Genomic DNA, 72089 nt, shown 5'->3' with positions numbered 1-72089 from the left:
TCTGAGCTGCCAGGTAGGGGGTGTTCATAAGCGGCTGCATCATGCCTCCTGTAATCTGGGAGCTGGTCTGTTCATCTGACAGCTGGAGATCACCCTCTAATATCTGTCTGGAGCTACTTAGAGAAACAGTGGCATCCTTGTATTCTTCTTGAAGCTGCTGGGTAAGCTCTATGCTAGGTAAGGCTTGTATCCCAGCTGGCTGGCCAAGTGGCACAGACATGACTCTGGCCCTTGGTGGAGATCATAGCAGTGTTGGCCTTGGAAGTGTGGTTGACCTTGTTAGGGGTGTCACTGGCTGAGGTGTTTGAAGATAAACCACCAGAGCTATTATAGATGACTCGGGTTGCAGGATGCTGTGGAGCTGGTCTTGTCGTTCCTGGGATGGTGGTGAAGGTGGAGGTGAAGACTGGACTTGTTCCAGCACTTGTCCTGCCAGGAGAGCTGTGAAAGGGTTTCCTCCAAAAGGATCTTGCATACTGTTCAGCATTTGATCATTAATGTCAGCACAGTTCTGACCCAGGGCATTGTTCCCACCTGGCATTGTCTCTAAGCCCAGATACAGCTGTGGGTTCAGTGGATACTCAAGGTTTTGTGAAGGTTGCTGGATCTGCATTATCTCTTGGATCATAGCAAGGTTCCTGGCCAGCTCCAGAGTCTGCCATAGGATCTCAGAATTGTTAAGAAGATGGGAAACTTCTGGGTTCTGCTGCATCAATTGTTGAGTGTCTAAATGTTCTGAGATGAACTGCCGCATGAACTCCATGTTGGACAGAAGCCGCTGGATGCTAGGATTCTCCAGCATCTGTGCTTTGTGCTCTGGATGGCTCACTTCCAAGTTCTGGGTATGCACTTTGGGTGCATCAGGCCCCACAAAGTGGGCCAATTCTACTGGAGTTTGATTCATACCAGTTGGTTGGTGCACCCCGCTGCTGTTTCCTTTGGTGTTTCTGTCCCAGTGGCAGGGATCATTCGTTGGCAGATCCTGGAAGGAATGGGCTAGAGATCTGGAGCCATGCTTGGACATGATGACCAGGTAGATGGTGTGGCCATCCATGATGCCCCTCTGGCTCAGTGTGTCATGGTCTTTGAGAAGGTGGCCCATGAAGACCAGCACTAGTTGGTCCATTTGGCATTGGAAGTGAGCCAATAGCATCTCCTTGAACTGCCTCACCGAGATGTCATCAGCTACCATAAAGTCTTTCTGGTTGCCTGCAGTCTTCACTATCACTTGAGTGGCACTTGAAGAGATATTTTTATCTGCCGAAAGACCTGAAGGACATCCACTCTGGGACATCCTGGATGTTCGAGAGATGGCATGCGACATGCGCTTCAGTGGGCGGGCAGATGAGGTGCAGGTGGAAGCTGGGGCAGAAAGGGTAGGGGCAGGCAAATGTTTCTGCTGGCCTTTGTCTCAGGTATTGTGTTCTCATGCCACAGGATAGTTTCCTTGTTGCCCAAAAAGGGATGAGTGACCAGGCTAGGGCCAGGTATTTTGCGATGTTGTGCCCTCACCCCAGTTCTCCAGATGTGGCCCAGCTGAGGCCTGGCATGGCTACTGATTCATACTTCACCCATGGTGGACAAAGTGGTGATGACTTCTCCTAGGGTTACCCCTCCTCCTACCCCACCCTCCAAGGGCATGAATCCTCAGAAAAGGGATATTGTGATGTCAAGTCTATCCTCACAGTCACCCTGGGCCAGCTGGGGAACGAGGACATATTTCGGGGTCCAGGTCTTTACAATAAAATAAAACAATTTTCCAGAAAACAGGGACAAAGTTCTCTGGATGGAACTAGTAAGAAAACAAAAAAGTAAATAAAAACCATATTTTTAAATGTGGGACGTGTGTTTCTGTGTGATACTGTGTGTATGTATACATGCAGTATATACCTTTATATATATACATACATATATACCTTTATATATATGTGTATATATACATATATATATATTTGTGTATATATACACACATATATATTTTCTCCCCAGGGACCTCACAGGAAGGTAGAGATAAGAAAGGGAACTTTCATATCCTACTCTAATGACCAGCTGCCCTACAGCTTCTGCACTGGAATCAGATGTTCCCAACATGAAACCGACAATTCTAGATCACAGAACTCTTGAGTTCCAGAAGCTGGATTTATGATTCTCCAAAAGGAATATGAGATGCCAAAGCATCAGAAAGAGAGGGTACCATTTTCTTAGCTAATATTTTACTTTTTCCCTATCAAATCCACCTAGACCATTATTAAAGGGAACCTTAATATGCTGATTGAGATATTAATTACATAAAGGACTCACTAGATATAATCAATGTCTTCCAATCATTAGGACCAATGACCACTTTGGGATGTGGTCCTCCTGGAGGTAAGGAAGAGGGCACACTTCTACTAATGCTCTGCCCAGCCCTGGGGTCTCAGGGTCTGGAAGCCTTGTTAGGTTTGACGGGTTTTGGTGGAGCATGAACCCCAGAGGGCCTCTTGGTGGGTGGTCTTGGTAGCCTTCTCTTCAGGAAGGTGAAGTCATAATTTATCAGGTAACCATCATTGAAGACATAGAGCTTGTGGTCTGAGGGGCAGTAGTTGATGCCCTGCAGCTTTTCCAGCATCTTGTCCAACAGGATGCTGAGGCGACGCTCCTGCCCGGTGGTGGTGTCAAAAGCATAGAAGATCTCCTTTTTGTGGGTGCTCAGTGAGCGTAAGGCATAGAGCACCCCACAGACCATGAAGGCCCCTGACAGGGCTGGCTTGTACTGGCTAGTGCACCAGGTTTCCTCCACTTCTAGGGTGCTAGTGTTGAGACGACTCACAACCAGGTTGCCCTTGCTCTCCTCAGTGGCATAAAGAACCCACAGCCCCTTCTTATCACCAACAAAATCTAAGTCCTTCCAGGGCACACCAGCACAGGAAAAGTGATTGTTATAGGTGGCACCAGGCAGCGGATGCCGCAGCACCAGGATGTTGGAGGAAAGGTCCATCTTGGTCATGTTGCTTGTGCCATAGTAGTTAAAGTACATAAAGTTCTTATACACAACGTTTCCACTGCCATCACCATAGCCCATCTTCCTCTCTCCATAGTTTTTCAGCAGCACAAGGTCATTATAGGATTTGTACAGCCAATAGTAGTCAAAGTACCTAGGCCAAGCCCTGCATTTGGAATTATTGGGTGACCACAATAACTAAGGTAACAAAGGGCTATAAAAATGGGCAGATCGGTTTGCTAATCAAGAGCAGGGGCTTTGCTATCAAACAATTGACTTTAGTTCATCTTTTACTTACTCAACCATGACAAACTAAACAATTATTTTTAAAAGTAACAGTAATAATAAAACACCAATAGCTACAGTGCCTATTAGACACTATATTTGCATAATCTTATTTAATTATAATAACAGCACTGTACAGTAGGTTTTATCCTTACAGATGAAGAGACTATGTCTTAGAAATGTTGAGTCATTTGCTCAAGGTTACACAGCTTATAAGTAAAAACTGTAAACAAAAATAACAGGCTACTTTATTGACTGTTAGTACTGTCCAAAATAAAGCAAAGAAAACAATTAGTAGAGCATTTGTTCCAATGAGCAATCAAAAAAATGGTAGCTATTATTTTTTCTTCCTTATGGAGATTCTTCTGTATCTACACTCCACCGCCTTCCACCTGTCCTCGAGATGCAAGGGTCCTGTAACAGGACATATTTCTGGAGCTGGATTCAGGGAGATTTGTTCTCATGAGGTCACATTGGAAAGTTCCTTAAATTATCTCTGAGTTATGAGTAATCTTATCTCTTAACATTGTTCTGTAAGTCCTGATTACCCGTAGATTTTGAGAGGGTTCCAAGGCATGTAAACATATTTTATATGCTGCAAAGTGTAGCATATTTGAGTTATATGCTACAAAGTATAGCCTATACATTTTATATAAGCATAGAAATTGGGGAACATTATTTTCAGTAACACTAATTTTCAGTAACATTAATCTTTTTGAGTTGAGCTTCAACTGGGGCTCTTCAATGACTGGTTTAACCTATATTCATGTCTCTTTCTCACAACAGGTCTATATTACATTTTCACACACACTGACTTTTAACATTCTGTGTGTTGGGCCTACCTCCCTAGCAAGGCTGACAATGTATTGAGGGTCTTACTCATCTATTTATTGACTCTTTTAGCCATTCTTTCATCTAATAAATACATATCAGCACCTATGTTTTACATACTTTTCTATGTAATCTCATGTGATCTTCTCATATATGTATAATTATCCCAGTTTTACATATGGCTAAGAAGGGCTCTGAGATGTTAATTCATTTTCCCAACGTCACTTAGCTTAAATGGCAGTATTGAGTCTCAAATACAGATTGGCCTAATTCCAAGTCTCAAGCTTGGCTAGAGACATGCTCTGAACTTCTAAGCAGGAAGTTAGAATTTTGAGGCCCAGGTGTAGAAGAGTTTGTCCTTTACATAGAATCAGAGTAGAAGTAGAACCATCTTTGAGTTACTATGGGATTAAAATTTTTAGACAGTGGATTTGTGAAGGAAGCTCAGGGCAGTCTGGGTCATGCTTGTCTCATGAGAAAAGCATTAGGAGGTGACCTGTTAGGCCTAGGCCAGGTTTGCTTTGGGGCATACTTAAAATAGAGAGAAGAAGCTGGCTTGGGGCTATAAAGAAACCTGTTTGGGTACAGGTAGGGGACATTTGGAAGTAATCTGATTGCAGAACAGAAGTCACTCACTCAGGGCTCACCTGCCATTTGTGCGTAGAGGAGCCACCCAGTAAAGGGAAGAGGCTGGATTGGGTACTGAGTCTCAGCCCTAGGCACCTGCCTTGTGTGAGAAGCCTCTCCAATTGAGCTGAACCACAAGGGGTTTGCTAACTTCCTGGAGGCCTCTATGGGCACAAGAAGCTAGGGGATAAAGCAGGCAATATATGAGCGAAGTCTAAAGCACACAACCCACAGGTAGCTGAGTGTGAAAGTATAATAACCATGTGTGGGTTTGAGTGTGTATCCATGCATCTGAGTGCATATACAAGCATATCAGCAGGTTGATTTTGCATAAACATAGGTTATTATGTATATCTGATTATGGGGTGTTCATATGTCTGTGTATACGTATGCCGATGTATGAGAATATATCAATCTTGGTCTGCATTTTTCAGTGACACACAAAACAAGGAAATGAAAGATTTATTCTCTATCAAGATTTGTACTTTGACTGGGTGCAGTGGCTCACACCTGTAATCCCAGCACCTTGGGAGGCCAAGGCAGGCGGATCACCTGAGGTCAGGAGTTCAAGACCAGCCTGGCCAACATGGCAATACCGTGTCTCTACTAAAAATTTCAAAATTAGCCGAGCTCGGTGGTGCTCACTTGTAATCCCAGCTACTCGGGAGCCTGAGGTGGGAGAATCGCTTGAACCCAGGAGGTGGAGGTTGCAGTGAGCTGAGATTACGCCACTGCATTCCAGCCTGGGCAACAGAGCAAGATTCCGTCTCAAACAACAACAACAAAACAATTGTTCTTCCCTCCCCTCAGTTTACCATAGCCAACATGCACTCCCAACCTGGTCTCTGAAGAGATAAGACCTTGAGAAATTCAGTCTGTTCACTCACCCGGGGGGAGGGGTGGTCCAGGTGTCTGGAGGCCTGTTCTTTCTCCTTTTGTCTCTCACATTCACTTAGTTGACTCTCAAGGACATCCACCTCCTGCTGGAGAGCACCAAAGCTGCTCTGGTCAGAGTCAGCCAAAAGCTTGAGTGTGAGACTGGCGTTAGTCACCTATGGAAATGAGATGCCCGAGAAGTGGGTTGCAGAGTGTTCTTAAAAACTGAACTCTGGCTGTCATATTCCTCAGCTCAGAGTCTTCTTCCTCAGAAAGAAGTAATATCAGAATTGGTCCAATATGTGAGGTTAGAGAAGACAGGAGTCTGTGACAGGGAGGGATTTTTTTTCTTTTTCTTTTTTTTTTTTTTTTTTTTTTTTTTTTTTTTTTTTTTTTTTTTTTTGAGATAGTCTTGCTCTGTCACCCAGGCTGCAGTGCAGTGGTGCAATCTCAGCTCACTGCAACCTCCATCTCCTGGGTTCAAGCTATTCTCTTGCCTCAACCTCCCAAGTAGCTGGGATTACAGGTGCCCACCAGCACAACTGGCTAATTTTTGTATTTTTAGTAGAGATGGGATTTCACCATGTTGGTCAGGCTGGTCTCGAACTCCTGACCTCAGGTGATCTGCCCACATCAGCCTCCCAAAGTGCTGGAATTACAGGTGTGAGCCACCGCACCCGGCCTAGGGAGGGATATTCTTTAATCTATCCGTATACCTGGCTCTGGAGTCAGTGGAGAAGGTCCGCTGCCACAATAATGCCTCCAATGGCTGTAAGTTGAGTCACCAACTTCTGTGCTCCCTCCTGTTCCAGGCGCAGCAGGTTGAAGGCTGGGTTCTTATAGGGAGAAGCAAGGGCACTGGGATTCCAGGACTCCGGCATGTGACTCATTTCCAGAACCTCATTGTCTTTATCTTCAATGGTGTGTGCATACTCACTGACCTAGGCATACAGGGGATGAACAGGAAGTTGCCCCAAATGTCAAGACCTGTGGCTCCTCCCATTCAGCTGCATCCTCCCAGACCAAAATTGCCCTATTTTCATCTTCCAGTGGGTCCATACCCATTAATTCATCCATTACTATGGGAGGCACCCCCTATACAAGCCTCTCTATAGTCTGTTACTATCACTGGAGATCCCGAGGATAGTACAGAATTTCCCCTTCATTCTAAAGATTCATCTCAAAGATGAGGGCTGTGCCACTTCCTTCAAACATTTTCTACTTCCAGGACTCATCTCAACGCTGTGTCTATTGGAGACTATGCTTGGATAACTCCCAGCCCCAGCCCCAGCCCAGCGATCAAGTGCTCTCTCTAGACAGCTTCTGCTCATACTTGCAAATGAGCTCCTGAACTCTACTTTGTAGCTATTCCAGCTGCTCCAGGGGGATGGGGTTGTTGGGTAGGTGAACCACACAATGGCATGTGTCTCCTTCATCCACAGAGCTTGACACACTTCTCACCAGCTGCAAAGCATGGCCATAGGCACACTAAACATAATGAAGCATGTTGGGTCAACCTGGGCTGTTTGCAAACATGAAGCAGGAGAAGAGGCTGAGCCTACTTTGGAGTGCCAGAGAAGCATTACCTCTGCACAGGGGTTTCTTCTTGACTGTCTGTTAGTGCATTCCTCTGTTAGGGGATTGAGTTATGCTTCCCTTGATTTCCCAGAATTGAAGCTGCAGGTCCCTTCCAGAACCTATTGGTGGGGCCTACCTCACCCTACCTCATGCACTGGCTGGATCTGGCTGCAGTTCACATTGCTGGAAGCTAATTTTTCTTCAAAGCCCTGTGGGAGAGAGCAAAGCTGGTCTGCAGAGATGTGTTAGGGGATAGGCTTAGGAAGCCTCAGTTGTCTACAGAATCCCCATTCTGGAGATCTGACAGATTCCTACAACTTTACCTTGTATTGAAGAACGCAGGGACAGACTTGCAAATCATCAAAGGAACAGTAACAATACCATAATGCATCATTCTGAATGGATGTTTAGCATTCACAAGACATAACAGAGGGTGAATTGTAATCCACATTTTATAGTTGAAAACCATGAGGTTCTGAGAGTCTAAATATCTTGCTAAGTTACATGACTAATAAGTGACAATGCTTCAAGCTGCCCCCAGGTCCCATCTATGTTTTAGATCCTATGCTCTGACACCTAAGGAAGTGGCAGAGATCCAAGTTATGTTGGGGTGGGTATGCAGCACAGGACAAAATGGTAAGGCTGGGAGGCAGCTCCCTTGCCTCAGCTAGAGAGAGAGGGAAAGTTTCTAGAGAGATGCATAATTTGGTCTCTTCTCCTCCAGCATATGCCTATCATATCACTTCCATACTCAGAACCCAAACCCACTGATCCCATAGCCATATTTCCTGAGTTCTAATCCTGACTCTGGGACACTGGGCAAATTATTTAATTTCTCTGTGCCCCCATTGTCTTAATATGTATAATGGGGCAAAGTGTGGAATTTATTTTATTGTTTTAAGAATTATAGATAGAGCTAAAGAGATGATAGATAGATAGATGATAGATAGATAGATAGATAGATAGATAGATAGATGATAGAATAGTTGTAAAGTACTTAGAACAGTGCCTGGCCTGCCTCTAGTAAGAGTCTTTATATTAGTTATATTTCTCTAAATCCATCCCTTAGTCCCATTTTGGAGCTGGATAAACCAGCACTAGATTCAACCAAGACTCCTTCCCAATTTTTTTTAATGTGCATGCAACACCCACTGAGGTTTCCTAACAGAATCTTTTTGAATTAAAATGTCTGTGGCCCCTGTCCTTCTCTGAGATGTCTCACTCATAGCTTTTATGGCTTTGGCACTATGGCTTAATATGGTTATGACTTCAGCCTGCAGCTCCAGCCCAATAGTTTAGCTTTTGAAGGATAATAAAATAAAGATTGCATAGCCTTTTATAGACACCCTGAGTTCCTGCATGCTGAGCACAGGAAGAAGGTGGCAGATTTTTGCAGAAAACAGGGCCTCATAACTGAGCAGGGCATACAGCCGAGAGTTCCTTCCTCTATTGCTTTCACCTTTGTCTTTCCTCACTCCCCTTATGCCCATACATACAAGCAAAGGGAAAATCAGAACATGCAGGGTGTCCCATCTTTCTTTTCTTCCTCCCTATTTCTGTCTACCCTCACTTTCTCCCAGAACCTGGAGGTTCTTGAACAGAATCAGAGTGGTGAAGGAAGCCAGGCCAAAGCACAAAACAATCTCCACCTACTGCTGTGATCCCTCCACCCTCTGCCTGTACCTGAGACTCTCCTGGGAGCACCAGGGGCAGCAGCTGTGGAGTGGTCAGAAGAGCTATAACCAGCTGCATCTTGCATCAACTACAGGAGTGCATTAAGTACGCGGAACTCCCCTAGGCTTTTATTTCTAGTCTAAGTAAATATTTTCCGTAGGAGGGGTATATATTTTGACATTTGAAAGGGCTGAGAAGATGAAGGAGGTGTGAAGAGGGTATGGAAAGGTGAAGAAGAAGGTTGAGACAGACTGGTGCCTCTAAACATGGTGGTAGTGAGTTTATTATGACAAACAGCATCTTCCGCATCCATCCCTAGGCTTAGATCTTCCTTCACCCTGCTGGGCCCTCTTGTCTAAACAGATTAAGGCAAACCTGAGACATCCTGCGGGGGCCTTGGGATGGTCCCTTTGCAGGAAGGATTATGATGTTTCCCTCAACTTTGAGAAAGGGAAGACTCAAGAAGGAAATACAATCCTACCTGTTCAATCTCAAGAACAGAAGCATTTTTAACTGGGCACACTTGGATGAGGGCCAAAGTGTATATCTGGGGGGATCGCTTCAGCAATACTGTACTGAACTGCTCTGTTATATATCTTCCTTCACCCCTACGAGTTTGCCTCCTGCACTATGCCAGGTACTGTAAACTTTTACATCCATTCCACTATTCAAATGCTTCCCCCAGTTCCTCTGGTCTTAATGCCAGCTGCCTCTACTGTCTGTCCCTCAAGAAAGCTCCCTCCCAATATTTCCTAACCTGCCACAGGATGCTGTGGAGCCTCAAGTCTTCTGGCATCTGAACTGCCGTTATCCCTATAGAGAAGGAAGAGCATAGTTGCTGAGGCCTGGACAAGGAGTCACAAAACTCAGTGCTCTTAGTGCCAGCCAACCAAAATTATTCTCTTTTCTTCTGCTATCTCTCTTGAGTATTTCTCAGACAGTGGGGACTCTCACATTCACCCAAGTGCCTAGGAAACTGTCAGATTTCTTATGAAGGGTGTGTTGCCCCATTTTTCCATTGAGGAATTTTGACTCTGTAGCTCTACTACCTCTATCCTTTATTGTTTCTTTACTTTTCACAGACCCTTAACTTTAGATTATATGGCTGCTTAGTATAAAGTTCCTCTGCTTACTCATCTCATCCTTTGGAATCCTTGCCCTGGTATATACCCAGTAGAGAAAAGTATATGAAACTGCGACTTCCCTTCTGGGAAAAGATTTGAGAAGCTGTGTGGATGTATGACTCCATGAAGACATGCCCAGAGCTTTGTTGGACAATCCTTGCTGAGAGGTCATATCCTTATCTTACTTTACAGATTCTCACCCTCTCACTCCATGCTCAAGGCCAGAGATCCATTCTTCGTTAGCTTCTCTAGCCTGGCCTTGCTGTAGCCATAGGATCCAGAGGAGCACAGAGGTAAGGAAGATAAGAGAGGAATAGGTTGGGAAACCTAAGCTGCATGAAGCAGGAAACCTGTCTGGGATTAATATCCAGATGAGTGACAGTAGAACTAAGGCATCTTATGGAAGAAGGAATGTAGGAAAGGAAAAATGAAAGAGCATGAAGATAGAGCATGAAGCATGACAGCTGCTGCTGGAGTTGTCCCCATATTTTGCCATCTGCAAACAGCCATTAGCACAAGTTGAAAACACAAGAGTAGCCTTAGTATCTGAGTAAGGTAGGGAAAGAGCTTAGTGAGGAAGCTACAGTATTGTGCACGCTCTTCCCATCTAAAGCAACAAGTCTTCTAAGCTCTAGTTATTAATCACCCAGGTCAGAAACCATGTCCATTTCCAGAGCTGTGTTCTATTTTATTCACATAATGCCATTTCCCCAGCTCCTCCTGTCTTCATCCCCTTAGCAAACAGAGTTCCTGCTTAGTGTCAGACATTGTACAAGGGGCCCAACTCAGAGACATGTTTCATTAATCTGGTTTTGGTTGGATAAACTGATGGAGAAAAGATAAGATCATAGTCCACAGGATGTGTCCTAGACCACCTAGTCTGTCACAGTCGGGGACCAACTATTTCTATATGTGTGTAATCCCTCTATGGAGATCAATACAGACTTAGAAATACCAGGAATAGACTGGGTACTGTAGAGCTGGACAGAGACAGGTCAGTTCAGTGTATTTCGCCTACATAATGGGTGATAAAATAGGGCTGGAGTGAGCATAGGGCCACCTGACAACAGACAATGGAGACGTTTTAGTCAGAGCTCTACCCGGATGGGTCCTGTAGCATCACTTGGTCATCTGGGTATGCACGCTGAAGAAAATAGGGATCACATTTATTCCTGTAGGGAGGCCCTCTCAGGGCCAACCTTCTTCACTGCTCCTGCCCAGAAAAGTTGAAGCAAGTGCCTGAGCCTCTGAGCGATCTGCTGAGTCTGCACTCCATAGACCACAGGATTGAGAGCCCGGGACACCATTGCGTAGAGGTTAGCCATTGGATGTGAATATGGCTGGGCACTGTGTGAGACCCAAAACAGTGAGCAAGGAAGGAGAAGAGGGCAGATGTGTAGAAGAGACCAATGACACTAGCATGGGCCCCGCGTTTACTCAGAGCCTTGTGGCAGGCACCGTGGGATGGCAGATGGCAGACAGCAGACCGCATGGAGAATGAGGGCATAGGAAGCACCTGTGAGCCCTATGACCAGGGCTGGGGAGAGCAGTGTGGTGACCAGTCCATACCAGATGATGGGGCACGTATCTCCACATGCCAGGCGAGACACACCCATGTGTTCACAGTAGGTGTGGGGCAGGGCCCACTGCGCACAGTAAGGCAGTTTCTCTAGCAGGATCACAGGGTGTACCATGACACAGACATCACGGGTCATGGTAGCCAGAGCTACTAGACCTACCACATGCTGGGCCAGCAACGCCCCATAGAGCAAAGGCTGGCAGTCTACGGTCACGGCCAGCAGCACTGAGGACTCAGAAATGTGGCAATGATTGCCACATGGGCAACAAAGAGTTGAGCCAAACAAGCTCCAGATGAGATCTCACTGGACAAGCCCCAAAGTACCGTCAGAGCTTTGGGCACTGTGGATGTGGCCAGAACCAAATCATCAGCTGCCAGAAGCCACAGCAGCTGGTACATGGGTGCCCAGAGTGCCTTGTCAGCAACCACCAGCCCCAGTAGAAGCCCCATTCCCTAGCAAAGCTGCCATGTAGAGCAGGCACACAGGCACAGAGCCAGGCATGCAGAGCCTCCAGTCCTGGCATCCCCAGCAGGACAAAGGACCCAGACCCACAGATCAGCAAGTTCTGATTGAAAGCCAGCAGTGCAGGATCCAGTCCCATCTCCTACTTCCGTCTGGCTATGTCCCTGCAGGATATAAATGGGGCCTGTGAGAGGCAACCAGCAATTGTACAGAGATTTTAGATGAGTGGGGGTGAGGCTAGGGCTTAGGATGCTAAAGCATTTGCTGAATGCCCTCTTTGTGTGAGGCACTTTTCTGAGGATTCAGCATATGATGAACTATGAATTCCCTAACAGTCTATTGTGTTTGGTTACATTCCCATACAACAGATCAAAGAATTTTGTTCCTGAGAGGTTAATAAACTTACTCCAGGTCACACAGCTGGTGAACAGAAGAGCTAGGATTTGAATCTAAATTCATCTGACTAAAGGCCATATTCTTCTAGCAGCCCTCTCCTCTGGATATAATGTCCCCTCATCAGCCCAGGCACAAGCAGACATTGGGGTATGTTTTTACTAATCACTTGTGCCAGAGGAAGGAATTCATGTTCTCTACACCAAATCTTTCCAACTACAGTGCAGTCTCTGTGTTTCCTCCACCCTAGGAAATATGTAAGCCAGAAAGAAGGAAACGTAGTAATAGGATGGCTATTTTCTACTCCATTCACTGACAGATGCTCAACGTTCCTGTTTCATGATCCATTTCCAGAAGCCACTTTTTAAGCTCAGACCCCAAACTTTCCAAAACATTTCATTCCTCCCAGTCTGTCTAGTACATTTTTCCATCTGCTCATGGCTTCTGACACCCCTTTCTCCAACTCTGGTCCACAAGAGCTCTAGGCATCTGGTTGATGAAACTTAATTTGTTCTATAACCAGTATGATTATCCCTTGACTCAACTTTGTGGTTCTTCTTTCCTCCATCCTTTTTCCATGAGAAAATATGCTGGGTTCCCCACACTGGGGCCTTTTAGAGGGTAGAGGGTGGGAGGAGGGAGGGATCAGGAAAAATAACTAATGGATACTAGGCTTAATACCTGGGTGATGAAATAATCTGTACAACAAAAGCCCATGACACAAGTTTACCTATGTAACAAACTTACACTTGCACCCCTGAATTTTAAAAGTTAAAAAAGAACAGAAAAAAATATATTGGGTTCTATGGAACTCAGTCTGAGAAAATCTGAGGTCCACTAAGGACATAGAAGAGAATCAGGGCTGGGCTGCAGTGGAAGGGACTGGGATTAGATACCACAGTGACAGTGCAACTGACGGTCCAGTGAAAGTGGTAACAGGGGGAGGCAAGGAAACACTTTTTTTACCTGGATTTAAGTGGATAAATAGCCTGAAAGAAAGCTCTAAGGTAGGGTGGGCTTTCCATGCTCCACTTGAGGACCAGAGTTGTCTCCTGGAACTTCGTGAGAGATAGAATCTGATATTCTAACCTGTCCTGGAGACTGAGGAACCTGGGGCAGGTGAGTAGAGATATTTAGTCTCTACTAAAATGTCTGGTCCTGTGTGAGATCTCAAGCTTCCCATGCAGCCCCCTTGGCAGCAATGCCTCCTGGAGCTTCTCTCACATCCCCACACCCTGTCTCCTGCAGAGTAGAGACAGGCAATAAAGCAGACCAGGCCAGGTGCAGTAGCTCACGCCTGTAATCCCAGCACTTTGGGAGGCCAAGGCAGGCGGATCATGAGGTCAGGAGTTCGAGACCAGCCTGACCAACGTGGTGAAACCCTTCTCTACTAAAAATACACACACAAGAAATTAGTCGGGTGGGGTGGCATGCACCTGTAATCCCAGCAACTCAGGAGGCTGAGGCAGGAGAATCGCTTGAACCCAGGAGGCGATGGTTGCAGTGAGCCAAGATCGCACCACTGCACCCCAGCCTGGGTGACAGAGCAAGACTCCATCTTAAAAAAAAAAAAAAAAAAAAGCAGACCACACTTTCTCACATGGGAGTCATATTGGCTTAGGAGCCAGAACTTCCTTCTGAAGAATGAGGCTTTGTCAAGTTGCAGAGCATGACCCTGCCCCCCTCACAGTGGGGCCCTAACGGCTTCTCTGGACTCTGGGAACACCCTGCCAGGGCCCAACTTACCACAAGGCAGGCCCAGTCTTTACAATGCAAGAAGGGTGTCAACTCTCTCAGGATCTAGGAATGTCTCTCCCAAAACCACAGGGCACACACAACACGTACCTTAAGAAGACACTTAAGAAACACAAGAAATTCTTGTACTCGAGTTATGGGCTTTTACTAGGACACTTCCCCTTGGACAAGTTTCAAAGACGTCTCCCCCAGATCATCCATGTCCACAACAAACATTTCTCTTTCCATTTCCTCCCATAAGCTACATAAAGGGTAGGAAGAGGAAGTTGAGGACCCCTTTGCACCCCTATCCCCCCACCTCAGCCTCTGACCTGTATATTGTTCTTGGAAGGAATAGCCACACCCTTCTCATCTGCCACCTGCATGTTCTGCTCTCTCGTATTCCCAGCCCCTAGCCTCATATCCTGGCCACACCAGCTCAGCTTCTTCTGCAAGTAGAGAGTTTAGCAAAGGACATGCAGAGGGAGAAGTAAAGTGTCATCTCTATTCTTCCTGAGTTTCCATGCACTGGCCTGGCTCTGAGATGGGTGTGGCTAAGAGTTCTGGAGCATCTTTTTGGGGATGATGCTACTGCAGAGATGTTATACTACCTTGTGCTTCTTTCTAGGATCAGGAAACCCATGTGTAAAAAGGAAAAGTTTACATAGATCTGGGGCTAGGAACCAGATTTTCTGAATGCTAGTCTGAGATTGTTTCTTCTCCCAGATTCTTAGCCTTGTTCCTCTCTTGATGCAGCTGGATAATTTAGGAATCAGAGAAACCAAGGGGTTGAGGAGGATACTTTTTATTATTTAGGTGCACCAGCCCAGTCAGATCAACATCCAAAAAGACAGAGTCCCGAACAAAGAGTCCAGTTACCTTTTAAGCATTTTGTGGGGCAGGGGGAGATCTGGGCAGGGGGAAGCATATTACAGAGGCAAAAAACAAAAACAGTTATTCACTCGAGACATGCATTACATCATTTCTTACTTTTCAAGAAAAACCATGTTTTACGACTTGAATTTATTTGCCTAGTGTCCTTGCAGCTGCACAGCTAGAGAAACAGTGTCTTGGAAGTTCTGGCTAGGGCAATCAGGCAAGAGAAATAAATCAAGGGTATTCAGTTAGGAAAAGAAGAAGTCAAATTGTCCCTGTTTGCAGATGACATGATTATATATTTAGAAAACCCCGTTGTCTCAGCCCAAAATCTCCTTAAGCTGATAAGCAACTTCAGCGAAGTCTCAGGATACAAAATCAATGTGCAAAAATCACAAGCATTCTTATACACCAGTAACAGACAAACAGAGAGCCAAATCATGAATGAATTCCCATTCACAGTAGCTTCAAAGAGAATAAAATACCTAGGAATCCAACTTACAAGGGATGTAAAGGACCTCTTCAAGGAGAACTACAAACCACTGCTCAGTGAAATCAAAGAGGACACAAACAAATGGAAGAACATACCATGCTCATGGATAGGAAGAATCAATATTGTGAAAATGGCCATACTGCCCAAGGTAATTTATAGATTCAATGCCATCCCCATCAAGCTGCCAATGAGTTTCTTCACAGAATTGGAAAAAACTGCTTTAAAGTCCATATGGAACCAAAAAAGAGCCCGCATTGCCAAGACAATCCTAAGCCAAAAGAACAAAGCTGGAGGCATCATGCTACTTCAAAATATATTACAAGGCTACAGTAACCAAAACATCATGGTACTGGTACCAAAACAGAGATATAGACCAATGGAACAGAACAGAGCCCTCAGAAATAATACCACACATCTACAGCCATCTGATCTTTGATAAACCTGAGAGAAACAAGAAATGGGGAAAGGATTCCCTATTTAATAAATGGTGCGGGGAAAATTGGCTAGCCATAAGTAGGAAGCTGAAACTGGATCCTTTCCTTACTCCTTATACTAAAATTAATTCAAGATGGATTAGAGACTTAAATGTTAGACCTAATACCATGAAAACCCTAGAAGAAAACCTAGGTATACCATTCACGACATAGGCATGGGCAAGGACTTCATGTCTAAAACACCAAAAGCAATGGCAACAAAAGCCAAAATTCACAAATGAGATCTAATTAAACTAAAGAGCTTCTGCACAGCAAAAGAAACTACCATCAGAGTGAACAGGCAACCTACAGAATGGGAGAAAATTTTTGCAATCTACTCATCTGACAAAGGGCTAATATCCAGAACCTACAAAGAACTCAAATAAATTTACGAGAAAAAATCAAACAACCACATCAAAAAGTGGGCAAAGGATATGAACAGACATTTCTCAAAAGAAGACATTCATACAGCCAACAGACACATGAAAAAATGCTCATCATCACTGGCCATCAGAGAAATGCAAATCAAAACCACCATGAGATACCATCTCATACCAGTTAGAATGGCAATCATTAAAAAATCAGGAAGCAACAGGTGCTGGAGAGGATATGGAGAAATAGCAACACTTTTACACTGTTGGTGGGACTGTAAACTAGTCCAACCATTGTGGAAAACAGTGTGGCGATTCCTCAAGGATCTAGAACTAGAAATACCATTTGACCCAGCCATCCCATTACTGGGTATATACCCAAAGGGTTATAAATCATGCTGCTATAAAGACACATGCACACGTATGTTTATTGCGGCACTATTCACAATAGCAAAGACTTGGAATCAATCCAAATGTCCATCAGTGACAGACTGGATTAAGAAAATGTGGCACATATACACCATGGAATACTATGCAGCCATAAAAAGGGATGAGTTTGTGTCTTTTGTAGAGACATGGATGCAGCTGGAAACCATCATTCTCAGCAAACTATCGCAAGAACAGAAAACCAAACACCGCATGTTCTCACTCATAGGTGGGAACTGAAGAATGAGATCACTTGGACACAGGAATGGGAACATCACACATTGGGGCTTATTGTGGGGAGGGGATGGGGGGAGGGATAGGATTAGGAGATATACCTAACGTAAATGACAAGTTAATGGGTACAGCACACCAACATGGCACGTGTATACACATGTAACAAACATGCAAGTTATGCACATGTACCCTAGAACTTAAGGTATAATAATAAAAAAAAAATTTTTTTTTTAAAAGAGAAACAGGGTCTTCACAATGCCTGGGAAAGGGAAAGATAAGTCTCACTAGCCACAGAAAAACAGGCAGTTAATTTTTAATTGACTTCAGCTCTTTCTCTTCCTCAATGGGAATTGGGTTTTCTTACACACAACTGAGTTTTTGCTTACACATTTTTCAATTTCTTTTAATTTCTGTTTCATTGACAGTAGTTTTCTTCTTGCTGCAAGGAGCTGCCTGTGCCACTCACACAGACTCTAAAGCTATGTTTCATTCTGGGTTTCCATTCCTATTCTAAGGGTGTGCTTGTCCTGACTTTATTCGTACACACATGCTCCTAGAGGCTTCAGTGGTGCAGAGACCTGCACAAACCAGCTTCAGACTGAGACTGTTACCATCTGCTACTTCCTCCCCCATAGGGTTCCAGGCTAGAGCTCACACTGAGGTCACCACCTCCCTCATCTTTGTTCTGTTGATCCTTCTCAGGGTGACCCTGGCTCCTAGGGCCCATTCTGCTAAAAGGGGTTCACATACGCTTGAGGGACAAGGTATCCCCTCCAGGTTAGAGAAGAACATCAAGATACATATTAAGTGCAGGTGGATGCTCTGGGGAAAAGAAAAAGGCATAGTATGAGTTCAAGAAATGAATTTGAACACCCTGTGTTCGGTGCACATGTGCTGTGTGATATGGGGTGGATCAATTAACATTAGAACCATCGTTTAATCAGAATATGTGGTCCTTACCCTGATTTTGGAAGATAGAGGTGAAAGAGAAACATAGCAAAATACTACATTTTTTCCCATTCCTATTTATTCCCACTTCAGCACAACAGTAAAATCCAGGGCAGACTCTAAAGTCAGATTATCTAGGTTCAAGCCCTAGATCTGCCACATGTAAACTGTATGACTTTGGAAAAAATTCTCAACTTCTCTGTGCCTCAATTTCTTTATCTCTAAATTGGGTATAAAAGCAAATGCATCTGCTTTACATGGAACATCATAAGGATTAAATAAAATGACACATGTAAAACAATTACATAGGACACAACAGTGCCTGTAACACAGTAAATGTCTTACACGTTAAGTGTTATTATTATCATTAGCAGTGTTCTATTACTCCTTGAATTCACCCCTTCAAAGCCTCTTTCCACTGCATTCTTAATTCTCAGTTTCATAATCTGATAGTCTCTCTCTTATTTTCTGAGACAGTCTTGCTCTGTTGCCCAGGCTAAAGTGCAGTGGCGTGATCTTGGCTCACTGAGACTTCTGCTTCCCAGGTTCAAGCAATTCTCCTGCCTCATCCTCCCAAGTAGCTGGGATTACAGGTGCCCATCACAGGCCCAGCTAATTTTTGTATTTTTAGTAGAGGTGGGGTTTCATCACTTTGGCCAGGCTGGTCTCAAACTCCTGATCTCAAGTGATCCCCCCACCTCGGCCTCCCAAAGTGCTAGGATTACAGGCGTGAGCCACTGCTCTCGGCCTTAGTCTTTTAATATATCTTAAATTTTTTTAAGATGATTTGGGAACTGAACTAGAATATTTGGAAGCAGAATAGTCCCAACTTAAAAAAAAATGGCTGAAAGGCAAGATGAAAGATTCATATTTGATTAAAAAAAGAACTTTATTTGCCAATAGAGCCACAGGAATTAGTCTGGTTAAGACTGCTTCTAAATGAAATGAGAAATGTGATGTCATTGTCCCCAAGCCCCAGCTCTCTACATCACTGTGACCTGGGATGAGGGAGAGGTGACACCTCAGCCCCAGTTCTCAAGCTTAATTTCTACACTGGCCCTCAACTACATGCTCTCTTTTGCACTCCAAAGTTGCTCTCTGAAAAAAAGTCTGAGAAACTCATTTTCATCAGTTCAAAGAGGTTTCCTGGGGTTTTGGTACGTTTAACCTTCAGTGTTTGGCTCATTGTGGAATGAATCCAGGGGGTTAGTTGAAGAGACCTTTGCAGAAGTCCCAAACTATGTTTAGGGTGTAACTGGTCTTGGCTGAGGAATTCCTATTGCTCATGGGACAGGGGCTTCTCACTTCTCTGCTGTTGGAGGTGAGATTAAAAATGAGAAATGAGCTTCCTATCTCCATCCAATCCTGCTTCAGTCCCTACTGACTCAGCATTGCCATTCAGCTAATGGAGCACCTGGGAATTAAGGGATTCCAAGATGCTCCTTTGGAAAGGCTGAGAGAGGGTAAATATGGGTGAGAAGAATTTATGGGTCTCTTCTGTGAGCACTTCAGAGGGGATGGACTCTGAGTTCCAGGCGGATTGATGATCTGCTAGTCTCAGCCGTGAACTCGTAATAAGGAATTAGCGGACAGTTGAAGTTACATCTCTATGGATTTTTCTGGACCCCAGATTTACATGCCTGGCATTCTCAGGACCTGGGGAAAAGTGGAGACTGAGCAGGGAGGTCTTTGCAGAACCACTGGATGGGGCAGCAGCAAACTCAAATATACAAGTGCTTTGCTGTAAACAAACGACAAACTCAGTCACTGGAAATTGACAGCTGTCATTCTTTAGTATTGTTTCTGCCTCTTAGCTGTATAAAGAGGCAAAGCAGCTTGGTGGAAGGAGTGTAGACTTTTGAATAATGCTTCACTACTGTGTTTTTTACAGGGACAAAACTCAATGTGGAAGAGCACTCTTGAGCACACTCCTTAAGTCTTCTACACTGAGTTTTTTCCCTGTACAGTGAAGATTAGGCTATCCTCCCCCAAAAGTGATTGTAAAGATTAGTGTAACATTCATAAAGCACATATTGGGGTCCCTTGAGCTCAATAGAATTGACACAACATTATACAAGGTATGTGACTTAGAGTCAGTTGGAAGACACACTGCCTATCTGAGATGCCTGCTGGAGCCACACAGAGAAACTGTCTTTCCCTTATAGACATTATTGTTTTCGCAATACCTTCCCTTCCTCAAAAGAATGCACACCCTCCCATTTAGGGCAACATAGTAGAATGTGGTAATGGCAACTCTTTCACAATCACCCATGGTTTATTTTGTTTTTAGTCCTTAGTTTGAATGGACTTTTTTGTATACTATCACAGAACACATTCACAATTTATGAAAAGCAACAACAAACATTATTATAAAGTTGTGGTCATGTGTTTTGATATTTCAGAATAGTACATTAACCCCCTCTCATATTGAGCCTTTTCCACGTGTTAATTATGGTGTGGCCCAATAAACAACAACCAGCCCACTGTTCAAATGTCATGACTTAGTTCTGGTCTTCCTCAGTAAGGAATCCAACATTCACTCCCTCTTGTTACCAGTAGCCTCTACCCAAAACAGGTTGCCCATTTTCCAACCAGATAACTTTACATATTTAGAAACTAGTTAACGATGAGGAAGTCCAACTCACAATACAAATAAAGCTCACAAAGTGTTTTCTATTGCAACTTGATGAATACACAGGCATTGCTAACGTGATAATTATTTATTAATTGTGTGATTAGGACATGACAGTGATGTGAATGAAGAGTTATTTTTTCGACTTTCTTGATGACAAACCTAACTCTCAACCTTACATAAAATTGTGAAAAATGCAATATCAACAAATGAAGTTTGCGGTTTAAGTTTGGTGTAAAAGCATGTTCTGGTGGAATACTAACAGGTACAGGTATATACTACTTAGCAAAAGTAAAAGTGCTAGTTTGCAAAATTAAAGAACTTACACAGAATGTAAATCAAAAGGTTTTCTAGGAAAAAAAAAGTCAATTAAACTGAATAATGTATTTAGTGCTTTAATAAGAATGGGATTATAACTAACTTAATGTGCTAAATACTAGATTATTCTCTTTATTGTGTGGTAACATGGAAATTGATCAGAAACAAGGAGTTGCCGTCTGATGAGGAACAATACCTATTAAGGTGAACATTTCTGTTGAGATGTTTGCACTGTGGGATGAACTTTGAGTGTTTCTGCAGAATCAGAAACCTGTTTGGTTCTTCCAGATTTTCTTACCTGGCTGTCTTTGTTATTTTTAATATTCTTAATATGTCATGTAACATGTTCTTTCATAGTAGATACATTTTAGAGGCACATATTGAAGTTAGAAGTTTGGAAGAACAGAATTTGTATAGAACAATTAACATACTTTTATAATAATAATTTTCAATAAAATAATTGATGAACTTATATTACATATCTGTAAAAAGTTATCACTATACACCTTGCTAATTTAATAGAATGTTTTGAATTTTATTTCCTATCCAAAAAAGTCCACACATAGGAAGTTCATGAATTCAGAATCTAATTTGTCATTAAAGAAAAAAAAAATGAGTTAGGCCAGGTGCAGTGGCTCATGCCTGTAATCCCAGCACTTTGGGAGGTTGAGGTGGGTGGATCACTTAAGGTCAGGAGTTTGAGACCAGCCTGGTCAACATGGTGAAACCCTGTCTCTACTAAAAATACAAAAGTTAGCCAGGTGTGGTAGTGTGCACCTGGAATCCCAGGTACTCAGGGGAATGAGACAGCCAATCTCTTGAACCTGGGAGGGGGATGTTGCAGTGAGCTGAGATTATGCCACTGCACTGCAGCCTGGGTGACAGAGCAAGACTCTGTCTCAAAATAAATAAATAAATAAATAAATAAATAAATAAATAAATAAATAAGAGAAAAGAAAATTTAAAAAGAATTAAATTTAACTATAAATGTATAGAATAAATTGTTGAAACTGGTCACTAATTAAGCATTGAAGATAAATTTTTAAAATATAGCCTGCTTGGCTAATTTTTTAAAAAATATAAAAATAATTGTCTTGAAAATGACAAAATTTCTCTAAAATCATTTCTTTTATTCCTATTAACAGACCTTTGGGAGACAAGTTAACCTACTACAAACATTAGAAAAGCAAAAGCTAATGCAAACACACATAAAAGTAGTTTAAATATAAATTATAAATTATTGCCAGGAAGTAGCACTGTCATCAGTCCAACCTGAATTAGATAAATTAACAAGCAAGATGCAAGTTCACTTGACATAATTTTAAAGGTTGACATAAATTATATTCTTTCACCTGTGTGTCTAGACTTTTAAGATGGGGCTTTTACTATTTTACTTAAAACTTTTTCATTTAACTATAATTGCATAATGACAAAATTTCATAAGTCTAATATAAAATCTAAGTCCTCTGTGTTAATCGCCCATATGCACACTTTCAAAGAACAATGTGTGCAATTTTGGGGAGTATTTTAATTATTTTCTATGTTTTCTTATACTGGTTATACTTATTGAAAGCTTTTTATGTCTTTTAAATATAACAGTAAAAGCGAGGCTCAAATTTTTTTGCAACTCTGTAGTGATTAATTATGATAAGCATTTTTTCATATGTTTGCTGGACACTCATATATCTTCTTTTGGGAAATGCCTGTTCATATCTTTTGCCCATTTTTAATGGAGATTTTTGGGTTTATGCTTGTTCAATTGTTAAGTTTCTTATACATTCTGGATGTTAGACTTTTGTCAGATGCATTGTTTGCAAATATTTTCTCACAGGATCTTTGTTTGCACTATTGACAGTTTCTTTTACTGTGAATAATCTATTTAACATAATTAGGCCCTACTTGTCAATTTTGGGTTTTGTTGCAATTGTTTTTGAGGACTTAGTCATAAATTCTTTCCCAAGGCCCATGTCCAGATGTTGTTTTCCATGTACTCTGTTAGGATTCTTGTAGTTTGAGGTCTTACATTTAAATTTTTAATTCATCTTGACTTAATTTTTGTATATAGTAAAATGTAGGGTTCCAGTTTCATTCTTCTGCATATGGCTGGCCAGTTTATCCCAGCACCACTTATTAAATAGGGAGTCCTTTCCTCGTTGCTTATTTTTGTCAACTTTGTTGAAGATCAGATGACTGTAGATATGTGGCATGGTTTCTGATTTCTCTATTCTGTTCCATTCGTCTATGTGTCTGTTTTTGTACCAGTACTATACTGGTTTTGTTACTGTAGCCTTATGGTATAGTCTGAAGTAAAACAATGTGATGTCTCCAGGTTTGTTCTTTCTCCTTAGGATTGATTTGACTATTCAGACTTTTTTAGTGCCACATGAATTTCAGAAGAGTTTTTTCTAATTCTGTGAAAAATTAAATTAGTAATTTGATAGAAATGTCATCAAATCTGTACATTGCTTTGGTCAGTATGACCATTTTAACAATATTGATTCTTTCAATCCATGAGCATGGAATGTTTTTCAATTTGTTTGTATCATCTGTGCTTTGTTTCAGCAGTGTTTGTAGTTCTTTTTTTTTTTTTTTTTTTTTTGAGACAGAGTCTCACTCTGTCACCCAGATTGGAGTGCAGTGGCGTGATCTCTGCTCACAGCAAGCTCAGCCTCCTGGGTTCACGCCATTCTCCTGCCTCAGCCGCCCAAGTAGCTGGGACTACGGGCACCTGCCACCACACCCGGCTAATTTTGTTTTTGTATTTTTAGTAGAGATGGGGTTTCACCATGTTAGCCAAGATGGTCTTGATCTCCTGACCTCATGTTCTGCCCACCTCAGCATCACAAAGTGCTGGGATTATAGGTGTGAGTCACCATGCCCAGATTTGTAGTTCTTCTTCTAGAGATCTTTCAACTCCTTCATTGGTTGTATTTCTAGGGGTGTGTGTGTGTACGTGTGTGGCTAATATAAATGGGATTGTGTTCTTGCTTTGGCTCTCAGCTTGGACATTATCGGTATATAAAAATGCTACTGATTTTTGCACATTAATTTTGTATTCTGAAACTTTAAGATGTTATTTATCAGTTCCAGGATCCTTTTGGTATAGTCTTTGGGGTTTTCTAGATTTAAAACAAAACAAAACAAAACAAAACAAAAAACAAACATGTCATCATCAAGGAGAGATAGTTTGACTGTTTTTTTTCTCTTTGGATGCCTTTTTTTCTCTTGTCAAATTGTTCTGGCTAAGACTTCCAGTACTATGTTGAATAGAAGCGGTCAGAGTAGCATTCTTCTTCTTGCTCTAGATCCCCAGGAGAATGCTTCCAGCTTTTTTCTGTTCTGCATGATATCGGCTGTGGGTTTGTCTTAGATAGCTCTGTCACTTTGAGGCATATTCCTTCAGTGCCTAGTTTCTCCACGGCTTTTGTCATGGAGGAATGTTGGATTTTGTCAAAAGCTATTTCTGCATCTATTGAGATGATTATACAATTTTTGCTTTTAATTCCATTTATGTGGTGAATCACATATGACTGATTTGCATATGCTGAAGCAAACTTGCATCCCAAGAATTAAGTGTACTTGATCATGGTGAATGAAATTCTTAATGTAGTACTGGTTTTCATTTGCTAGTATTTTGTTGAGGATTTTTGCATCTATGTTAATCAGGGATATAGGCCCACATTTTTTGTTGTTGTTGTATCTTTGCCAGGTTTTGGTATCAGGAAAATGTGGCTTCATAGAGTTAGTTAGAAAGGAGTATCTTCTCCTTGAGTTTTTGGAATAGTTCCAGTTGAATAAATATCAGCTCTTCATTGTACGTCTGGTAGAATTTGGCTATAAATCCATCTGGCCTGGGCTTTTCTTGGTTGGTAGGGTTTTTTTTAAATCACTGATTTAATTTTGCAACTTGACATTTGTTGGTTCAGTGTTTCAACTACTTCCTGATTCAATCTTGAGAGATCGTGTGTTTCCAGGAAACTTATCCATTTCCTCGAGATTTTCTAGTTTGTGTATGTGGAGGTGTTCATAAGAGTCTCTGAGGATCTTTCGTATTTCTATGGGATTGGTTATAATGTCACTTTTGTTTCTGGTTATGTTTATTTGACTCTCTCTTTTTTTCTTTTTAAATATAGCTAGCAGTCTATTATCCTTCCAAATAACCAAATTTTGATTTTGTTGATTCTTTGTAAGCCTCACATTGTTCTTCTGAACACAGAAGCTACCTTTATTGTCGTTGATATATGACATAAAGTGTACATTCAATATTTGGCCTAGATACAAGTTGCAGGTATCTGGATTAACATACGGGCAAATGAGACAGAGGGGTGAGTAGGACTAAAATCCCAGGGGCTACTGAAATAGAATAATAAATATCCAAAGAATGGTTAGATGTGGAAAGTCTAGAAAAGATGTTAGGAACTTGTTCATTGATTCTTACAATTTGTAGAATACCATATTAGATTCTGAGGATGAGAAGATAAAGTAAGTCACAGTTCCCCTATGGATAGAGTCTCTAGTATAAGAAATTGGGAATTTGCACAAAGGGAAGATACATAGGATAAGATCATTTGTGTGTTGTAAAGTCACCTACTGATTTTTAGATAATTACTATCTTTTAGTCCAAACCAGAACTTGTAATTTCATTCATGGTCTAAGAATGGGACTGAAAACTTGCAACCTTCCTGACCAGAAGGAGTAATTGGCACCTACGGCAGTAAATGTGAACTTGTGGGAAGCAAAACTGAGCCTAACCTGTTTTCTACTCCTATAAACCACAAAAATGTGGGAGGATTTTAAACGACAAACTGATGAGCTCAGGTTTAAACATAATGGGTCTGAGGTGAGAGTGACAGCAGTAATTGGTAAACATACTAACATATTATTGTGAAGTATGTTCTTATACCTAGCTGGTTGAGGGATTTTTTTTTTTTTTTTATTGTGAAGGGATGCTAAATTTTATCAAATGCTTTCTCTGCATCTGTTGAGATGATCATGTCATTTGTGTCCTTAATTCTGTTTATGTGATGAATCACCTTTATCATTTTGTGTATGTTGAAACATCATTGCATCCCAGGAATAGAACCTACTTGGTCATGATGTTTTATCTTTTTGATGTGCTGTTGGATTCATTTTGCTATTATTTGGGTGAGGATTTTTGTGTCTATGTTCATCAGAGATATTTACCTCAAAATAATAAAGGCTATAATATGAGAAACCCATAGCCAACATCATACTGGACAGAGAAAATTTGAAAGCATTCCCTCTAAGACCCGGAACAAGACAATGATGCCAATTTTTACTACTCCTATTCAATATAGTACTGGAAGTCATAGTCAGAAAAATCAGTCAGGAGAAAGAATTTATTTCTTTCAGAAAGGAAGAAGTCAAATTATCTCGGTATGCTAACAACACGATTTTATATATAGGAAACCCCAAAATCCTGTCAAAACTCTAGATTTAATAAATGAATTCAGTAAAGTTTCAAGATACAAACCAACATACAATAATCAGTAGCATTTCTATATACCAGTAACAATAAAGCAGAGAACCAAATCAAGAAGGCAATCTCACAATAACTACCAAAAAATGTGCCTAGGAATACATTTAACCAAGGAGGTTAAATATCTCTACAAGAAGAACTACAAAGTACTGATGAAAGAAATTGTAGATGACACAAACAAATGAAAAAATAACCCATGGTCATGGATCAGAAGAATTAATGTTATTAGAATTGATGGATACACTAAAAGCCCATACTTCACCACTGTGCAATATGTTGTAATAAAACTGCACTTGTACCCTTTAAATTTATACAAATAAAAAAGACACTAACATAGCAGCTAATATTAGAATAGCATTTTACAATCTGCAAAGCACATTTATCCACATTTCTTAAGCCCAGTCCTGATCCTATGAGCTGAGGAAGATAACATATAAAAACTAAAGTATAGCATAACCAGCAAAAAGTTTATATAGCCATAGAAATAAATAAACATTCCTGGGGAGGAGGGTAGAAAAATAATAGCAGATGATTGAGCCAGAGATAGAGGGTGGAAGGAGGAATGATGACTGTACAGACATCAGATTCTTTTTCATTGGGGTTTCTTGGGATATTTGTCTTTCATGAGAGCCATTCATGTGTATTAGTGAAAATCATGGGTTTCAACACCTATCAGGATGAAAAGAGTGTGTACTTCTAAATTACCTCAACTCTGGCTGGGCGCGGTGGCTCACTCCTGTAATCCCAGCACTTTGGGAGGCCAAGGCAGGCGGATCACAAGGTCAGGAGATCAAGACCATCCTGGCTAACACGGTGAAACCCTATCTCTACTAAAAATACAAAAAATTAGCCTGGTGCAGTGGTGGGCGCCTGTAGTCCCAGCTACTCGGGAGGCTGAGGCAGGAGAATGGCATGAACCCTGGAGGCGGAGCTTGTAGTGGGCCGAGATCACGCCACTGATCTCCAGCCTGGGCAACAGAGCAAGACTCCATCTCAAAAAAAAAATTATCTCAACTCTGTATCGATTTATTTATTATTCCTTTCATAAACTTAAAAAATATTATCTCTTGGTCAATCCATGTTCTCAGCAACATGGAAATAACCAGAAGAGAATAACAGAATACTAGAAAATCTTCTGGTATCTGTGGCCAGTTTTGCAAGTTGACACGGAAAGCAGAACTCTCATACAGTCAAATGTGTCTTGATTTTAAGTAACTAGATTTCACATTGAAGTAGACAGTATAACAGTGGTTACCAGACTGAGGAGTGGACGGGAAAAGCAAAGATATTAGTCAGTGTTTAAAGTTTCAGTTAGACTAGAGGAATATGTTCTAGTGTTCTATTGCACATCATGGTGATTATAGTTAATAATAATGCATTGAATACTTCAAAATTTCTAAAAGAATAGATGTTAAATGTTCTTACCATAAAGAAATCATAAGTATATTAGGTGATTAATAAGTTAATTAGCCTGATTTAGTCATACAATTTATTTTTGTCAATTAAAAATTTAAAAATAACTGAAATGTAAATTAATTAAAACTTTAAAACACAACTAGAGTTTATAGCAACTGTAAAAGTAGGCTCTGATCTTCCCAGATTTTTTTCCCTTCATTTGGAGTCTATTTTCATAAGCATGAGGCTGTGTTTAATGAGAATATCACTGAACTGGGGGTTAGCAGATTGTATTCTAGCTCCACATTAATAATTTCCTTGCTGTGTGTCTTGGAAAAGTTATTTGTACTTTTTGATCTTCAGTTTCCTCTTCTGAGAATGAGATTTGGATAGCTTCAGTTGCATAGGACCTGGCCCTAGCCCTGCCTACTCCTCATGTCCTATCCCTTCCCTGGATCAGTCTGCTGCGGCCACTAGGGCCTTATTTCTATCCTCAATTCATGTCAAGCTCTTTTCAGCCCTAGAGTATTTTCATTTGCTGTCCTCTCTGCCATTGTCCTTCAGGCCAATTTTAATCCATCATCGTATTCAACTTTATTTTTTTCATTTGTTATATTAATCTTTTTAAGCAGTGAACTAATTTCTTTGTTTTATTGCTTATCACTCTCCCAAGAATACAAAATCCATGGAAGAAGGCAGAGATTCCTCATAATCCCAAATGCTTAGGACAATATCTAACATATAGAATGTCCTCAATAAATAGTTTCCAAATGAATGGATGATTTTCTTTTTTATAATTTAACTTTTGTTTTTAAGTTCTGGGGTGCACTTGCAGGTTTGTTACTTTGGTAAACTTGTGTCATGGGGGTTTGTTGCACAGATTATTTCATCACCTAGATATTAAGCCTAGTATCCATTAGTTATTTTTCCTAATCCTCTCCTTTCTCTTATCCTCTACCCTCTGATAGGCCCCAGTGTGTGTTGTTCCCTCTGTGTGTCCATGTGTTCTCATCATTTAGTTCCCACTTTTAAGAACACACAGTATTTGGTTTTCTGTTCCCGTGTTAGTTTGCTAAGGATAATGCCCTCCAGCGCCACCCATGTTCCTGCAAAGGACATGATCTCATCGTTTTTTATGGCTGCATAGTATTCCGTGGTGTATATGCACCACATTTTTTTATCCAGTGTAACATTGATGGGCATTTGGGTTGATTCCATGTCTTTGCTATTGTAAATATTGATGCAATGACCATATGCATGCATATGTCTTTATAATAGAACCATTTATATTCCTTTGTATATACCCAGTAATGGAATTGCTGGGTCAAACAGTATTTCTGTCTTTAGGTCTTTGAGGAATTGCCACACTGTCTTCTGCAATGGTTGAACTAGTTTACACTCCCACTCTCAGTGTATAAGTGTTCCTTTTTCTCCATAACCTCACCAGCATCTGGGTTTTTTTTTTTTTTTCATGTTTTAGTAATAGCCAAAGAATGGATGATTTTCAAAACAGGATTTATTGGAGAAACTTTATTGTTCAAGTAGAATCTTACCTAAGTGCTTGATACACAAGCAAAAGTAGATAATATCAGGTCTGCTGTGATTGTGGAAAAATAAGACAAGAAACTTCCTTCATATAAGCCTTGAGATGCACCTTAAAGCAACCTCTCAGAATCCAGCTCTTTAGGATTGCCTTGGAAACCACTGGGATAGATCAACTCTACATTTCATAACAGTTTATGATTATGCTTCTAAGTTCCTTCTTTGATCTCAACATATAGTATTTTCTCAGTACCAATGCTTACAAAATTTGGATGCATTTTTCCATGGATGTGATACTATATTGTAGTGTTCCCATCCTCATTCCCTCTCCTTGCTGTAAAATTGTGGCTTGCAATCAAGGAACTGCAGTATATAGAACAGAGTTCCAGAGGTCCTCTAACTAGTGTGGTTACATTTGTACTTTAGTTTCTAAATGAGCTGGCTTGAAGTCTAATCTGTGTACTGTGGGAAGTCCAGTTCTTTACTCAAATCTCCAACTGTTTTCAGGGGTTATGTTCTCCCAGTACTACCTCTGCAGCTCACTTTCTCAATGTGTCTTGGGGCCTAGAGGCTACTCTCCTCTCCCAGCACTAAAGCCAGCAACCCTGCCATTCATTGATCAATATGCTAATTCACTCATTCCCTTTATAGCACTGCTGATATAACATTATTTTAGCAGGCTTGTACTGAAGGCTCTTCAATTTTTCATATTGTGTGTGTATAGGGAGGAAACATTTAAAGGGAATTACAGTGAAACATAAAAGGAAGATAATTTGAATCAAATGTTATCATTAACGTCCTAAATATCCATCTGATAATCCTCTCAGTGAGAAATTTCTCACTGATCTTTTCACTTTTATTCTCTCCTCCTCAGTGTTTCTGTTTTACTTAACACACTCACTTATAATAGCTACGAGTCTCAATTTCCAAATTTTTATTTTTTTTCAATTTAGAGTAATTTCGCTCTGTTTTCATCTCCTTCTTCCTGATCATATCCTGTACAGCACCCTATTTCACAAGCAAAGAGGTCATCAAGGATTTTTTTTATACATAGGACCATCATTTTCATACAGATCATGCCACATTCTTGGCACATGAAAGTAACTTCAGGTAGTTCTTGCTTTAAATAGCATTTGTCATTTCACTCTTTCTACACTTCTGTACACTGTAAGCTTATCCTAGTTATTCCATTGCCCAGTAAAACATCATCCTGTACCCTTAGTAGAAAACAAAACTATAACCTTATCTCTGATCTGCTTGGTCTTCACTCCGTAAACCATGGGGTTAAGTGCAGGTGGGATAACAATGTAGAGATTGGCAAACATGATGTGGAAGGTGCGAGAGACATTGTGTCCAAAACGATGGGCAAGGATGGAGAAAAAGGCAGGCATATAAAACATGAGGATGACACAGACATGAGAACCACAAGTGCTGAGGGCTTTCTGGCGGGCATCTTGGGAGGGAAGGCGAAAGACAGCACAGAGGATAAGGGCATAGGAAACAGCAATGAGAATCACATCTGAGATGACCATCATAATGGGAACACAAAAGCCATACCAGATGTTGATGGAGATATCAGCACAGGCGAGCCGGACAATGCCTATATGCTCACAGTATATGTGGGGTATTATACGTGTCCTGCAGAAAGGCAGGCACGTCAGCAAGAATACGTCTGGCAGGATGATGCAGAACCTTCGAAAGGAGATGCCCATAGCAATCTTGATGATGGTCTTGGGAGTCAAGATGGTGGTATATCTCAAGGGAGAACAGATAGCTACATAGTGATCAAATGCCATGGCCATCAGAATGGCTGAATCCAGGACAAAGCTGTAGTGAAGGAAGAACATTTGTGTAAGGCATCCTGGGAATGTGATTTCGCGAGCCCCCAGCCAAAGATACTGAGTGTTTTAGGCACACCAGCGGTGGACAAGGTGAGGTCAGTCATGGCAGCAAGGAGAGAAAGAAGAACATGGGTTCATGAAGACTATGCTCCACCACAATTAGGTAGAGAAGGATGCAGTTTCCCACAACAGCTACAATGTAGATGATACAGAAGGGAATTCCAATCCACATGTGGAATTGCTCCAGGCCTGGGATCCCTACCAGAATGAAGGGCCCTGGATTGTAACTGCTTAGGTTGGAAATGATCATGGCAGATGCAGATGGCATAAATCTCAGCTCCTAAAGACAGAGCGTGATTAAGGATAGTTAGAGAAACTTGAGTAACTCTCAGACTTTCAACTAATTATCATTATGGCCTCCTGAAGATAAAGTGACCATATAATTTGTCATCCAAAATAGAACCTTTTGAAATCAACAAAGGTTAAAATTAGTAATAATGGTAGCAACATGCATAAACCAAGATTATTCCAGATACAAATAGATACATTATTGGTCTACCTGAAGAGAATCTTTTCTTTCTTCTGGCCTCCCCCAGTAGTGTACACAGCTACTCCAGGAAGCCTTCCAGACTGGTTACACTCTTCATTGTACACTGTTCTCCCATACAAGTTAACAAAGTACAGAATACACTTTTTCATGGTGGATTATAGCTTATATGACCTTATGGACATCATTATTTAGGATCTGCTTGCTCTGTCATTGCCCCCAAGACAACTGTTTGCTTCTCTTAAAGCTACCTGATGACTGTGGCTCTTAGATTTGTAAGATCAACACCCCTTTATTGCCATCTAAAAACCTAATTCAGTTCAGCAAACACCAGATGAGTTCCTACACTATGCTGGATAACATGTGTAAGCCAAATTTAAATTAGAAAAGTCCCTTACAGCTGAGGCTCACTAGCCTTTCTCCTCAAAAAAAATAATAAATAAAAAAATAAAAAAAAAAATTCAGTAGTTTTCCAACACTTTGTATACTACACAAGTGTATTCTAATAGTGTGGACTTAGTGACACTATCAGTCAAGGTTTCTGTCCAAAAGAAGGACTGCGTTTTTGTGAACATACATCTATTAGAGAGACACATCGATCCAAGCAAGACACATACTCTCTCAAACACAGACCCTTAATATTTACATTCTCAGGCATATCCGGACCTGCACTTATATTTTGTCATATATTTTGCCGCCATATATTTACCCATACATAATCTTACACAATTATAAGCCCCTTCTTCTCCCGTCTTCCCCCCACACATGTGCTGAGAATATAAACAAAACATATCATAATTAGATTTTGTCATTGTCACAGGCTTTGTAAATTCCTAAAACCTCTCCACTGGTCCTATACCTTCTTCCTTCCCTAGTAATGCCTCTACCCACCCCTCATCAAACATCCCATTTCATTTACATAGAAAGATATTTTTTATGTGTATAGATACTCCTTATGCTTATAGATACTCCTTTTGTGAGTAGAAAGACACTACATGTGTAAGTGCTACAGGTAATGAACCATATAGCAAGGCCAGGGGCTTCCAGAATCAGGACTAAAATGAGACTTGTGGTAGCCATATATGTCATATTCCTCACCTGAGAAGGCCAAGAATCATGTTTAAACTTATTCCTACCCCTGTATTTTATGTCCTTCTTGGGCCCAGCTCATAATGCTTTCCATTCCTCAGATCAGAACTTATTTTCTTCATTCTTCTTTAGGTAAAAAGGGACACATGATGCTTTCTCTTTATTTCTTAGCCTTCCTTATCTATAGGTAAAAACACCTTTCTTACAACAACTCAAACTCTCCTCTACAGTGTCTTCACATTCTAGATTCTGAGAACATAGTCCAGACTTCAGAGGGTGGGTCACAGCTCAGCCCCCCATCTACTGAGGATTCAAAGTTTTCCTGCTTAGTCCACCTTCATCTTGATTCTCTTATCCACTGGGGCCATAGAATTCACCTGTTGCTAACACTAGAAACCTGACTAGGTTGTTCAGCCTTCATGTTGAAAAATCCTCTTTTATGCCGTTCACATACTGAAACATCATGTGAAAACTCCTCTTCTATGCTACCCACATACTGAAACATCATGTGAAAACTCCTCTTCTATGCTACTCACATACTCAAACAACATGTGGCATCAACATACTGAAACTATATGTTAATACTTTGAATCACAGCTCTCCCATCTTGTCTGAGGTCATCCTTTACTCATACATATGTGAGGAAAGGTTTTCTTGAGTTTTTGTATTTCCATGAACTCAAATACAACAGATGTTCATGAAGTCATCCAAAAGCATTCACAAACACACATGGGTGCACAGACAGTTAACTCTCAGGGATCTCATTTAACGATCAGACAAATCCACAACATGGAAAAATCTACAACAGTCTGTTTTCCTTTTTCAAGTCAATGCCATTAAAGGGGAAAGGGGAATATCAGATAAGGAAAATCCATTTCCAGATTAAAGTACATTTAAGAGAAAAACAAATAAATGCAGTGCGGTTATTTATTTATTTATTTATTTACTTCAGACAGAGTCTCACTCTGTCACCCAGGCTGGAGTGCTGTGGCATGATCTCAGCTCACTGCAACCTCTACCTCCCCGATTCAAGCAATTCTCCTGCCTCAGCTTCCCGAGTTGCTGGGATTACAGGCGCTCGCCACCACCCCCAGCTAATTTTTGCATTTTTAGTAGAGACGGGCTTTCACCATGTTGGCCAGGCTGATCTCGAACTCCTGACCTCAGATGATCCACTCACCTCAGCCTCCCAAAGTGCTGGGATTATAGGCGTGAGCCACCACGCTTGGCCTGCAGTATAGTTCTTGATCGAATTCTGTTTCAACAAACCAGGTATTGAATTCAATTAATGAATAATTAGGGAAACTTAAATATGGACTAGGTATAGAGTGATATAAAGGAATTAGTGTTAATTTTATCAGTAATAATTACTGTATTATGGTAGACACACACACATACACTCAGGCATCCACAGTATGTTAGCAAAATATTGGCACAGAGCATGTGCTCTGGAGCCTCAGAAAGCTAGCTTTCACAACTTAATCATGGTTCCACAATTTACTAGCTATGTGAATCTGGGCAAGCTATTTAAACTATATGATATTTGGGTTCCTATGTTTTTAAAAGAAATTAATATTTCTAATTTTTACAATTATTATTAGGACAAAATGATACACACTAAAAAAAAAATTTTTTTTTGAGACAGAGTCTTGCACTGTTGCCCAGGCTGGGGTGCAGTGGCACAATCTTGGCTCACTGCAACCTCCATCTCCACGGTTCAAGTGATTCTCCTGTCTCAGCCTCCCGAGTAGCTGGGATTACAGGCGCCCACCACTATGCCGGCTAATTTTTTTGTATTTTTAGTAGAGACAGGGTTTCACTATGTTGGCCAGGCTGGTCTCAAACTCCTGACCTCGTGAACTGCCCACCTCGTCCTCCCAAAGTGCTGGGAATACAGGCGTGAGCCACCACACCCGGCCGAAAAATATTCAATATAGTACCTGAAACATAGTAAGCATATAACAAGTTTTGCTTCTTTATATTAGGTTATATTTATATCATTAGTATTATCATTAACAGTCAGACCACACAGTGGAGAAGAGAACAGAAATAGCAAGATGGATAAAAATTAACAAGAGCACCCCTGGGCATACACACATACCAGCACACTTAATTCTACATTTTAGGTTAGAGTTACGGAGTCTTGTCATATGTCTTGAAACAGAAATTTCCTAACACTGCTAACTGTGGTCATATTTAATCCAACTGTATAATTATCCATCTGTTCTGATCTATTGATGCTTATTCAGTGGAGCATATACACAAGTATTGGAGATCAAGACCTCAGTTTATAAACGGGAGTTGCTCAGGGAAGAAAATTATAGTGCCCAGCCCATGGCCCCTAAGAAATAGAGCCCTGGCTTTTCACTCACTTTCTCTAAGTCTTGTCCCAATCAAAGCCCTTCAAATAGCCAATACTCACCAAATCTTGGGGATCAGGCCAAAGGGAAAGAAGAAAGAATGTATTGACAAAACCTGCAAGAGAGCAGACACACCAACCAAAAAAAATAAATAAAAATACAAATAAGTAAGTGGAAGGAAAAGGAAGGACGTTAGAGAGGTTGATTCCCTGTCCATTTATTTTCTCTGATCACTCACTGCTCTCTGTGGGGAAAAGGCAGGTAGTCAGGGGATTAGGGACTCTGACATGCCTTCTTCTCATCCTCAAGGGAAGAAAATGAAAAAGATTCTATTAACTTTGTTAATGTCTTTGAGTAAACACTGCTTTAGGGTACTTTATTTATTTATTTGTTTGTTTGTTTATTTGTGAGCTGATGTGTATGTGAGTGGAAAGCCGTGTGGATGTGCCTGTCATATCACCCAGGTTTCAAGTTCATGCCCTCACTTACCAGATAAAGGACTTTGGACGAGTTACTTAATTTCCATTAAAAGATGGTCATATTAGCACCTATCTCTCAAGATTTTATGAGGATTGACAAATTAAGTAGGGTACTGCTTGTGAAAATGCTTAACATATTGGCAAACTCATAGTGTAGAATAATAACCTAGGGCACCTGTTAAAATAAAAATTATATGGCCCACATGAAATAATCCTAACATTATCTTTTAAAAATTCCAGTGACTTTAGGGGTACAAGTGTTTTTTGATTACATGGCTGAATTGTATAATGGTGAAGTCTGGATTTCTAGCGTACCTGTCAACCGTATTGTGTAGTGTGTACTCAGCAGGTAATTCTTCATCCCTCACCCCTCTCCCAACCTCTCCTCTCCTGGGTCTCCAGTGTCCATTATACTACAATGTATGCCCTTGCATACCCATAACTTAGCTCCCACTTATAATTTTTTAAAAAATTAAACTTCACTAAAAATTATAAAAACAATTTGAGCAAATAAAATATATTCTTATGGAAAAACTGTTAGGTCTACCTGCTGGTACTGTCAGGAATTTCTGGAAGTCCAGATATCAATTTTTACCTGAGAGGCTTTTATCCCACAATTCTGAAAGCCAAGTCAGTTTCTGTCAATGTTTGTCAAAGGTTTGCTAAATATTGTTGGATGTGTTAATTAATAAAGATTGCCAGGAGTCCACTCAGTACTCTGAATGTTCTATTATATCTGGAATAAACCAGAACTAAAGAGATTAGCATTGTATTGGCTCCCGACAGAATTTTTACCTTCTGCTGAATAAAAATTGAGGTTACTTCACTTCTCTATACTAGGATAAGGGACTGAAAAGTCACATGAACTTGTGTATTCTGTAAGAATGTCATTAATTGCATCACTTACTGCCTTTTCTAAGAGCTTTCTGAAGATATTTCTCTGTTCTTCATATCAAGAGTAGTTTGGCTTCTCTAACAATTAACTGTCTGAACTTATAGCTATCATGAATGATTTAGCTAATCATGTTTAACTCTCACACAGACTGCTAGAAAGCTTACAGCTGAATTTCTGACCCACATATAATAAGAGAACAAAAATTCATAGCAGGTGGAAAGTGTATTTTCAGCCTATTTTTTGTCTTAATTTTTAAAAATCTGTCTATTTTTCTTTTTGCCTTTTCTATTTATACTTTGTAATATGCCGCATAACAATGTTTCTGAACAATGGTCCCATAAGATTACAATACCTATTATAGAGTACCTTGTCTATGTTTAGACATGTTTAGATGCACAAATACCATTGTATTACACTTCCCTGCAATATTCGGTATAGTAACATGATGTACAGTTTCGTAGCCTAGGAGCTATAGAACATATTATAGAGCCAAGGCTATATCACACAGATTTATGTAAGTATGCTCTATGAGATTTGCACAATAATAAAATCACCTAACAATACATTTATGAGACTGTAGCCTCATTGTTAAGTGGCACCTGACTATATTTTTATTTATGGTATGCAAAATACATCAGATAATTTTGGAAACAATGTATGTAGCTATTGTCACACGTTAAGAGATAGAATATAAATTCAAATACAATTCTCTGGGTCCAAAGGACATCCTTTTCTATTAAAACTATATGTTGAGAGCCATTGTAGAAATAAAAATTTAATGATACGTGAAAAGGGTAGTAGCACAGGGATGGCAAAGTGGTCTTAAGGTAAAAACACCATGAACGACTCTGACATTTTGAGTCAAGTGAAAGCAGTGAGGGTTTGAACTACTGCACTCAGCTGGGGAACCCAAGAGGTTATTTAGAAAAAAAACACAGGTTTTGAGGACATATCAGATTTGAAGGGGAAAGAAGACATTGACTATCATTACTACCTGGCAAACACCTAAAAATAATTATTATTGACCGAGTGACTGAATGACTCACTATGACCAAGTTATGCATATTGGATTTGAAGAGATAATGAATCATACAGAGGTACATTTTTGGCTTGTGACTACATCTCTATGAAGATACAAACATGAAAAAAAAATTGAGACCACTAGTGCTTCCAATTGGTCAAGTCTCAAACCCACTTCTTAGTCTATATATGCTTTACCATTTTACTAGCCATAGGAATTTGCCTCCCTCCTTTTATTCCTTGTGGAAAACTCCACCCACCTACATCTCATTTGGCTTTCTCAAGGTTGAGTTAAACATTGAGTTTTATCATTGCCTTATCCCTTTGCTTAATATAAACACCTGCACTCTTAAGTTAATAATTTTATGATTATTTGCCATTTATTTATTTGATAAGCATTGTATGTCCCTAGTGTATGCTACATATTATACTTGATATTGTCTAGAAATTAATAGGTGTGAACAAAGTAAAAACTCAGAACCCTGCAGAATCATCAAAGAGGTAATTTACTGCCTTGCTGTGGTGTGTAAATAAACTACTATGATATATACATCTGAAAAACCATTGAGATTTGCCAATCATTACATTGTCTTCATTAAAAGTTTTATAATCACTTTAGAGCAATCATAAGGAATTACAAAAGTTCTTGTTTCTAGAAGTCAAAAAATATTTATTATTTCCTAGACTCAGAACTTACTTTGCTATAACTGGAATGATTGAGTAGACTTCTGCCTCAAATCACAAAGAAAGCAAAACTCAAGTTCTCGTTAATAAATTTTAGTCTGTCCTTTTTCTTGGGCATCTGAACACAGGTTCAGTCTTTGACCCAACATACACTAGGAACTTGTCCCTACCTCCAAGAGCTCAGGCACCTATCACTGGGACCCCCTGGGAAAGAGCAGAAGAAGGATTCTGTTCCAGATCTGCTTGGTCTTTACTCTGCAGACAATAAGGTTGAAAGCAGGTGGGATGATTACGTAAAGGTTGGCAAACATCATATGAAAGGTATGAGGGACATTATGCCCAAAGCAATGAGCAAGGATGGAGAAGAATGCTGGTATATAGAATACGAGGATAACACAGACATGGGAACCACAGGTGCCAAGGGCCTTCTGCCAGGCATCTCGGGAGGGGAGACAAAAGACAGCATAGAGGATGAGGGTGTAGGAGACAGCAATGAGGATCACATCTGTCATCACTGTCATGATAGGAATACAAAATCCATACCAGATATTGATGGAGATATCAACACAGGCAAGCTGGGCAACACCTATGTGCTCACACTATGTGTGAGAAATGATATGTGTCCTGCAGAAGGGTAAATGATTCAAAAGGAAAACACACGGGACAAAAACACAGAGACTTTGGAAACATATTCTCACAGCAATTTTGATAATGGTTTTGGGAGTCAGAATAGTAGTGTATCTCAAGGGTGAGCAGATGGCCATATAGCAGTCAAATGCCATGGCCAGCAGTATAGCTGAGTCCAACACAAAGCTATAGTGCAGAAACAATAATTGGGTGAGACAGCCAGGAAAACTGATTGTTTGGGAACCAAACCAGAAGATGCTAAATGTTTTGGGGACACATACGGTGGACAATATGAGGTCAGTAATGGCCAGCATGGAAAGGAAAAAGAACATGGGTGCATGAAGACTGTGCTCCACCACAATGAGATAGAGAAGGATACTGCTGGCCACGACAGTCACGAGATAGATAAAGCAGAACGGGATGCTGGTCCAGACGTGGTACTGCTCAAGTCCGGGAATGCCCAAAAGGGTGAAGGGGCTTGTACCATGGTCACTCACATTGTACATGGTCATTAAGATCAATAACTTCTGTGTCCTAAAAACAAATTGTTTATAATGAACATGAGTAAATTGTATGGTAATTCTTCCTCCACCACTTCCTCGGGGCTGGTCCGCCTCTTTCCTATATTCCAAGAAAAAACCTCTTATTGATATTAAGAGCAATGTTCATCACTTGAAGAAAGACTCTCAGACCCAAAACTTCTCATACTAATCATCCAATTACTCTAGAATCTTCTTCAAACTGCATAAACGGCTATTCCCATTTTAATGACTGAGTTCTCCCTGGGTCAATGGAAGTTGCTGCTCTACAGATATGAGTATAGAGAAAAGTAGTCTAACTACATGCAGGGATAGAAAGAAACTGAAAAATACTGGATCACAGTTGGGAAAATGAGATAATTAGTAATTACAGACTCCCACTACATGCCAGGTTCTTGAAAAATATTATCTTATTTAGAACTACCTTCTGAGATATGTATTTTTATCCCCCTCATTTTTTTTTTTTTTTTTTTTTTTTGCAGAAGCTGAAACTGAAACGTAACCTTACCTAACAACTCACCTTTAGTAACTAGCAGAGCCAAGGTCATTAGATTCCACAGCCACTACTCTTTCATGTTGCTGTTATACCAGGTGACTGCCTCAACTCACTGTGAGATGCCAAGAATTCAGAAGAGGCATGGAAGTGTAGCAAAGGATGTAAGGAAACGGATCACTGGAACTGTAATTTGTCCCGCACACTGACCCCACCCCAATTTCAATGACTGTTCTGATATCCCAGATGCTACACAGAGAGACTTAAGGCGTGTAGACCAAAATGTTCTCTGAGATTGTGATGTTTGATGCCTCCCATATGAATGACATGAGAAAGGGTATGAGGCTCAATCTCAGTCCATCCTTAGGAATTAATGAGGGAATCTTGCTTAAGTATCAGAGAAAATTGGTTTGTGTGCTTTTTACAAATACAGAGGGGACCTCTAGTGGAAGAAAAATAGAATTTATATATTCTAAATCCTAGGTCAAGCTAAAAGCAAATAAACTTTATAACAAAAGCTAATATTTTTTGAAAACTTTAATATACTACATGAGACCACTTTTGTAATTTTCTTAACAATTCTATGAGACAGGTAATAATATTATCCACATTTTAAGGATGCAGAGAAAAGTAATTTGTCAAAAGCCACACAAGGAGGAAACGGTAGCACTGGGAATCAGACCCATGAGTCTTTTCCTAGACTCCTCTGTATATAACCAAAATTATCTACAGACTCTGTGTGGCAAATAACACGTATAATATCTGTATAGCAAAAGATACAAAATTAACCAATATATAGAAAACAAAAATATAAAACAAGTTAACAACATAAAACCAAATACATCACTTATGCTTATAGATTGCTTGAATTCTTCTGTCAAAAAGCACAAAGATAAAGTTTAAAAATTCAATTATATGTCACATGAGAAAGATCTAAAACAAAATGATGCAGAAAGGATAAACAAGTGTGAATAAACAGGATAAAAAGGATAGACAAGTGTGTTTCAGACAAATTTAAATGTGATGGAAGCAAGTCTAGCAAAATGGAAAGCAGAAACAGTAAAACTTAACTTAGAAAGCATTAAACAGAACAAAAGGTACTTTGCTCAGTTAAAAGGAACACTTCTTAATGAAGGTGTAAGTCATGCTATTTGTACACATCTCTTCTTAGCACTCTAGATACTTAGTGATAGTCAATTCATTTACCCACTTTTTAAATTTTTTATTATTTTTCATAGTTCTCTTGTAATTCCTCTTGATTGTTTAAAGACATATGTCTAGACATTAACTGCAGTTTAAAATTCTTGTGACTCATCTACTCAAAACTTTGTCTCCAATGGATGGATTTATATGTTACTGAGGCACAATCACCTAATTCCAGGGTCATATATTTGAAGCACTGTAATCCAAAATTGATCAACTTCATAAATCACAAATGTAGACACTGCACTTTGTATCTATTCAATCATGTGATTCAGTTATTACCAATTTGTCCTTGAAAAACCTGAAGCCCTCTAGAATGACTTTCTTACTACCATTCATTCAATGCCCAGGAGTCTTTACATTCTGCTCTGTTCAGGTTAAAATCCATGATTCATCGTTTCAGCCACTCTCTTACCAACATTTTGCTTGCCCTTGTTCCACTGACCTTCCATCACATATGTGTGATAAAACCCCCTGCATTATTCCACCAAATAAGTACCCTAGGTCCAAAAAAATAAGGAAACAAGCAAACTTCTTAACTAGACGTATTTGTGTTTCCATAATTTCATGATAATCAATGTTAAACTTAACTGGTGAACTATCCAGTGATCCAACAGCATAATCTTGCTCAGCTCAATCTCTATGACTCATTGTTTCCTACAGTCCTCAAAGCATTCTCATCTCACTCCAACTCCCTTTCTCAACAGATAACCTTTCATTTTACTTCACAGAGAAATTAGGAACCATTAGGTATGAAATTATATAAGACCGAAACATCAGTCTTATATGGGAAAATTATTATTTTACGATTACCAAATATATGACAGTAATTTGATGAAATTCATTTTGTTATTAAAGGGAATGCTGAAAATTTTAGACTTTCATTAGAACCATTTTAATTAATATCCCCAACTTCTAGAGGAGTTTACTCAGTATCCTTTAATGAATAACTAAGAATCTCATGTTTTCTGTTGGACCAGCTCTAGGCTCATGAATCACCTGGAGTTGTCCTTTGATTTTTGAAAATAAGTTGGGCAATCTGCTATTGATTACTATCACTTGAAATATTGGTTGGTGACATAAATTGGCATAGCAGCGATTATTGAGTTACATTCACCAAAGAATAGAAATATGTGCACAACAATATATGATTGTCCTTTATTCCATGTTAAAACATTTTTCTAATTTTTTTAAAGAGCCAAGGCATTTTTCCTATTCACAAAGATCAACTTGACAAATAATATCTTTGATGTGATGTCTGAAGCTTTTAAAATGGAAGAAGTTACGTGTGTGAGCTCAGACTTCAAAGACAAGCAACCGAGAAGTCTAGATCAAGATCTAGCTACCCACAGAGGATAAGATTTGAGAAGTACCCGTAGAATCCCTGTCTTCTCTATCAAGAGCACTGATTCCCCAGACCACTTACTTAGGAGCATCTCTGATCTGGAGTCCTACTTCGAGTTAAAAGACTAGAGCACCCTCTTGAATAGACTCTATTAAAAGCCTGTGTCATTCAGGAGCCCCTGGATGCTGGCATTTTCATCATGCATGGTTCTGTGAATTAGATAATTACAGCCGCAAAATGTCACTGGGGAAGACTCAGAGAGCAAGGTACAGAGGTGGGCATTATTCCTGGGAAAGGGCACAAGAAGGCTGAAAGTTGGAGAAATCTTACAGGGGACCTGTGGGGAAATTCAGATTCAGAGACTTGAAATCCTGGGTAAAGGTTACACTCTGAAATAAAATTACTTACTTTACCTCCTGCCAACTTGGCTAGCCCACAATCTAGGTGGTTACAGTAACTTTTATGTGTCTGTATGTCCAAGTTCACCAGAATTGTTCTGCTTACTACCTGTGCAATCTAGCTCACACACTTCCATCCCTTCCTTCAACCACAGATGGGAGACTCCCACCGCGCTACAGGCAGGATGAGCCTGAGAGCGTTTATGGCTCCTAAGAAAGTCCCAACGGAGTGACCTCTGGGACTTGTTGTCTGCCCCTGTCTCCAGCTAAACAGCACACAGGGACAAGTGAGCAAAGAAGACAACAGTAAACTTCTTTTCTGTTTAACTGGCAGTAACATCTTGAGTGTCTGTGTACTGAGCAGTGAGCCCCATAGAGGTGCCTAGCATGCAATACTAAAGGAAGCACTTGAAACCCTGAGAGTGAGTCCTTTGTTCCTTAAATGTTGCACTCTAGGCATTTCCCCTAATTCCAGCTCTGGAGGAAGCATTATTTAATTCTTCCCTCTTAGCATGTATCATCATCTCTGCCTGGACTACAGGGAAATTCTCAAACTCATTCTACTGTTTCTAAAACTTCATTTCAATTGCATCTTACTGCATTCCAATAGCAAGTCTACACAGAAGCCGGAATGCACTTTTCAATATGTCAATTTCATTCTGTCACACTCTCAAGTAAAATCCTCCATCAGCCTCCTCCCTCCCTTAGTCTTCAGGATAAGATTCAAGTTCTGAATCACGAAGTACAAGCCTTGTTTACTTCTCCAAACAAATCTGACCTTCCGCTTCTTTTCTCTCAGTTTCAGCATATCTAGGGTGCTGTCCATACCAGGATACATACAATTCCCCAAATCTCACAATATTCTCACTTAATCCTTCACATTTGAAATAATGTCTTCTCTGCCTACCATATTCCTATTCCTGTCATTTGCCTTGAGAATTTCTCTTTTTCCTTCAAAACACAGCTCCAGTACAAGGTTCTTGACCATCTTGCCCTCTTTCCTAATTACATATTAACTTCTCTGTGCCCACACAGATCTTTGTGCTTTTTGAGGTTACGTATTATTTGTCACTCTGCAGTGGAATTGCCTCCTTCTGTGTGTATTTCCCTACTAATCCGTGATCTCCTTGAGGACAGTTAAAAAAAAAAAAAGCCTTAGTCATATCTGCATCCATAGTGCTTGTTACACAGTAGAATAAATTATAAAATTAAATTAAAACTTTAAAAAGGTCACTATGTAATGTACTAAACAGTGTGCAAATTGCATTGCATATAACATTGCAATCAATCATCAAACCTGTGAGGTAGCATAGATCTTCATACACGCATGAGGAAACTGAATCTTGGAGTGGTTAAATAAATTTTCCAATTTCATCCACAGAGAACTGATGGAGTTGGTGTATGGCAGCCAGGAGTCTCTGGCCTTCAGGTCTTTTCTCGTAACCATCTATACTGTCCTGTAGACTGCCTCAACAAATGGTGGGTGGACAAATGCATACATACAAGAATAGCAAACTGGGACAGAGCAAGACTCTGTCTCAAAAATAATTTTTTTTTTTAAAGTTAAATGTGAAACAGCAAAAACCTCATCCTTTGTCTACAGCCAAGTCTTCCTATCACCTGCCTTCTTTCTTTTCCCACCGGGGACCACTTAGCTATAGTGAGGTGTCCTCCTGTAGCTTTTCCCTATCAGTTGTGTGTCACCTGCACTGGATGGAGAATGACAAGACACTATTCAGCTGCTCTATCTGCACTGCTCCTATACCAAGTGGTGTGACTGACTGATGCCTCTTTGCACTTCCCATCCTTCAGAAATCCCTGTGAGGATTTTCAAAGAAATTTTACCTTGCTCCAGAAACATGGAAACTCTTTCTTCTCAGTTGTCTGTACAGACTTTTGGCATCTTTTAGGGTATAGAGAAATTACTTTTGTGTTTGTCCTGTGTTGGGGATGTTTACATTAATTTTGCCAAAAACTTGGGATGCTTGGCTAACAGCAAGCCTTGGAATTGAATTTACAACTACATAGATATTGAGAGAACTCCAGAGGGATTTACCTAACTTCAGAAGTGTGGAGACATTTCTGGGTTGTGAAGCTTGTGAGAACGGTCTTATTTTTTTCTGGAATATTTATACCCTGTTAATGTCTAAGGAAACATTCTGAGAAGGAGGGAGGTGTGTGTGTAGGGGTGGGTCTAGGGAATAGTCTTTCTGGCTTTTGTAAGCAAAGAAAATACATATTTCTTCATTCTTTGCTTATAATGCAAATATAGCAAGCTATCGTACATTTGACCTGGCCTGCATTGCATTGTCTCAGGAGTAAGAATCAGCTGTGGGGGACCATACAGTTATTATTTTCTTTTTAAGTGAATAATAACAATGTCTCTGGTCCAGAATAATTTGTGTGTTCCTTCAAGATGAAATTGATAAAATGAATCTTTAAAACACAATATAATTCAGTGCAAACTTCTAATGTAAATGATCTTCAACTTTCACATAATGCAACCCTGTATATTTTGAGTGACCATTGTCTCTATGCTAATTCCTATCTCTTCTTCCCACTCTCCTTTCTTCTTTACTCCCTATAGTAATACAAAGCTATATACTTAAAAAGTTATATCTAAATCACAATAAAATAATGTGTTATCATATTACTTTCAAAAATACGATCAAGTTTAGGAATATGAAAGGTCATTGGGGTAAAACTAACCAAGGGGACATAAAAATCAGAGTTCAAAAGAAAAGAGCCAGTGAAGTGGTTGAAGCTCAAGTGCAGCCTTACAAGGCCTGCAGTCATGGCCTGAGCCACACTCAGACTTGTGAATTGGGCTTCAAGAGGACTATGGCCAGTGGTAAGCTGATGAATGCTTAACAGCCAATTTTTGGGGCTTGCTTGTAGAGTGGCTGATTGAGAAAATGTAGATATTTCCACTATAGCTGACTTCAAACTACCAATTTGATGTTGACCTGCCTGCAAAATTCCTGAAAGTTAACATGACTCTCATGAGCCAGTGGGAGCAGCCTCTAGCACATGACTCTTGTGATTTTAGTTAGACCTGACACACTGGGATTAGAATGATGTAACTCAAAAAGGATGTGACAGTGAAGTCTCTGGGCTACAGAAATCCTGACTCATTCTGAGGTAGAATAGTGAGTAGGTAAGAACAAAAATTTTGGAATGAAGTTGACTTATTGTCTATATATCATCATATATTTCTTGCATAATAATGAGCATCTTGTTTAACTTTTATTAAGGTAAGATTCACATGACATACAATTCTCCACTTTAAAGTATGTAATTTAGTAGCTTTTAGTACATTTCTAATGTTGTGTAAACATCACCAAAGTCTAATTTCAGACCTTTTTATCACCCCAAAAAGAAACCCCATATTCACTAACTAGTCACTGTCCACTTCCTTTTCCTCCATTAACATAGTTCCTGTCTCTACAAATTTATCTCTTCTAGACATTTAATGTAAATGAAATTACACAATATGTCAGCCATTTGTGTCTGGTGTCTTTCACTTAAAATATTTTCAAAATTCATTCATATTTCAACATGTATTGAAACTTTATTCGTTTTTGTGGCTGAATATATTTTATTGTATAGTTATACCACATTTATCAGTTGATATACATTTTATTTATTTTTACTTCTATTTTTGCTACTATGAATAATGGTTTTATAAGCAACCATTTACAAGTTTTTATTTGAACACCTGTCTCAGTTCTCTTGGGTATATACCTAGGAGTAGAATTTCTAGGTCAAATGGTAATTCTACATTTAACTTTTTGAGGAACACCCAAACTGTTTTCCACAGAGGCTGCACCATTTTACATTCCCACTACCAATCTATCAGGGTTTTAATTTCTCCATGTCCTCACTTGTTATTTTGCTTTTCATATATATATGTGTATATATACACATATATATGTATATATACGTGTATATATACATATATATGTGAAAAATATATATAATCACTGTCCTAGTGGATGTGAAGTAGGACAAAGTATTTTATGCAAAAGGGTTTTATGCAAAAGGGTTACAAAATCATTTCCCCTTCTCCTCCTTGTTACCCAAGTTCAAGCTAAGCTTCATTTTCCAGAGGGAATAGCATGTATAAAGGTCCAAGTGGAAAGAAAACACACTTTGTTTGAAAAACTAAAAGAAATATGGTATGATTGTAACATAAGGGCATGTAAAAGTAAGAGAAAAGAAGGAGGTTGGGGCTAGTGGACACCAAGCAATGACTGGTTGGCATCGTCATACCATAAAAGGCTTTGAAAACATACATGTTAGGAAATTTGGATTTTATTCAAAGCAAATAGATCTATTGTTGAATTATTTAAAGTAGAAGAGTGAGTTGATCTAGGTTTGAGTTTAGTAAGACCATGATATTTTCTGAGTAGCAAATGGATGGGAGAGAAAAAAAGATTGGAGGTAACAAATTCCTAAATTACAGTATTGAAAAGCTTGGGAGGGAGGGACAATGGTGATCACATTTTAATGTGAAGTGTGTGGAAAAATTCAAAGCATATTTAGAAGACATCATAAATAATAAACATATGTTTAAATAATTAAAGAATTAAAGAAATTAAATGATATAAGAAAAACAGATGTTGACATGGAAAACTAAATTTTGTACTGTTTAATAAGAGAGAATTCAAGATGATTTGTGGATCATGAAGCAAGTAAGGAGAGAAGATGGTAATTTTTATTTGAACATGTTGATTTTGAAGTTTCAGTGGGAAACCTGAGTAGACATCAAATAGGAAGTTGGCTTTATGGGGCAGATGAGGAATTTGATGTAGAGCTTTAGACCTGGGAATTTTCAGCATAAAGATGGTTACTGAATTTATGAGCTTGCTATATCTTAAACAGACTAAGCCTTACAAGCCTATAAATTAGTTTTTTTCTTTATTTGAAAAAGAGAAAATTGAAACAGGATGAAAGGACTAAAAGAAGGGTAAAAGTTTCTGCATTTATTTATAATTTGAAATAAGCAATGCTTCATTTTAGGCCATAGAATGAGTGCTTCCCATATTTATGTTTTTGATGGTAGAAAATTAGAATGCTTCCATTTGATGCCTATTATTTTCTTGCAACTTGAATAATCCTTATCTCTCTTATCTCCTAATTCCTTTAATTGCACTAATGAGTTTCTCCAACAGCGCTGAAATCTTAAAATTCATAAAAATTGGATCTCTTATTGGAAGACTTTCTGCTAGTAATTTACATAAGAATTCTTTTAAATTTTTCATAGCCCATTTCTCCATATTCTCATCCTCATATCACTGCATCCCTTTAAGAAAGAATAAAAGTATGACCTTGTTTCCAATCTGCTTTGTTTTTATTCCATAATTATGGAATTGAGTACAAGAGGGATTGCTCCATAGAGGCCCAAAAACATGATGTAAAAAGTGCAAGAGATATTTTGGCAAAAGTAATGAGTAAGGGCAGAAAGCACGGTTGGTGTGTAAAATATGAGAATGACACTGACATGAGAACCACAGGTACTTAGGGCCTTCAGAAGGGCATCATTGGGTGGAAGGTGGAAAACAGCATGAAGGGTGAGGGTGTAGGAAATATCAGTGAGGGTCAGATCTGAGATAATAGTCATTACCAATATAGTAAAGTCATACCAGATATTGATGGAGATATCAGCACAGGAAAGCAGGGCCACACCTATGTGCTCACAGTATGTGTTAGAACTAATGTGTGTTCTGCAGAAGGGCAAACACTTCCCCAGGAAATCAATGGGCAAAGTGTTATTAAACCTCCAGTCAATGCTCACCACAATCTTGCCAAGTGTCTGAGGTGTCAAGTCACTGGTATATCTCAAAGGGAAACCAATGGTCATGTAATGATCAAATGCCACACCCAACAAGATGGCCAAGTCCAGAAAAAAAGCTGAAGTGAAGTAGACCAAAATAAAACCTGGTGAAGCATCCAGGAAATATTATTTCCTGAGCCTTCTACTAGAATATCCCTAATGTTTTGGGGAAATGCGTGATGTATAATATGAGGTTTACAGAGACCAGTATAGAGAGGAAGAAAAACACGGGTTCATGGAGGTTGTGTTCCATGGTGGTAAGGTACAGAAGGATGCCATTCCCTGCAAGGGAGACAAGGTAACTGGTAAAGGAGAGAATTTCCATCCAGATGCAGAACTGCTCCAGCCCTGGGATCCCCAACAGAATGAAGAGTCCTGGATTAAAGCTACTTAAATTCAATGTGGCCATCATGGTGATTGCCATTCGCTGAGGACAGAATGTCACATTTGATTCTGAGACTGACTGGCCTTGAATCCATTTAAGTCTCTTTTATAACTTGAATCCCTTTGCCTTCATCATGTAACAAACACTAAGAAAAACACAATCTATCTCTTGTCAAAATTTATCTTTTATCAAAGGCTTTACATCATTTATCAAAGGCTGACAAAAGGTATTAATTAAACCCACAATTTCCTGCCTATAGCCATTACCATAACCACCTTGTTAGGATATCAGGACCATGTCCCACCAGACCCATAACCTGAGATAATACTGGCCCTTTGTTGTCAACTAAAATTCCAGGACTGTTTTTCTCTCATCAACGAATTCAGTCTGAGATTTCTCAAGGATGTAATCGGAGGGTTGACTATGACTCTTCCTCCTCCTTCAAACCCGATGTTTTATTTTCCTACTTCTGTGATTTTTCTTTTGGAACCCTTCTTTTATCTGCCTACTCCATTTCTTCACCACTGCCTCACCTGAACCTATCCTGATTATTAATTGGAGCTGTAGAATGAGAATGCTGATTCTTATTCTGGTTGTGTCAATATTTTGCAAACCTTTACCTAATTGTGCTACCTTATTTGTCCCTGAAAACAGGAAACTATCAAGTCACTCATAATCTTGTGTAAAAGCACATAGCTATTCCCTTTATGCCTACAGAATACATTTTACTTCCTTGCTCAGCAGGCATATATCTTTCCTGTATTATATGGGTTCTACCGATATGAATGTGTCTAAAATTCTCCCCTAAAGCATACTTATATAGGACTTCATATATTCTCCATCATTCTTACATCTCACTACTTATATTTTACTCCAAAAGTGCAATCTTACCTTCTCTCAATGTCTACATTCTACCCATTATTTATGATTCTTGAAAGTGCTAACGTCCTCTGAAAACCTTCTCCAGGATTACTTAACCACATTTTGAAAAGGACTGACATATCTGTGGGAATCCAGAAGTTCACGTGCTTGTGAAGAGCTGTGAGGAGGCCCTATTCTCTCACTTATTGCTGACCTTAATACACTGCAAAAGCAGGAAGTGGAGGCAAAGAAAGGGTTGTCAACTGCACTGCTAAGTGTTTAATGTGTGCCTCAAAATGCCAATGAAGCCCTTCAGCAACCTGGGAGATTTATTGTTCACAAATATTTAAGAAAATCTCTGTCTGCTCATTAGCTGACCACTAAGATAACTGAGTAGAAAATTCGGTGGCTGTACATGACAAACAATAAAACCTTTACAGAAATAGTACCAAAAGTATCACTTAAAAAAGAAAAACTTACAATAATTAACAACAGCAGCAAATCCTGGGAATGGAGGAGAATCTACTTTCCAGGGTTATCACTTTATATTATTTAAATTTTCCAGTTTTAACAAAAAAAAAATTATGAGACATTCAAAGATATAAGACATATGACCTATACACAGGAAAAAAAAAAGTCAACAAAATCTGTCCTTGAGAAAACCCAGATGTTTTTATACAAAGACTAAATGAGCTGGTTTAAATATATTCAAAAAGCTAAAGGAAATCATGACTATACAACTAAAGGAAAATATGAGAAAAACATCACACTAAATATTAAATGTCAACAAACAGAATTTATAAAAAGAAACCAAACAGACATTCTGGTGTTAAAAATTGTAAAAACTGAAGGGTGGATGGCAAGATGGCCGAATAGTAACAGCTCTGGTTTGCAGCTCCCAGCGAGATCAATGTAGAAGGCAGGTGATTTCTGCATTTCTAACTGAGGCACCCAGCTCATCTCATTGGAACTGGTTAGACAGTGGGTGCATCCCACAGAGGGAAAACCGAAGCAGGGTAGGGCGTCACCTCATCCAGGAAGCACAAGGAGTTGATGAACTCCCTCCCCTAGCCATGGGAAGCTGTGAGGGACTGTGCCGTGAGGAACAGTGCATTTCACCCCAGATACTATGCTTTTCCCACAGTTTTCACAACCCGCAGACCAGGAGATTCCCTTGGGTACCTACGCCACCAGGGCCCCAGGTTTCTAGCACAAAACTGGGTGGCCAGTTGGGCAGACACTGAGCTAGCTGCAGGAAGATATGAAATGATATGAACAGACACTTCTCAAAAGAAGACATGCAGCCAGCACACATATGAAAAAAAGCAAATCAACCCTGGTCATTAGAGAAATGCAAATCAAAACCACAATGAGATACCATCCCACGCCAGTTAGAATGGTGATCATTAAAAAGGAAACAACAGATGCTGGAGAGGATGTGGAGAAATAGGAATGCTTTCACACTGTTGGTGGGAGTGTAAATTTGTTCAACCACTGTGCAAGACAATGTGGCGCTTCCTCAAGGATCTAGAACCAGAAATACCATTTGACCCAGCAATCCCATTACTGAGTATAACCCCAAAGGATTATGAATCATGCTGCTATAAAGACACATGCGCACGTATGTTTGTTGCAGCACTGTTCACAATAGCAAAGACTTGGAACTGACCCAAATGCCCATCAATGAGAGACTGGATAAAGAAATTGTGACACATATACACCATGGAATACTATGCAGCCATATAAAAGGATGAGTTCAAGTCCTTTGCAGGAACATGGATGAAGCTGGAAACCATCATTCTGAGCAAACTAACACAGGAACAGAAATTCAGACACCACATGTTTTCACTCATAAGTGGGAGTTGAACAATGAGAACACATGGACACAGGGAGGGAAACATCACAAACCAGGGCCTGTTGCGGGGTTGGGGGCGAGGGGAAAGAAAACATTAGGAGAAATACTTAATGTAGATGATGGGTTGACGGGTGCAGCAAACCACCATGGCACGTCTATACCTATGTAATGAACCTGTACGTTCTGCACATGTATCCTAGAACTTCAAGTATAATGACAAAAAAAAAAAAAAGGAAATGCTTAAACAAAACAAAATTACATGACAAGAAAATATGTGTATGTTTCAAGGTGACTATAATTTTTTTTTTTAATTATAGGTCGAGCACTGTGGCTCATGCCTGTAATCCCAGCACTTTGAGAGGCTGAGGCGGGCAGATTGCCTGAGTTCAGGAGTTTGCAACCAGCCTTGGCAACACGGTGAGACCCCGTCTTTACTTAAATACAAAAAATTAGCGTGGTGTGGCTTTGTGCGCCTGTAGTCCCAGCTACTCAGGAGGCTGAGGCAGAAGAATTGCTTGAACCCAGGAGGTGGAGGTTGCAGTGAGTCAAGATCATGCCACTGCACTTCAGCCTAGGTGACAGAGTGAGACTCCATATCCAAAAAAAAAAAAAAAATTACAAAAACTAAAATTAAAAATTCACTAAAGGAATGCAAAGGCAGATTTAAGCAATCAAGAGAAAGAATCTGCAAACAAAGATAAGCTTATTTAGATTATCCAATATGAAGAATTGAAAGAAAAAGACAAAATATAAACAGAGACTCAGAAACATTTGGGACATACCCAAGTATACCACCACATTCATAGTGAGAGTCCTAGAAAGGGGGGACAAGAGACAAAGATGTAGAAAGAATATTGGAAAACTAATGGCAAAAAACTTCCTAAATTTGATTTTTTTTAATATGACTCTACACATTCAAGAAGCTCAAAGAACTCCACGTAGGATAAACTAAGATATCCATATCATAATAATGAAAATATTGAAAGCCAAAATCAAAAAGAAAATCATGAAAGCATCAAGAGAAAAGTGAGTTTGTTCCAAAACTTCTGAGCACATTTTCTTTAGAATCATTTTTATATGAAAATGCTCTCAAATAGTTCCTATTCTTCCTAAAATATTTATCTTAATTGTCTTAGTACCAGAGCTGGCACATAGTAAGTACTCAGGCATGGCAGTATTCACTTTCCATCTCAAAGAAGTAAAGCATTTACATAAAATGTGTCACCTCTTTGGTAAAAAATAAAAAATATAGACTAAAAAAAGTTGATAGCCTCATAATTCTTTGACTTTTGCTAGCTTGGTGGGAATATATATTCTATTTCTAGTGAGGTTGAAAATTTTTCCAAACATAGCTGTTTTATTATCATTTTTATTATATTTTATAATTTCTACTTATTTCCAGTCTTTTTTAAGACATTTATTCAGCATCACAATCAGACTATTACATTGAGAATTCAACAGCATGGGTGCAAAAAAAATTAAAAATCTACATTATAACCCTGTGTTGGAATGCTTTACACTTTCCACAGAACAGAAACTGAAACAACCTGTTATACAATTAGTCATAAATACAGTCCTTGAGTTTTTTTGCCCGTAAACATGAGTACTTGTCTAAAACATGTCTTCTTTGTAGCAGGTAGGCCCTGCCACCACTGTGCTTGGCTGAGTTCACAAATCTGTTGTAACCTGTAGCTTCCCTGTTGCTTCTCTTGCTCTCCTCTTCTGCTAAGCTTTGTTTCCTAATCAAAATCTTCTGCCACTGCCATAGCTACTGCTGCTGCTGGAACCACCATAGCCATTTTGGTTTCATGGTTTGGCAAAGTATTGGCCTCCACCACCATAGGGGCCAGAGCTTCTGCCTCCAAAATTTCCTCCCTTCATGGGTCTGAAATTTGAAGACTGATTGTTGTAATTCCCGAAATCATTGTAACTTCCACCACCTCCCAAATTGCTTTCATCATTACCAAATCCATTAGAGCCATCCCCACTGCCACCATATCCACCACCACCATGGCTGCCAACAAAGCACTGAAGTTTCCTCCATGACCAAAGTTGTCATTCCCACCAAAACCACCTCCATGACCACCAACAAAGCTTCCAGAACCACTTCGACCTCTTTGGCTGGCTGAAGCACTAGCTACCTCTTGCTTTCACAGGGCTTTCCTAACTTCACCGTTGTGGCCATTCACAGGATGGTATTTTTGAATGACAATCATATCCACAGAGTCATGGTCATCAAAGGTTACAAAGGCAAAGCCCCTTTTCTTGCCACTGCCTCAGTCAGTCGTGATTTCAATCACTTCAATTTTTCCATACTGTTCAAAATAATCTCTTAGGTGATGTTCTTCAGTGTCTTCTTTAATGCCACCAACAAATATCTTTTTCACAGTTAAGTGGGTCTTTGAGAATCTTCTCTTGAGACAGCTCTTTGGTTCCACAGTTCTTCCATCCACCTTGTGTAGCCTTGCATTCATGACTGCATCCACCTCCTCCACAGCGGCACATGTGACAAACCCAAAGCCCCCAGAGCGCTTGGTGTTTGGGTCTTTCCTTACCACACAATCCATGAGTGTTCCCCATTGCTCAAAATGGCTCCTTCCTCAGTCTCTCATTGGTTGTTTCAAAGTTCAACTCTCCAATGAAGAGCTTCCTCAGCTGTTCGGGCTCTTTAGGAGACTCCGACTTAGACATCAGGGCAGGGAGAAGAGAGACTTTAACGATGCTTCTTCGGTGGCATCCACGGGCAGGAAGGCATTTCCATTTTTTTTTTATTTTTTTTTTTTAGACAGAGTTTCACTCTTGTTGCCCAGGCTGGATTGCAATGGCATGATCTCCACTCACCGCAACCTCTGCCTCCCGGGTTCAAGCCATTCTCCTGCCTCAGCCTCCCAAGTAGCTGGGATTACAGGCACCCACAACCACGCCTGGCTAATTTTGTATTTTTAGTAGAGAGGGAGTTTCTCCATGTTGGTCAGGCTGGTCTCGAACTCCCGACCTCAGGTGATCCACCTGCCTCGGCCTCCCAAAGTGCTGGGATTACAGGAGGCATTTCCATTATTCTTACACCTATTAGTAAAGCAGCAACACCTTATTTAAAAGAGAGAGAGGAAAGAGAGAAGTGACTCATTATGTGCAAGGGATCCTGAATAAGATTAATGCTTATTCAGGTAGGGGGATGACATATTTAAAATGCTGAAAGAAAATAAATTGCCAGCAAGAACTCCATATCTGGCAAAATTATCCTTCAAATAGAAGATAATCTTCAAAAGAAGACACTCAACAAACTAGTATAGAATGAAACTCTCAGAACCTGGTAAAGGTCATCTATGAAAAATTCACAGCTCAAATAAAAGAAAATAAAAGGCACCAAGAATTAAAAGTTGTAAGTAAGATTATCTCTAATCAAAGATGGCATGATCTTATACATAGAAAGTGCTGGCCAGGCGCGGTGGCTCACGCCTGTAATCCCAGCACTTTGGGAGGCTGAGGCAGGCAGATCACGAGGTCAGGAGATCGAGACCATCCTGGCTAACACGGTGAAATCCCGTCTTTACTAAAAATACAAAAAATTAGCTGGGCATGGTGGCGGGCACCTGTAGTTCCAGCTACTCGGGAGGCTGAGGCAGGAGATGGTGTGAACCTGGGAGGTGGGAGGTGGTGCTTGCAGTGAACCGAGATTGTGCCACTGCACTCCAACCTGGGCAACAGAGCGGGACTCCATCTCAAAAAAAAAAAAAAACAAAAAAACAAAAAAAAACAAAAAAAAACCCAGAAAGTGCTAAATGAGACACTTAAAAAACACTATTAGAACTAATAAATGAGTCCAAAATGTTGCAGATCAATATATAATAATCAAAGTCAATATACAAAACAAAGAGCAAAAATTATAAAACTACAAGAAAACATAAGGGGAGAACATTGTGACCTTGGATTTGGCAAAGTATTCTTAGATATGACACCATAAACATGAGCAACAAAAGAAAATATAGATAAATTGTACTTCATCAAAATTAAAAAATAAATTGTTCTTCAAGGGACACCACTAAGAAAGTGAAAAAATGACACTCAGAATGAAAAAAAAATTGCCAATCATATATTTGAGAAGGGTCATATATCTAGAATTAATAAGCAACCTTTGCCATCTTTGAAATTCTATAATAAAAAGTCAAATATCGCAAATAAGCAAAAAATGTTCATAGATATTTCTCAAAGCAGGTATGAAAATGGCAATGAACCCATAAGCAAATAATCAAAGAAATGCAAATCAAAACCACAATGAGAGATCACCTCACACTTACTAAGATATCTAGATTTAAAGTTTCAGGTAACAGGAAGTGTTGGCGAGGATGTGGAGAAATTATAATCCTCATACACCATTGGTGGAAAAGCAAAATGGTACAACCACTTTGAAAAACAGTCTAGCATTTCTCAAACAATTAAACTCAATTAGAGTTAACATATAATCCAGCAATTCCACTTCTAGATATAAACCCAGGAGAAATAAAGACTTATCCACACAGAAACTGGCACACAAATGTTTTATGGCATCACAATTTATAATAGCACCCCCCAAATGAAAATAAACCAAATGTTCATCAATCCAAGGGTGGATAAATGAAATGCATTATATCCATGCAATCAGATATTTGGCCATACAAAGGAATGAAGTATTGACACATGCTACAAAATAGGTGAACATTGAAAACAGTTGCTGAGAAAGAAACTACATTGAAAGATCACAATTTTGTGATTTGATTTATATGAAATGTCCAGAATAGGAAAATCTATAAAGACAGACAATGGATTAGTGGTTTCCGGAGGCCAATGCGGAGGGAAATATGTGGTGTGACTGCTAATGAGCAGGGAGATTCTCCTTGGGGTATAAAAAATGTTCTGGAATTAGTAGTAATAGTTGAAAAACCTAGTGAATAAACCAGAAGCCACTGAATTTTACACTTTAAAAAAGTAAATTTTATGGTGAGTGAATTATATCTCAATTAAAAAAAAAGAAAGAAAGAAAAACTAAGTTAAGCCTGGCCCAGAAAAAGAAGTCATCTTAATTTTGAAAGGTTCTGAGACAGATTGATACAATTTATTGTACCCTGAATATTAGTCTTTACTATTTCTGTCATGGTACTAGTGTTATTATTTTCTTCTTACCCCTTAATCTATATTCTTGAAAGCATTGCCATTGTCATTTATTTCATCCTTAAAGTCCTTTTACATTCATTGTTTCAATTAAGCAGTCACAATAACCTTACATACTCTCTCTCGTACTAACTACAATTTGATACTCTGTGAAGCCTCCCCTAGCTATACCAGATGAATTATTTATCTGGATTCTGGACTCACAGCAAGTTGTACTCACTGCTGTATTGCAATTAATGATAACTGTTCATGGTAAGGAGACATGATTTCTTCATCTATTGACCTCAAATGCTGACCCAATGAAGGGATCAATCAGGCATTGTCAAATGTTTGAGTGAGCAAGACAGGGGTATAATCCCTGTACATCCCTCCCTTTAGAATAATATATGAATGTAATAGATGTTTAGGGGCAGTGGAGGGGTAAAGGAAAAGCTCTAAGGTAAAGAAGAAACCTGGGTTTTCAGACAGACACAAAGAAGGTGATAAATTTAAAAACTCTAAGAGAAAAAGACTTTATGAAGGACACTAGGAAGAGAGAAAAAAAGGTGGAATTGAAGACATGGAAAACAACTAGTATTGGAACAGGAAATGCAAAAACAAATTTAATGAACACTCTCAGGCCAAGAGCCTCTGAGTTGTTTCTGAGCCCTTCCCTTCTTCAGATATGAAGAGTGTCTATCAATAATCTCTTCCATCTGGCTCTATACCAAAGCGTATACCATGTGGCTTGGATCCTTGTATTGAATGGGAGAGCGAAATGGGCCCTGATGGCAGGGGAGGAAATTAGAGCTGAGAAAGGGAAAGATATACAGAGGCAGGAGAATCCCTGCTCCCAGAGGACAGGAGGGAATAAATACTGTATGAGACAAGACCTGAGATTCGATTCTATATGTTAAGGAAGCCAGCGCTGTGTATGAATTGTGGAATTGAGAAGCTGTGAATCTGAGCAGGTGACATCAGGGAGGTAAGTCTGGGTCAGATATTTTTAGGATGAAGAGAAAGTATTGATATGGAGGAATAGGATGAGAAATTGGCAATGTTCAAAGAGGGACAGAGAGAATAATGGGCAAGGGTAGCTGGAATGAATTGTGTTTTCCTGAGGGGTGGAGTAGAAGAAGGGCAGTTTGGAGGGTAACTTTCTAGGTAAGGTTGGAGAGACTGGATGAGTAAATAATCCTTGGCTCTCAAGGAGGATGCAAGAATCATAAATTACAGATAGATTATATCCTCAGACATTGAGGAACAGTGGAAACGAAACTACCGCATATGGGAGATCATGCATAAGGGATAAATGGGTCAAGTTCCTGGACAGAAGAGTCAGGTAAAGGATTTAAAAACAGGTGGTAGAAATGTACTAAAATAGTAGAAGGGATAATTTCTCCCATTAAAAAAAAATGGAAGATAATTAGAGTTATGAAGGAGGATTGCCAGAGTACAGAGAAAAGAAGATAAAGGAATGTTTGCTTGATGGTCTAGATTTCTCTGTCATTGCAGAGATCAGCCCATCTGCTGTACTGGGTCTTGGAGGAGAGGAAGGAAGAGAAGGTTTGGAACCAACATTCATATTTTGGGAACCCGATAAGGGATAAGTCAACAGATGACAAAAAAATTCTAATAGAAATTGCCTAGATTTGTAATAGATCATATATATGAATTTATCAAACAAAAATATACTGCCTAAGAATGAAAACCAGGAATATGAGCCAGGATAAGGAATTGTTAGTGACTGGGGGCATTAAATGTGGTCAGTATTATTCAAGTTTCTAACCAAGGAACTCAGACTTGCAGAGTTGAAGCCTAAAGCCAAGCGAAAGTAAATAAAATCTGCTTCCATTCTTACAGTTAATGTATTTAATTTTGTATTTAACTTTGAATAGTCTATCTCTGACCTGATTCTACTCTAAAAGATGTAAATTTCCGTGGTGGCTGAGAGATGTTTAATTGGAAAAGATACATTAGAAAAGACACGAGATTCCAAAGATAACTGAAGGAGGCACTCGTGGACAAGGGGATTAAGTATACATGGAGTGGAAGGCTTTTTTAAAAAGAGCTGCCAGATAGACACTTAAAGTAGAGTTGCTCAGTTTTGAGATGTGAAGACTTTAGTGGATGCCTGAATTGGAATGAAAACAAAAATTACTGGGATGGAGAACAGGGAGACACCAGATGGACACAGGCTGCCTTGGAGGTTCATTGTTTAGGAGGAGAACTGAAGTCAAGTTGGAGAAGAAAGGTGTTTGCAAGCACTGATTTCACCAACAAAGGAGGGAACATGTAGCAGAGGATGAACATGATGAATGATGGGTGCTGTGGAAAGAATGAGCAAAACGGTGGCACCAACTATAGACACGAAGAGAACATGAGAACAGAAGATCCATGATGAGAAACTTGTGATTTTTGTGGTGCTGGTTGTTGTCAGTGTAAACTTACATGGCTGAGTGAGTGGGAACTTACCTCCTCTGCCGTCTTTTGAACATTCATTAAGTGTAAATTCTAACTCAGTCATAGCAAATGAGACATAGTCCTGTCTCACAGAGAGCTCACAATATAGTGGGACTGAAAATATTTTAGTACAGTAAGTATAGAGAGGGAGAAAGGGAGATAGCTGCAGGGGAATGCAATAGTACAGAGAAAGTTGCTGATTCAGCCATTTGGAGGGATGAGAAAAATCTTTCTGGATGAGAAATATAGACTGCCTATATTAAAGAGGAGGATGCAAGTAGAAGAAGTGGAATGCATAAAAGACCACAGTAAAATAAGAGTAGTTTCAGGGGCACACATGCTTTCCAGTATGAGTAGAGAAAAAAGAAAGAAGGGAGGGAGAGAGAGACAGTGTTTGTGTGTGTTAGTTGCATGAATCTTTCAGGCAATGGGAGTTATTATCCATAATCAAGATAGTGCATATGCAAAATTATCTTTTGGGAAGATTGTTTAATTGTGAGGAATGGTTTAGAGTCTAGAACTGCAGACTAGGAGACCAGTTGGGAGGTCTTTTGATAAGTGGATCTAGAGCCTGGAAAGTAACATAATGGCAACGTAAATTTGGGAGATATTAGCACATGAAGGCTAAGTTGAGCCAAGGTAGTAGACAAAATTGACCAGAGAGAGGAAAGAGTGAGAAGAGGATGGCTACAGACCATTAAGAAAAACAAACAGGAGCGGGGCGGAGCAAGATGGTCAAATAGGAACAGCTCCAGTCTCCAACTCCCAGCGCGAGCGACACAGAAGACTGCTGATTTCTGCATTTTCAACTGAGGTACTGGGTTCATTTTACTAGGGAGTGCCAGACAATCAGTGCTGGTCAGCTGCTGCAGCCCGACCAGCGAGAGCTGAAGCAGGGCGAGGCATCACCTCACCTGGGAAGCGCAACGGGGAAGGGAATCCCTTTTCCTAGCCAGGGGAACTGAGACACACAACACCTAGAAAATCGAGTAACTCCCACTCCAATACTTCGCTTTAAGCAAACGGGCACACCAGGAGATCATACCTCACACCTGGCCGGGAGGGTCCCACGCCCACGGAGCCTCCCTCATTGCTAGCACAGCAGTCTGCAATCTCGTGGCAAGGCAGCAGCGAGCCTGGGGGAGGGGCGCCCGCCATTGCTGAGGCTTAAGTAGGTAAACAAAGCCTCTGGGAAGCTCGAACTGGGTGGAGCTCACAGCAGCTCAAGGAAACCTGCCTGTCTCTGTAGACTCCACCTCTGGGGACAGGACACAGCTAAACAACAACAAAAGCAGCAGAAACCTCTGCAGTTGCAAACGACTCTGTCTGACAGCTTTGAAGAGAGCGGTGGATCTCCCAACACGGAGGTTGAGATCTGAGAAGGGACAGACTGCCTGTTCAAGTGGGTCCCTGACCCCTGAGTAGCCTAACTGGGAGACATCCCCCACTAGGGGCAGTCTGACACCCCACACTTCACAGGGTGGAGTACACCCCTGAGAGGAAGCCTCCAAAGCAAGAATCAGACAGGTACACTTGCTGTTCAGCAATATTCTATCTTCTGCAGCCTCTGCTGCTGATACCCAGGCAAACAGGGTCTGGAGTGGACCTCAAGCAATCTCCAACAGACCTCCAGCTGAGGGTCCTGACTGTTAGAAGGAAAACTATCAAACAGGAAGGACACCTACACCAAAACCCCATCAGTACGTCACCATCATCAAAGACCAGAGACAGATAAAACCACAAAGATGGGGAAAAAGCAGGACAGAAAAGCTGGAAATTCAAAAAATAAGAGCGCATGTCCCCTGGCAAAGGAGCGCAGCTCATCGCCAGCAACGGATCAAAGCTGGACGGAGAATGACTTTTATGAGATGAGAGAAGAAGGCTTCAGTCCATCAAACTTCTAAGAGCTAAAGGAGGAATTATGTACCCAGCACAAAGAAACTAAAAATCTTGAAAAAAAAGTGGAAGAATTGATAGGTAGAGTAATTAATGCAGAGAAGGTCATAAACGAAATGAAAGAGATGAAAACCATGACACGAGAAATACGTGACAAATGCACAAGCTTCAGTAACCGACTTGATCAACTGGAAGAAAGAGTATCAGCGATAGAGGATCAAATGAACGAAATGAAGCAAGAAGAGAAACCAAAAGAAAAAAGAAGAAAAAGAAATGAACAAAGCCTGTAAGAAGTATGGGATTATGTAAAAAGACCAAATCTACGTCTGAATGGGGCGCCTGAAAGTGAGGGGGAAAATGGAACCAAGTTGGAAAACACTCTTCAGGATATCATCCAGGAGAACTTCCCCAACCTAGTAGGGCAGGCCAACATTCAAATCCAGGAAATACAGAGAACGCCACAAAGATACTCCTCAAGAAGAGCAACTCCAAGACACATAATTGCCAGATTCACCAAAGTTGAAATGAAGGAAAAAATCTTAAGGGCAGCCAGAGAGAAAGGTCGGGTTACCCACAAAGGGAAGCCCATCAGACTAACAGCAGATCTCTCGGCAGAAACTCTACAAGCCAGAAGAGAGTGGGGGCCAATATTCAACATTCTTAAAGAAAAGAATTTTCAACCCAGAATTTCATATCCAGCCAAACTAAGTTTCATAAGTGAAGGAGAAACAAAATCCTTTACAGATAAGCAAATGCTTAGAGATTTTGTCACCACTAGGCCTGCCTTACAAGAGGCCCTGAAGGAAGCACTAAACATGGAAAGGAACAACCGGTACCAGCCATCTCAAAAACATGCCAAAATGTAAAGACCATCGAGGCTAGGAAGAAACTGCATCAACTAACGAGCAAAATAACCAGTTAATATCATAATGGCAGGATCAAGTTCACACATAACAATCTTAACCTTAAATGTAAATGGACTAAATGGTCCAATTAAGAGACACAGACTGGCAAACTGGATAAAGAGTCAAGACCCATCAGTCTGCTGTATTCAGGAGACCCATCTCACACGCAGAGACATACATAGGCTCAAAATAAAGGGATGGAGGAAGATTTACCAAGCAAATGGAGAACAAAAAAAAAAAAGCAGGGGTTGCAATACTAGTCTCTGATAAAATAGACTTTAAACCATCAAAGATCAAAAGAGACAAAGAAGGCCATTACATAATGGTAAAGGGATCAATTCAACAGGAAGAGCTAACTATCCTAAATATATATGCACCCAATACAGGAGCACCCAGATTCATAAAGCAAGTCCTTAGAGACTTACAAAGAGACTTAGACTCCCATACAATAATAATGGGAGACTTCAACACTCCACTGTCAACATTAGACAGATCAACGAGACAGAAAGTTAACAAGGATATCCAGGAATTGAACTCAGCTCTGCAGCAAGCAGACCTAATAGACATCTATAGAACTCTCCACCCCAAATCAACAGAATATACATTCTTCTCAGCACCACATTGCACTTATTCCAAAATTGACCACATAATTGGAAGTAAAGCACTCCTCAGCAAATGTACAAGAACAGAAATTATAACAAATTGTCTCTCAGACCACAGTGCAATCAAACTAGAACTCGGGACTAAGAAACTCAATCAAAACTGCTCAACTACATGGAAACTGAACAACCTGCTCCTGAATGACTACTGGGTACATCACGAAATGAAGGCAGAAATAAAGATGTTCTTTCAAACCAATGAGAACAAAGATACAACATACCAGAATCTCTGGGACACATTTAAAGCAGTGTGTAGAGGGAAATTTATAGCACTACATGCCCACAAGAGAAAGCTGGAAAGATCTAAAGTTGACACTCTAACATCACAATTAAAAGAACTGGAGAAGCAAGAGCAAACACATTCGAAAGCTAGCAGAAGGCAAGAAATAACTAAGATCAGAGCAGAACTGAAGGAGATAGAGACACAAAAAACCCTCCAAAAAATCAATGAATCCAGGAGTTGGTTTTTTGAAAAGATCAACAAAATTGACAGACCGCTAGCAAGACTAATAAAGAAGAAAAGACAGAAAAATCAAATCGACGCAATAAAAAATGATAAAGGGGGTATCACCACCGACCCCACAGAAATACAAACTACCATCAGAGAATACTATAAACACCTCTACGCAAATAAACTGGAAAATCTAGAAGAAATGGATAATTTCCTGGACACTTACACTCTTCCAAGACTAAACCAGGGAGAAGTTGAATCCCTGAATAGACCAATAGCAGGCTCTGAAATTGAGGCAATAATTAATAGCCTACCAACCAAAAAAAGTCCAGGACCAGATGGATTCACAGCTGAATTCTACCAGAGGTACAAGGAGGAGGTGGTACCATTCCTTCTGAAACTATTCCAATCAATAGAAAAAGAGGGAATCCTCCCTAACTCATTTTATGAGGCCAACATCATCCTGATACCAAAGCCTGGCAGAGACACAACAAAAAGAGAGAATTTTAGACCAATATCCCTGATGAACATCAGTGCAAAAATCCTTAATAAAATACTGGCAAACCAGATTCAGCAGCACATCCAAAAGCTTATCCACCATGATCAAGTTGGCTTCATCCCTGGGATGCAAGGTTGGTTCAACATTCGCAAATCAATAAACATAATCCAGCATATAAACAGAACCAAAGACAAGAACCACATGATTATCTCAATAGATGCAGAAAAGGCTTTTGACAAAATTCAACAGCCCTTCATGCTAAAAATGCTCAATAAGTTCGGTATTGATGGAACGTACCTCAAAATAATAAGAGCTATTTATGACAAACCCACAGCCAATATCATACTGAATGGGCAAAAACTGGAAAAATTCCCTTTGAAAACTGGCACAAGACAGGGATGCCCTCTCTCACCACTCCTATTTAACAAAGTGTTGGAAGTTCTGGCTAGGGCAATCAGGCAAGAGAAAGAAATCAATGGTATTCAGTTAGGAAAAGAAGAAGTCAAATTGTCCCTGTTTGCAGATGACATGATTGTATATTTAGAAAACCCCATTGTCTCAGCCCAAAATCTCCTTAAGCTGATAAGCAACTTCAGCAAAGTCTCAGGATACAAAATTAATGTGCAAAAATCACAAGCATTCTTATACACCAGTAACAGACAAACAGAGAGCCAAATCAGGAATGAACTTCCATTCACAATTGCTTCAAAGAGAATAAAATACCTAGGAATCCAACTTACAAGGGATGTAAAGGACCTCTTCAAGGAGAACTACAAACCACTGCTCAGTGAAATAAAAGAGGACACAAACAAATGGAAGAACATACCATGCTCATGGATAGGAAGAATCAATATCGTGAAAATGGCCATACTGCCCAGGGTTATTTATAGATTCAATGCCATCCCCATCAAGCTACCAATGAGTTTCTTCACAGAATTGGAAAAAACTGCTTTAAAGTTCATATGGAACCAAAAAAGGGCCTGCATCTCCAAGACAATCCTAAGTCAAAAGAACAAAGCTGGAGGCATCACGCTACCTGACTTCAAACTATACTACAAGGCTACAGTAACCAAAACAGCATGGTACTGGTACCAAAACAGAGATATAGACCAATGGAACAGAACAGAGTCCTCAGAAATAATACCACACATCTACAGCCATCTGATCTTTGACAAACCTGAGAGAAATAAGAAATGGGGAAAGGATTCCCTATTTAATAAATGGTGCTGGGAAAATTGGCTAGCCATAAGTAGAAAGCTGAAACTGGATCCTTTCCTTACTCCTTATACGAAAATTCATTCAAGATGGATTAGAGACTTAAATGTTAGACCTAGTACCATAAAAATCCTAGAAGAAACCTAGGTAATACCATTCACGACATAGGCATGGGCAAAGACTTCATGTCTAAAACACCAAAAGCAACGGCAGCAAAAGCCAAAATTGACAAATGGGATCTCATTAAACTAAAGAGCTTCTGCACAGCAAAAGAAACTACCATCAGAGTGAACAGGCAACCTACAGAATGGGAGAAAATTTTTGCAATCTACTCATCTGACAGAGGGCTAATATCCAGAACCTACAAAGAACTCAAACAAATTTACAAGAAAAAAACAAACAACCCCATCAAAAAGTGGGCAAAGGACATGAACAGACATTTCTCAAAGGAAGACATTCATACAGCCAACAGACACATGAAAAAATGCTCATCATCACTGGCCATCAGAGAAAGGAAATCAAAACCACAATGAGATACCATCTCACACCAGTTAGAATGGCAATCGTTAAAAAGTCAGGAAACAACAGGTGCTGGAGAGGATGTGGAGAAATAGGAACATTTTTACACTGTTGGTGGGAATGTAAAGTAGTTCAACCATTATGGAAAACAGTATGGCGATTCCTCAAGGATCTAGAACTAGATGTACCATATGACCCAGCCATTCCATTACTGGGTATATACCCAAAGAATTATAAATCATGCTGCTATAAAGACACATGCACACGTATGTTTATTGCAGCACTATTCACAATAGCAAAGACTTGGAATCAACCCAAATGTCCATCAGTGACAGACTGGATTAAGAAAATGTGGCACATATAAACCATGGAGTACTATGCAGTCATAAAAAAGGATGAGTTTGTGTCCTTTGTAGGGACATGGATGCAGCTGGAAACCATCATTCTTAGCAAACTATCACAAGAACAGAAAACCAAACACCACATGTTCTCACTCATAGGTGGGAACTGAACAATGAGATCACTTGGACTCGGGAAGGGGAACATCACACACCGGGGCCTATCATGGGGAGGGGGGAGTGGGGAGGAATTGCACTGGGAGTTATACCTGATGTAAATGACGAGTTGATGGGTGCTGACGAGTTGATGGGTGCAGCACAGCAACATGGTACAAGTATGCATATGTAATAAACCTGCACGTTATGCACATGTACCCTAGAACTTAAAGTTTAATAATAATAACAAATAAATTTTTAAGAAAACAGTAAATAATTCTGCAGGGAGAGAGATGATTTAATGAGAGCAGGATCAGACCAGGGTACAAGAGAAGAAACGGTGGAAGGTAGAGAAATCAAAGTCAAAATTGGTCTTTCATGGAAGAATGATTTTTAAAGGAAAGAAGAGAGACAAAACTGTAATTTAAAAGAGAGTTTAGTAGAATAAAATGTTTTTATTATAGTTGTTCTTAATTTTTTGCTTGTCTTCAGGTTAAAAACATTTGAATGTTCTTTAATAAAGATCCAGGAAATTAGGAGAAGCTGAAGATAAAGAGAGAGAATAATTGATGAAACAAAGTCCCTGAAGTGGTAGGAAAGAAAGGAAGTTCAGAGAATAGGTGGGGAAATTATTATTGACGCTATAGCTACATACATTCATACACACATAAATACATGTATATACATGCATACATACATATGTACATATATGAATGCATGCATGCAAGTATGCATATGTATGTTTGTCTGTGTATAAGGTTGTTTTTAAAAGAATCTAATAAGTTAAATATTCATACATGAGGCCCTAGGTTCATTTCCCAGCACCTCCAAAAAATTACTCAAGAAACTTTTCTTATATTTAGGTAAAGTAAAATACATTGCAGCTATGACAAAAGAAACATTGGAAAATAGAAAAGATATTAGCACCTCTTTCTCTGGGACTGGAGGAAATGAGGGGAGGATGGATGCAGAGATAAATAAATTTACAGGAAGGGAATAATATGAGAGATATGTTCCTGATAGTCTTGAAATGTGAGTTACAAAAGAGAAACATTCAGTGGAGAGAGAAAAACAGAATTTGGGCAGTGATAAAAGTCATATAGGCCAGGCATGGTGGCTCATGCCGTAATCCCAGAACTTTGGGAGGCCAAGGCGGGTGGATCACTTGAGGTCAGGAGTTCAAGATCAGCCTGACCAACATGGTGAAACCCCATCTCTACTAAAAATACAAAAAAAAATTAGCCGGGCATGGTGGTGGGCGCCTGTAATCCTAGTTATTCGGGAGGCTGAGACAGGAGACTCACTTGAACCCAGGATGCGGAGCTTGCAGTGAGCCAAGATCACATCATTGCACTCCAGCCAGGGCGACAGAGCGAGACTCCATCTCAAAAAAAAAAAAAAAAAAAAAAGTCATATATTCATTGTGAGAATAGTTTAATAGGACTGAGGAGGAATCACGTGTCCTAATATGTACTAAAGACTACTTATGTGATTGTGTCATTTTTTTCACAACCTGACTATGTAAGCTGAGGATAACACTAGTTAGATTTATTTGAAGTCTGAGAATTTACAGATACAGCAGAAACCAATGGGTACTAAAAAGAAATGATCCTGGTGGAAATGATAGACATCTAGAGTAGATAGGGAAGAAAGCTCAATAAGTTCTTACATCAGTGGTTCACAAACTTCAGCATGAATCAGAATCATCTAGAGAGCTTGCCAAAACACAGATTGTTATCCCAACTCTAGGTTTTCTCATCCATAGGTTTGTGGTAGGGCCAAAGAATTTACAAATTCACTGATGATGCTGTGGAGACCAAGCTTCAGAAACGTTGTCCTACACCTTCCTTTCTGCTCTGGATGATAGTGCCACATTTCACAGTCACAGAGGTGACTCAGGAAGTCACACGCAATTTAATAAGCCTTCCATGGAGAAAATTTAGCTTAATATACCAACAAAACAACAATTATGCTCATTTTAAAAATTAGAAAATTGTTACTCAGAGAAGTGACTTGTCCAAGATCATGCAGCCAATAGTTAACAGGGCAGAACTCTGACCCAGGTTTTTTCACACTCTCTCCTGTGTTCTTTCTAAATGCCATAGCTACCTTAACTGCCTTCATCTGTGCCTAGGGAAAAAGGGATATAGGGTTGACAGTACCTACCACCCCCAATCCTACTCTTTCATATAATCTGCTAAGCAAATTGTTGCTTAGTCCTCTTGTTGTAGGACTGCAGTCCTCTCTGCAGGGCCTGGGGCTTTTGCAGAGCTCATTACAGTTCACATGCCCAAAGAGATTGTAGAGATTGGTTTTGATGTTCTACCTATCCCTGTTCTTTTCAGGACCTATGGTACTGTGCTGAGTCTGGCAATGTTTTTGAGCCCTTTCGTTTCCTGAATTTTTTTTTCTGTTTTCTTTTTTTTTTTGGATTTTTAGCAGAGATGGAGTTTCACCATCTTAGCCAGGCTGGTCTTGAACTCCTGACCTCGTGATCCACCCGCCTTGGCCTCCCAAAGTGCTGGGATTACACGCGTGAGCCGCTGCGCCTGGCCTAGTTTCCTGAAATTCTTAAAGTTGTGTGGAGGGCTTCTGAGTAGGAACACAGAGCCTGTCTGTGGGCAGGTCCTGTAACTGTGCAGAGCCCATGTGTAATTATTTAGAGAGAATATGGCTGTGTGCAGAGCCTGTGTGTGATTATCTGTAGAGATATGCCTGTGTGCAGAGGCCATAACTGTCATCAGGCCTCTAACTATATGCAGACCTTGTGCTGTTTGTTTTTATGGACACTCTGCTAATGCGTTCAAAAATCTGAAGCTCTTTTTTCCCTATGGCACAGGTGAGGACTCTGCATAGAATCATGGCCCTTTTTTCTGTTAACAGCATAGCTGCTGTGAACAACTCTGACACTCACATAGCAGGCTGCTTCCTTACTGGCATCCCTGGGCTGGAGCACCTACACATCTGGCTATCCATCCCCTGCTGCATCATGTACATTGCCGCCCTGGCAGGCAATGGCATCCTAATTTGTGTCATCCTCTCCCAGGCAATCCTGTATGAGCCCATGTACATATTCTTATCCATGCTGGCCAGTGCTGATGTTTTGCTCTCTACCACCACCATGCCTAAGGCCCTGCCCAATTTGTGGCTAGGTTATAGCCACGTTTCCTTTGATGGCTGCCTTACTCAGATGTTCTTCATTCACTTCCTCTTTGTGGCTGACTCTGTTGTCCTGGCGGCCATGGCCTTTGATCGCTACGTGGCCATCTGCTCCCCGCTGAGATATGTCACGATCCTCACAAGCAAGGTCATTGGGAAGATTGCCGCTGCCGCCCTGAGCTGCAGGTTCATCATTATGTTTCCATCCATCTTTCTCCTCAAGTGCCTGCACTATTGCCGGATCAACATCATTGCACACACATTTTGTGAGCACATGGGCATTGCCCACCTCTCCTGTTCTGATATCTCCACCAATGTCTGGTATGGGTTGGCAGCTGCTCTTCTCTCCACAGGCCTGGACATCATCCTTATTACTGTTTCCTACATCCGCATCCTCCAAGCAGTCTTCCACCTCCCTTCTCAAGATGCCCGCTCCAAGGCCCTGAGTACCTGTGGATCCCATGTCTGTGTCATCCTACTCTTCTATGTCCCTGCCCTTTTTTCTGTCTTTGCCTATAGGTTTGGTGGGAGAAGCATCCCACGCTATGTCCATATTCTCCTGGCCAACCTCTACATTGTCATTCCTCCTATGCTCAATCCCATTATTTATGGAGTGAGGACCAAGCAAATACTGGAAGGGGCTAAGCAGATGTTTTCAAATCTTGCCAAAGGATCTAAATAAAGGCTTTCAACTTAGTCTCAACCCTTTTCTATACCTATCAATTGTCCCGTATTTAGCCCATTCTTGCCTCTACATTTTCCAATTATCCCTGTGTTATTCTCATCGATATTTCAATTTATTTAAATATGTCATCTATTCAAACCCACCTCTGATTTCTTTTATTGGAAATCTTTAGCAAAATCTATCTAATCCTCTTACCCTTACTATTGAAATGCAATCTGATTTCCCATCACCTCAAGAAAAACTAGCTAATTAGGGGAAATGTAAAAACCAAATTTACAATCTAACTGAAACCTTTCTCTAACTGCTTACATTGGCTTCCTAATTTGTTCTTAACCACTTGTATATAATTTCGACATTTGCCAGTTCAACATCTTTCTCATGATGGGAACCCCTGAGAACTGTCATGTCTAAGAGTTTATAGTCTCATGGGATGATATTTTTCTTACCAGTTGCACAAATTTATGATCACATACATGTATATACCCATGTTCAGAGATACTAACACAGCAGCAGCATAAATAGGTGGACATATCCATTTATCAACTTTTATCAAATAATTCTGAACTAACCATTACCTGTTCTGGATGAAGTTTTCCCTGAAATGTAGACAATTGTATAGGACTCCTATCCATCCAAATATGCTTTGTATTTAAAAGTTATATTCATCATTAAAATTAGAAATAAAAATACCTGCTCATATCTAATATCTATGGATGTATGTATTATTTAATAGTTAAGAAATATAAACGTCTATATGTTATTTAATAACTTACTCAATAATAACTTTTTTTTTTTTGAGACGGAGTCTCGCTCTGTCGCCCAGGCTGGAGTGCAGTGGCCAGATCTCAGCTCACTGCAAGCTCCGCCTCCCGGGTTCACGCCATTCTCCGGCCTCAGCCTCCTGAGTAGCTGGGACTACAGGCGCCCGCCACCTCACCCGGCTATTTTTTGTATTTCTTAGTAGAGACGGGGTTTCACTGTGTTAGCCAGGATGGTCTCGATCTCCTGACCTCGTGATCCGCCCATCTCGGCCTCCCAAAGTGCTGGGATTACAGGCTTGAGCCACCGCGCCCGGCCTCAATAATAACTATTAACATCAGGAATTAGCCTAGGCTGATGTTCTCTAAGATTGAGAAGAGGAACTCAACCTGAATTTTAGCCCAAGACCAAACTATTCTTGAAAACATAGTTCACATCTCAACCCTGCCCACTCCTATACTCAGCCCACAGTGAAAGAGCCATCATTTGAGATTCTGCCCCACTTTTCATCTAAATCACTGTTTTGTTGGATCATTAGCATATTGCTTCTTGTTTTATTAGAAAACTCATGTTTGTGTCTTAATTCCCTGTCTAGAGTGTACACTTCTTGAGAAAGAACAGATTATTTTGAAGGCTTTTTATCATATTGCCCCAAAGCATGAGAACCCTCTCCTGGCAAATATGTAATATGAGTATATATGTATAAAATTCTTCTTTAAAAAAATGTAACATCACTTTTTTGCTCTAGACTCATTCTTCTTTGCAGGAGTTCTTCCTCCTGGGAGACACTGGAACTCAATGTCACATAGAGGAGAGAATTGTGCTAGGTGCCAGGAGATATGGATTTAAAAGTAAGATATACTACTTGTTCAATAAGCTTGAGAGTTTGCATAATATTCATGAACTTAATTTTCTGCTCAACTTTGAAGATGAGAATAATATAACATTATATATCAATTGCATAATAAGCATTCAATGAATGTTCAGTTCATTTCCACCTTTTTGTTTCCACATAGCTCTCTGCATCCTCAAGACAATGATAATAAAAATTAGAGAGAGGAGCCATTAGCATCCTTATTATGTGGAAGAGAAAACTGTAAGAAGTAGTGATCAAGTTTTGAGTTCTAGATCTTTTTGAAATTGACCGTGTTGGAAATGACTGTTCCATTTACTAACTGTATGAGTCTGGGCAAGTTACTTTACTTCTCTGTATCTCAACTTTCTTCTTCTTTTGTTTTTTGAGACAAAGCCTCACTTTGTTGCCCAGGCTGGAGTGTAGTGGCCTGATGTCAGCTCACTGCAACCTCCACCTCAAAGGTTTCAGCGATTCTTGCACTTCAGCCTCCCCAGTAGCTGGTACTACGTGTATGCACTACCACACCGGGCTAATTTACATATTTTTAGTAGAAGTGGGGTTTTGCCATGTTGCCCAGGCTGGTCTCGAACTCC

General features: G+C 40.0%; 4 protein-coding genes and 1 pseudogene across 4 annotated transcripts; 1 reads left to right on the top strand and 4 right to left on the bottom strand.

Moving 5' to 3' along the window:
- Positions 1 to 241: 241 nt before the first annotated feature.
- On the bottom strand, positions 242 to 1324 carry UBQLNL (ubiquilin like). The gene is given in 1 exon segment (NM_001168860.1): positions 242 to 1324. A coding segment is annotated over 1 exon segment (1083 nt).
- Positions 1325 to 29265: 27941 nt separating this feature from the next.
- On the bottom strand, positions 29266 to 33808 carry LOC103877702 (olfactory receptor 52H1). Its single transcript, XM_009186765.4, is given in 3 exon segments — positions 29266 to 31249; positions 31252 to 31302; positions 31305 to 33808. Coding segments are annotated over 3 exon segments (960 nt in total). The 5' UTR covers positions 31522 to 33808; the 3' UTR covers positions 29266 to 30557.
- Positions 33809 to 35310: 1502 nt separating this feature from the next.
- Positions 35311 to 50770, bottom strand: LOC103877703 (olfactory receptor 52H1-like). The gene is given in 1 exon segment (XM_017948691.3): positions 35311 to 50770. A coding segment is annotated over 1 exon segment (948 nt). The 5' UTR covers positions 39407 to 50770; the 3' UTR covers positions 35311 to 38458.
- A 1607-nt stretch (positions 50771 to 52377) lies between these two features.
- On the bottom strand, positions 52378 to 54634 carry LOC103877704 (annotated as a pseudogene).
- On the top strand, positions 54282 to 69878 carry OR52B6 (olfactory receptor, family 52, subfamily B, member 6). The gene is given in 2 exon segments (NM_001168861.1): positions 54282 to 54539; positions 68877 to 69878. Coding segments are annotated over 2 exon segments (1260 nt in total).
- Positions 69879 to 72089: the final 2211 nt, after the last annotated feature.

Source organism: Papio anubis, chromosome 12 (genome assembly GCF_008728515.1).
Source record: "Papio anubis isolate 15944 chromosome 12, Panubis1.0, whole genome shotgun sequence".
In the NCBI taxonomy this organism is placed as follows: Eukaryota; Metazoa; Chordata; class Mammalia; order Primates; family Cercopithecidae; genus Papio; species Papio anubis.
This window is presented reverse-complemented; position numbering and strand designations above follow the sequence as displayed.